Source organism: Lissotriton vulgaris, chromosome 6 (genome assembly GCF_964263255.1).
Source record: "Lissotriton vulgaris chromosome 6, aLisVul1.2, whole genome shotgun sequence".
NCBI classification, from domain to species: Eukaryota; Metazoa; Chordata; class Amphibia; order Caudata; family Salamandridae; genus Lissotriton; species Lissotriton vulgaris.
The window spans coordinates 1,875,591,801-1,875,663,889 of NC_141694.1; the positions used below are offsets into that span (position 1 = coordinate 1,875,591,801).

At 45.1% G+C, this 72,089-nt stretch overlaps 1 pseudogene; it reads right to left on the reverse strand.

Moving 5' to 3' along the window:
- Nucleotides 1–25,369: 25,369 nt before the first annotated feature.
- Nucleotides 25,370–26,344, reverse strand: LOC147709722 (olfactory receptor 2D3-like; annotated as a pseudogene).
- Between the last annotated feature and the right edge of the window lie 45,745 nt (nucleotides 26,345–72,089).

Genomic DNA, 72,089 nt, shown 5'->3' on the forward strand with positions numbered 1-72,089 from the left:
GGCGGGACTACCTGCAACTGTCCAGGCGTTGCCGTGTGGCTGGACTACCTGTCACTCTCAGGCGTTGACATGTGGCGGAACTACCTGTAATTTTCAGGCGTGGTCATGTGGCGGGACTATCTGCAACTCTCAGGGTTGTCCGACCTCGCCTTGGCTCCGGTCCTCGTCGATGGCCAGATCAGGCAAGAGAGGGGGTGGAGGGTGGTCGGTGGCTGAGGCAAGACAGCTCCCCCCCCCCGTGGCCTGCAGGGCAGCAGAAGAGGGAAAGGGGAGACCTCCATGATTCCTCGGGCCGTCCGCCCTACAGCCTCCCCCTCCGACCACGGCCAGCCAAGCCCTGCACGCATCGAGGCCTCGCCTTCCGGATGGGCGTAACCGCGGACCTGTTGCACTTCGGGAGCTTCCGGAATGGGGGTAGGTGTCTTATTGATTTGTATCTATTTCATGTTACCGTTATTTGGGTGTGGCAAACAATGAGGCAGACATGTTGGGAGCAGGAATAGGCAGCGGAGCATAGCTACCTCGTGGCTATTTTTGCTGTCAAACTTTTCGCCATTTTATATTTCTTATTACGAACTGTTTCTAATGTTTCTTATTTTTAGTGAAGTCGAAAGCTCATCAGGGGGTTACTGACTTAGCCCGATTTCTTTTATTTTTCCTTCCTTTCCTTAGCGTGTTTCGAGCTAAAGTTTTCTGTTAGTAGGGTACGGTGATCACTTCTTTTTTTGTATATGTCCTTCCATTAGGGGTACTCCTGGACGGACCAGGTGAGTTACCTCCAATAAATGGTCCGGGTTGGAACTAGACTATGAATCAGAGGGGAACACATATCCTTCGTTAGGGCATCATCCTGGACGGACCAAATGATGTACTTCCACTTACTAGGGTAGCCTTCTGGACGGACCAGATGGGTTACTTCAAATAAATGGCCAACAAGTGGGGGCATGTGTCCTCCATAAGGGTAGCCTCCTGGACGGACCAGGTGAGCTACCCCCCAATCAGTGGGGAGTGGGTAGGACTGACGGATCATAAAGGGGCATAACCTACCCTTTACTGCTTGCAAAGACTAGTCAGAATATTTCTATTCCAAGTTGTTTGCAAACAGAAAATACCTCAAACAAACAATTCCTTGGACAACAATGTCCAGTCAATCAATCAATCAGTGGGGAGAAAAACAGGCATGACGGATTACAACGGGGACAAACGTCTGCATTACCTGCCCTTCGCTATCTGCAAAGGGAGACAGAATATTTCTATTCGTCTCTGTTTGTGGACAGGGAAGATCTCAAAGAGCAACAATCGATTACTAATCGATATCAAACAATCAGTGGGGAGAAAGGTAGGCATGACGGATGACAACGGGGACAAAGGTCTGCATTACCTACCCTTCTCTATCTGCAAAGAGAGACGAACGTTCCTATTCGCCGCTGTTTGCAAACAGAGAATGTCTCGTTCTCAAGAAGAGAACCAATATTTCAAGTAGCATCCAAAGCTAAATGAACCAATAACCAAACAATATCAGTATTCAAATACCGATTCCAATACAATCAATCAAACAATCAGATGGATAAAACCATCCTACCAATCAGGCGTAAAACGCCCTACTTAATCTTACCCGGACCGGACCATATGGATAGTTCTTTATCTTCCTCCTCCAGCGCCCGATCGTTCTCTTACTCCGTGTAGCATTCCTGTGGGATTCCAGTCAGGACAATAGGTCACTCGAGAGAGGTCCGTTCAGAATCGGTGAAGTTCATTCGATCGGCAGCCGGACGAGGGCCCTCTCAAGGCAGGTATACTCCGATCATTTAGATGTTCACTTCTTCGTCTGGATCTCTCTTACCGGACCTTATGTCACTGATGGACCCCGCGTTGGGACGCCAATTGTAAAATGTGAGCCCATATCAGTATCGATGCCCGGGCTGCTGGCGCAAGTCGCCTCTTAGTTCTCATTCTGAATAGTTACCAAATAAAGAGACGGGCGCTGGAGGCTGGAATCACAAGAACAGAGTTTTATTTCTCATGAGGAGAGCCTGTCATTTCGGACACGAAACACGGTGTCTTTCGGGAGGTGCTCTAACAAAGTGAGCTGAGATACCGTCTTTTATACCTTACAAATCACTTGGCATTACAATCAGGACATTGTGACACAAAGAAGAGACATCCCCATAATCCTCGTGTCAATCCTACCCCACATATGCTTACAATAGAGACCCTTGAACTGCCGATAAGAGAAGGGGCAATGACGCAGCTGAGTGTTCCGCTGATTATTAGGATATGTGCGCCTGATCGTAGCCCAGGGGGTGGGGGGACCAGGATCAATAGTGGGTTCTTTGAAGAGGAGTGACTCCATACAATAAGGGGCAATAAACAGTATCTTCCGGCTTAGGCGATGGCCTCGGACATGTGTGGACAGTCAGTCGCGGAGGGAGGGTTTACTAACAGAGGGGTTACTCATGAAAGGAAAGGAGGTGCTGGTCAGGTGAGGCCGTGACTCCCAAGGACAGGGCCTTGCAGAAGAAGAAGGTTTATGACTTGCCCGTGTGAGGGAGAAGGGGAGGGGAGAAGCCAGGGTGTGCACAGGGACAGAGTCGCACAGAGAGAGGTCTTATGACCCGTACATGAGAGAGCGGGGGCAGTCAGGTACAGCTGGGGAGGGCTATGTCAGCTGAGGCGAAGGATGCCTCTTCAAGAGGAAATGGGGGGGTTTGCGCGGGTCAAGCAGAAGGGTTGCCTTTCCGGGCAGGGTCGCGCAGGGGAAGAGGGTTTTCATGGTCTATGCATGTGAGAGGGGGTTTAAGATACGCGCAGGAGGGAAGCCGGGGATTCCAATGGGCAAAAGGCCATGGTGCCTAGAATGGCTGTCATGTACATATGGGTACGGGATTTTACTGGCGGAGTGATGCGGTCAATATTTTATGGTATTCATGGTGCTTACAGGGAGAGGAGTGGGAAAAGGAAAATGAACGCCGCTTATGTACATCAATTTTTCTAATTTTCCACACATGTACCTTTCTTTTCAAAAGTACGATTTAGTCTAGGTTTGTTGACAATCGAAGTGTTTGCTACTACTTTAGAATTATCAGTAACTTTTTGGGGATTCCTGAGTAAGAATTTTTAAAGACTCAACAGATCTCTCAATACTACGTGCTAAGTCCATAACTTCATCTAATGAAGGATTCTTACACGTAAGGATTCTTTCTTGAATCTTTTTGTTGTAACAATTAAAAACAAGTTGATCACGTAAGGCAGTGTTTAGATAATCACTAAATTGTCATTTTGCAGCCAGAACTCTTAAGACAGCGAAATAATCTTCAATAGATTCATCCTGGTTCTGCTTACGCTTAAAAAATATATGACGCGCAACCATAACTGATGGTTCGTCAACATACTGTTTACCTATCATAGCTAGAGCTTCAGAAAATACATCCCAATTTTCAACCCCAGGAGGAGCGGGAACAGGAGGTAAATTGTTAAAAACCTCTTGCCCCGCTTCCCCTAAATGTTTAAGCAAAAGAGCTCGTTTCCTAGATGCAGAGTATTCTGAAGCATCAATAGCTTCTAAATTATTGTCAAAATTAAGATACCATTTATGCCAGGGAGTGTTAGGTTTCCCTGGTTTGTCTAAAAATGGAGGAGGCAGCATAACATTGTTGGCAGAGGACGACATGCTGTGAAAGTAAACAAGTTATATAAATAAGTCAAATATAATTAAAATGTTAAACTTGCCTAACATACATTCATAATGTCTAAAATAAAAAAATAATAATACCAAAATAGGTAAATACACAAAGCAAAACACGTTATGTTATGTTATGTTATGTTAAAAATGCGTTTATATAGCGCTCCGCTACTCTAAAAGAGTGTCCCGGCGCTTTCCACAGGCAGCTACAGTGTATAACAACATAACAAGAAGAACAGAACCCAAGAGAAAAAGAAAGAAACCCACCTAAACAGAAAGATTAAAAAGCCAAGTCTTCAAATTCTTCCTGAATTGAAGCAAATTGGGAGTACTGCGAAGTACCAGTGGGAGCGAGTTCCACAGCTGGGAGGCCTTAAGACTGAAAGAGCGCCCCCCAATGCGGGCCTTCCTCACGCGTGGATTCACAGCAGTGAAAAGGGATTCCGAACGCAGTGAGCGAGCAGGGCGATAGAAAGCCAATCTCTTCCGCAGATATCCTGCGCCTGAGCCAAACAGAGCTTTGTGCACCAGCGTCAGGGATTTGAACATAATCCGCTTCCGGATCGGCAGCCAATGAAGCGTCTGCAGCAGCCCAGAAGCCCGTGTTCGTCTATGCAAACCAAAGATCACGCGGGCTGCAGAGTTCTGTGCCACCTGCAAACGCTGGACCAAGTAGTCCGGAAGGCCTAAAAAAAGGGCATTGGCATAATCTAGCCTGGATCCGATGAGCGCCTGCACCGTAATCCGTCTGTGCTCCGCAGATAGTAGAGGAAGAAACTTGCGGAGCATTTTTAGAATGCCGAAACAGGTGCCGGACAGGCCAAGAACGTGCGCTCTCAGAGAGAGCTTGTTATCAAGCTTAACACCAAGGTTCTTGGCAACCAAGGAGGATTGTGCCGGAGGACACATGGCAGCCGGCCACCACTGCCGCCACTCGGGATCGATGGCACAGCCGAAGAATAAAACCTCCGACTTACTAGAGTTGGCCTTCAGACTATTCCGCTGGAACCAGCCAAAGACCATGTCCAGGCAGTCCCGAATTCTCTCCCCATCAAATGGCTGATCTTTTCCACATGTGAAGAGGAGTTGCGTGTCGTCGGCGTAGGACACGATCTGGGCTCCGTAAGCCTCCACCGCAGCCGCCAGAGGGGACATAAAGATGTTGAACAACGTCGGGCTCAACACAGAACCCTGTGGAACCCCGACTCCCAATGGCGGCACCTCGGCGGAGCTCTGGGAAACCCAGACCGTCTGGCGGCGGCCCTCCAGAAAGGATGTAAACCATCTGAACACCGTCCCCCTTAGGCCGATGTCATCAAGCCTGGCGAGAAGCGCCTCATGGTGGACGGTGTCGAAGGCCGCCGACAGGTCCAACATGACTAGCATGGCCTTGCCACCCACATCCAAGGTCTCCCTGATGATCTCAGAGACCTCCACCAACGCCGTTTCCGTACTAAAATTCGGACGGAAACCGGATTGGGATGGATGGAGCAAATTGTTGAATTCTAGGAAGCTCGACAAGACGCCATGAACATGTTTCTCAGTGATCTTGGCCAGAGCCGGGAGAAGTGAAATTGGCCTGTAATTGGCCAAGACCTCAGCATCAAGACCAGGCTTTTTCAGGAGGGGGATCACCATCGCCCTTTTCCAGGTGCGTGGGACACTCCCCTCCCTCAAGGAGGCATTGAGGATCGGGTTGACCAGGGGATTCACCACTGCCGCCATCCCAGCCAATAATTTTGGCGGGGCAGGGGTCAAGTGGGAAGCCAGATTTGAGACTGGCCAGCAGAGTCTGGGACATGTCACTGGAGACAGGTGGAAAGTCCGCCAGTACTGCCGTAGGCATGGACGATGTTCCAAGTCCTGCCCCGAGGCCACAGCAACCCTCCACCGAGCTCTCCGAGAAGGAGGCCTGAATTGCCTTAATCTTGTTGGTGAATTAAAATAAAACCATAGGTGAGTGTACAGTACTTGCCATGCGTAATCAGAAAAAGGCACCGCTTGAAAGAATAAGCACAAGACTCCATTATTTAAATTGAAGAAAACTTAATCGGCACTGGCTACAGGAATTACACAGCCGATAAGTTGTTATGGTAACAAACAACAGAAAATGGTTGCTCCGTGATGACAGCGTGTTGACGTTGGCGTTAACCGATTGATTTTCAAAGGTGAGTAGAGTTCGATTCCTTAGCAGATGGCGAAAGTACGTCACGTCGTCATAACTGCTAGAAGGATTCCTGAATACGGAGTGTCATGGATCCAGAATGCTCATCAGAATGCTTATCAGCAAGTCCGTGAAGATGGAAGGCTTCGAACAAAGAATGCAGATCAAAAGATGCAGAGTCTTGCGCAACGGAGTCCGGCTTCAAGGAAAAACAAGTCAGCAACGGCAATTGAAGAGGTAATGAACCAAAGAAGCAGATCGTAAATGCTGAAGGAATTACGCCATATGTTTCACCAATCGGGCCTCTTTCCAAGCTTATGCGAAGAGAAGTGCCACAATTAAATACAGATATCCTGAATGTTTCGAAATATCCCAGTAGTAGATTTCGAAGAAATAATCCAAGCTCAAGTACCATATCCAAAATTAGGTAACAGTCCCCCAGCATAAAAGTTCAATCCGATGAGGTATGCCAAATATGCACAAAATATTATAGAAATCTGTTAAGGATGAAAAAGATTTCAAAGGTCGGTGGGTCAAAAGAAATATCGTCGCCAATAAATGTAGAGATGGTCTTCTTAAGAATGAAATACTTGAAGAGGAATTTCTTAAATCAAGTTATTTAATGTAGAAGACAAGAACCCACAACATATCCAGTAAGAGTACAGACTTGTTAAGAGTCCAGAGAATAATGAGATTCTAGACGCAAGAGTCTAGAATTTCAAGTACATCATCAACCAGTTGATTACTAACAACATTACATTGTACAACTTACCACAGATACCTTATGTCCTTGATGCAAGGTCTGGCCAGCGTCTCTTTTCAAGATTTTGCATCACAGCATCAGAGTCAGCTGGGGTGGTGAGGCTTTGCTCAGCTTTGCATCATTGGTGTCAGATCCGATTAAGCAGTCAGATATGAGCTGCACTGCTCTGCAGGGCCAGCGAGGGCTTATGTTGGATCTGGTGAAGCTTTTGGGCATGACTTCTTTTTGCTCTATGGCACATTAGATAAAGTCTTTGGTTCAGAGTTGCACAGCTTTGTGGGACCCTGTGCTGGATCTGATGGAATCTACAGTTAGACAAGGAAGGGTGATCTCTGATACCAGATAAGAGTCCAGGACATAGAGGGCTCCTCCTGGCAATCAAGAGTCACTGCAGCAGAGGCCAGCTGCAAGGCTCAGGCAGGGCTAGTGAGGTCCATTTGGTGTAGGCCAGCTGGTCAGTTGAAATGCAGGCCTCTGGAAGCTTGTTGTGTCCCAGAAACTCAAACAGAAGGACATCCAAATGACCCTTGGAGTCACTCTAGTTAGCCCTCGATCAAGGCAAGCAGGCCCAACCTTCCTTCTTCAGACAGCAATTCAGTCCTTCAAGCAGCAGAGCAGTCCTTCTTCCGAATCTTTCATGGATCCAGACGTATTCTGAAGAGTGGCTCTGAAAGGTCCCATTTTTATACCTGTCGCCAGCAATTGTTTAGGGGACTTCCTTGACCTACCCCCAAAACTAGTTCTGGTCATTTCTTCCCCTGCGTTTGGCTCCAAACTGTTTATGATGACATAAGGCGGGACAGGCCTGGTGTCAGGTTCCGGTGTGTGTGCTGTAGGCAAGGCCTTCTGAAATGTAATCAGGCCAGTGCACGGCTCCTCTGCAGCCACTCAGTCAGGAATCCCTCTATCTCCACACCAAGAATCCATGTGTCTTGCTATCTAGGAACAATAGCCAACTACAGCAGCGGAGCTATTAGGTGATGTCACCGATGACCCTGAGAGTTTTGGGGCATTGGCTTAGAGCAGTCAGTCAGTCAAATTCACTTTATTCGATTTTTTTTAAAATCATAAAAGGCATAAAACATTTATGTACATGAGTTAAAAACACATAATTCATGAATTTAGGTTTACAAGCACGATACAGGGGCATTTAAGACAAATACAATACAAAACCTGGAATGAAAACAGTGTGGATGGAACAATTACTTGGGAGGTATAAATACAGTAGATGACGCTTTTTTTATTTTAGTTCTATATGCTGCCGCCAAAAAACTTGCCATTCCATATATAATGCGAGTGCTACTCAAAGCCTGTAGGTAGGCTAGGGCAGGTCTTACTTGGACAAAGCCAGCCTCTCTCAAAATTGGTGCCAAGTATCTTTGCCTTGTATCCGAGTATAGCCCACAAAACATAATGAAATGCATGGTGTCCTGTGTGGAAAAATTGTCACATTTACAACATGGACCCCCTTCTGGTTTCATTGGCTTAGAGCAGAAAAATGAAAAATGAAATGTTCTAAAAGTGGAATAGAATCTGAATTAACCATTGAATAGCATTTTAAATTACAAACAGTGAAAACATGTTTCAGCGTGTTTCACTGTATGGATGTTTTAGATAACATGCACCCCTCCTAATGAGCCTCCTTAGAGGTGACTTATAAGCTTAAGAAGGAAGGTTTGGGCTGGGCAAACAGTCCATTTCATCAGGTCGAAATGTCAGTTTAAAGCTAAGCGACTGGGTGCAGCGCTGGCCTGAGACATGTTTTCAAAGGCTGCTGAAGTGGGTGCCACAATGAGATGAGTACTGCTACAAACGGTCAGCATTTATTTACAGGCTGTGGACACACCTAGTACCATTTACTAGGGACTTAGAAGCAAATCAAATATGTCAATTAGGTATAGACCAATTTAAGCAAGCATAATGGAAGGAAAGCACAAGTATTTTCCACTGATTAACGGAAAGAGTACACAGATACCTATAAGCCAACAAAAGCGAATTCAGAAATGGAATCTGAGGAAGGTAAACATATGGGGTGACCCTGCGGAGAGGGCCAGGTCCAATAGCACATTATGGTCTAGAAGGGAATAGCAGAAAAAGATGGAGTCATGGCACCAGAGCCATGTGAGTAGAAGAAGTAGGGGTTGCCTTCTGATATGATGTAAGGCAGTAACACAGGGCCAGAATCAGAAAGGGACCTGAGTCAGAAGGGGGAGTGGGGAATTGATGGAACATCTAAATGCATAAGCTGCTCTTCCTCTGTATGAATTTTAGATTCTTCCAGCACCCTAGTCGAGAAGCCTCACTCTTTTATTGACTCACCCAGATTTTCCTTGTAGCACTCGACTGGCGTGCACACATTTACAGATCCAGTCTCCTTCACTACGAGAATATATTGGGTTTCCACTGTATGTCCCAAAGAATCCTCATCCTCCATTACCCCTTATGAACACATCTCCTTTTGTGCTTTTTTACACATGCCTGATAGCCTCTTCCCTTCCTCCTGATACTTTCCCTCATGCAGACCTCAATAACCCCCTCACTTACCAGATGCCCGCTCTACTAACAACCTTTCACCCACAATACCAACCATCCAGACTCTGGTCTAAAGCCCTGCCCTCTTCATTAAATACCCACACCTCTTCCTCTAGGGGACTTCAACCTCCACTAAGGCAATCTCTCTTCAGTTGAACTATATTGAATGCATTTTCTTCTCCTAGTCTCACTTTCCTGGCTCAACAACTACCAGCATTCAGCATGCTGAGTCGAGTCCCTAATTAGTAGAAGTAACATTACATGAGCCACCAATAATGAGTGCTAATTTCAGAACTCCTTTCAAAGGGCTACTGGACACGCAGGGGTTACAGAGCACAACCATGGTGGTTGAGCCATGTTACTCCTGATGTCCTGTGGCCTGGCCTAATATGGATCCCTCTCCACTGGGCCAAGTACCCTTACCATACCCTGTGGTGGAGCAGTCAAAGCTCCCTCAATGAGGGTGCAGATATAAGTGGATGAGCTTATCTCATAACTCCAAGCACTATAAACAATAAATCAATGCCAAGACATATACCTGCTTTTTTATGAAAAAGTTATGTTTTATTTCTAACTCAACACATGCTAAGAAATTCAATACTCAAATGCAACAACACAGTTCCCCTAGAGGTTGGGGCTCTAGTAGTTGCCAGGCAAATCCCTGTCCCATCCTTCTTTGTTTAATGTGTCCAGAGTCATTCCCCATTCTCTGACGAATGCACAAGGAAATGCAAACTATTAAGTATTATTCAAGAGTTCTCTTTTGACTGTGTAATATTTCAGTCAAAGGCACCTATGGTGCCAGAGTGACTTCAGCAGTGAATTCCCCTAGGGCCAAACAAGCCCTAATTTAAGTCCTACAAGCTCCTGTAGCATAGAAGAATTGTGGGGCATATTATCAAGGGGGTTTATCTCCGCTTTTTTGGCTTTAAAAGCCAAGAAAGCGGAGATAAATTTATCTCCCTATTACCTAGCTGCCGCTAACACCAGTCAGCGACAGCTAGTAGGAGATAGCGACCATCTTGGGCCCCACTTTGCATGTCAGTGATATTTATCACTAATGAGATGCAAAGTGGGCGTGCCAAGGTGTTAGAGACTGAAAACAGTCGCTAACATCGCTATCTCCTATTACCAACTTTTGGAGATATTCGCGCTAAGCGGGAATATCTCCAAAAGCTAACACCTGCCCTGAGCAGTTCTTAGCCATGTTATCCAATGGGAGGTGGATAACATGGCTAAGAGCATTAGCTCGCTAATGCATGAATATCGCTGACTTTTCAGCGATATTCATGCTTTGCGTCGATTTTTACCGCATTTGCGTTAAACCTTGGTAATACCAAGGTTTATTTGCGGTAAAAATCGCTGCAGCGCTGCGGTAAATTTTTGTCTCTAACCAAGCAATAGCGATAATTATCGCTATTGCTTGGTAATATGCCCCTCAGTGTTACAGCAGGTACCCTCAACATGGAAAATCATGTTGGCTCACTTGCTTGTGGAAGTAAGAATTTACTCGGTATATGTGAAAGCATCAGGCAATTGCAGGGTCACTCTCCAGAGTGGTGCAGCTGCTCTCCCCGGGGATCGACAGCAGATTCGAGCTCCCAATGATGTGGTAAGTTAAGTTCTCACCAGCTGGGGAATTCAGTTCTTCAGCTCCTGAATGGAGTCTTGTTGGGGCCTGTTGTCCTATTAGGCATCCTCCATGGGGGTCAGTCAGGACAGATCCTTCATTGGGGCTTATCCAACCAGTCACAGACTCACTTTAGTCTAGGCCAATGGCCTGAAGTCTTTGATGATTTTTTCCTGGCAGCCTCCTTTGGCATATGGTGTTGCCGTGGTACTTCACAGATGCAGTATAGACTCTCCAGGTGCATTTGCCGACAACACGCCGACCCCTCCTGGCATCACTGCTCCTACTTTCACAAGTATTGAATGCTTGTCCCACAGCTTCTTCAATGTTAGCCCCTTCTGGCATGGAGGGTCCCTGGAGGGAGACTAGCAGGACTTGACCCCCTGTCCTGTCACAGGCAGTCGTCTTGCAGAGCTTCTCCTTCTTACACTGCCTGTCTGGCTGTTTGGCAGATGACCAATATTTGAGTACTAAACCTCTCATTTTTATAGTCCTTTTCCAGACACCAAACGTGAATTAAGATCGGGATCTTTGAAGTTATAGGTTGGGGTTCTGCTTTTTATGAAGTGGGCACTTCTTTTCATCTTTCTTCATGACAGATGTCTGTAAAAGCAGGCACAACTCTGAAGCTGATTGGCCACAACACATTTCATGGGAATGACTAGAGTTCACAACTGGATGTCAGCCACAGTGATATGTGCATCAAAAACGTCATCACAGACCCGGAGCTCTAATCTTTGTGATTCTCTTATCACCCCTGTCTCCCTTCCAGAGATGTGTCCATGCCCCTTCCTTGTGATCTTTCACTGAATCAAAGAGCAGTCTTTTAAAATTTAAATGGAGCTCACAGGAATGCAGCAATACACAAATCTGTCTGTGGGCATTCCTCTCCTCACGTTTCTACCAGGCAGGCCTGGGCTTCCCAAAACAGAACCCAGTGTCCTCCATACAATTTACCTTGTCAGGTACTCGCACTCAGTGCACTTTCACACCATACTTTTAGTCCAGACGTGCTCCTCCATGCATTGTACCCATACATGTACTGATGCATGCAGCGCTCACACTGTCTGCTCTCAGTGTTCAGCACTGAAACTTTTCTGTATTTAACCAGGGTGAACTCTTTACAAACAGACACAGTGCCAGCACACACACTCATCATATGCATGGTGCACAACAGTTCTCCATTTATATTGTACACCATGCACGCAAATACACTTACCACATATTTTATACACACATTTACTGCACGGTACTTCATCTTTCATGTAATATATCCCTCTAGGCATACATACACACCGTACATCTACTAATCAGAAATGCACTTTAGTATACTGCTCCATCCTTGTACTGTACCCATCCCAGGCACACATCTAATGCAGATCCACTACTCCTGCACTGCGCAGCACTCCACAACTTCCCTGATGTAGGTCAAGTGTGAATTAGGCACACAGTAACCAAAATGTTTAAAAGCTGAGCGAGCCTGTAGGTCTCACTCCCGTTGCACAGTATAAAAAGGTCCTGTTTACTACTACTGATCACTATACGGTATGCTGCTACCACCACACATGTGCTGCTTACCGGCTGGTGAAAGCGATAGTCTTTCACCACTATGCAGGTAGTGTTTTCGGCATACCTCCCTGTTCAAGAAGACTGCATCCACTGAGAAAAGATCAGATTTAGGGGTCTAAATAGCAGTAAATCTTGGCACTCTGGACAAGAGTTCACATCTTTACCATATGGAGGACATTTCCATTTCAAAAGATCATAAATGTGGATTCAAAGTCCCTGACTCTCCATATATTTTCTGCCACTTTTTCTTTTCTCAGTAACTAGAAAAACTCATTAAAGAAAGGTGTCTTATCCTGGATTACCATGCTTTTTGTGTCTGTGTCATGCTGAGTGGATATATTTATTTATTCACTTATCTAGTTATTTATTTGTGTTTATATAGTGCGCTCACTATCCAAAATTGCTAGAGCACTTTACAGTAGAAACATTTACTTGCCTGGAAATTACAGCTTGTTTAAAATGACCAAATACTACCATAAATGTTTACAGTAATCAAGACTTAAAAAATGGTAGATCATTACACAAAAACCACTTCTACAAGCGATATATACAGCAGTGCAGAGGCCATAAGTCGCTGACGAGTCGAAGGTAGGGTATATGTCCATGCCAAGTTTAATTGCAATGTATTATCTGAAATATTGTTGGAGGAGAAGGGCTTTCGTGTCCATTTTAAAAGTTGGCAGGTAATGAGGTAATGAGTTCCAGTTTCTGGCTTCAGTACCTGAAGAGCATTGCGCCATGAGTTGTTCTTTTTGAAGGATGGGGGTTCCAGCAGCAGACTGAATCCAGTCGTTTTTCGTGAGCTGATGCACACTCACAGCCATTTCAGACATGACTCAACACTTGCAGGGATCATGATCTGAAAGCCCTGACGCCTGTGAAGTTATCAGTCTGGCAAAGCTCTGGCCTCCCCAAGCAGTGTCCCTTGTAAATGCAGCCCATGTCTTTTTGTCTGCAGCTCTGCTGTGCCTGGTGCTGTATATCAATAATGGTAAAGGAGACATAAAACAAGGAGTCAAAAAGCCTCACTGGAAAAAACTCACCCAGTAATGAGTTAGGTTAAATCAAGAGTTATGTAGGGGTTGTCTGTGTAATTCCAGTTACAAACCACTGACTCCCAAGTTGGGGTGGTTACCGGGTCACCTTTGATCCCCTCCACTTCTGAGGGAGTATGTAGATGACCAGGGTACCACTGCCTGCTGTCAATGAATGTTCCGAAAATGTAAAAGCTTTTCTTTTTTAAATACAGCCTTGGTTGTTATTAATATACTATCAGTATGTAGGCTGGTCCACAAAATGAAACAGTGGTCATTGCAGGAAAGTTAATTATTAATATATGAGAGTGGTAGTCCAGCAAAAGTAATCAAGTCACTAACCTTTATCTCCACACAAAGATAATATTATATACATGAGCACAGCCCCTGTAGCAATGAGCAGCTAGGTTTAGCTGAGATCTAATGTGTAAAGCATATAGAAGTACCTAAACAGTTAACAATTCAAAAATACAACACAGTAAACAAATCCCAAAGACACCAAATGAACACAAATCCTATAATGCAAACCAGAGCTCCTCATTTTTAATGAATTAAGGCAAAAAGCTCCAAGAAAAAGTAAAGCCCTGGGCATACTAGAACCTGGCTTGCTCTAGCCTCTGGAGTGGCAAAGCATAACATAGCGCCTTGATGGGGTCATGCATCTCCCCAACTGTGAATGAATCGGAGATTAATCTTGACTGGTGCTACCAAACGGAAAAGGTTATATATGATAGCAGGGGATGTAAGAAAAAAAAATATGGTCTCCCTGGGAGACATATAGAAACTCAGGGGAGATAGCGCCTGTATCAGAGTCAGGGGAAACAGGCGAGACTTGTGAATAAAGGCAAGCCAGAGTCTTAGACCAATGTTAATGATGCAATAACCTGTCTGAATAGGGTTGTACTTTCACTGTTGTGCTGCCTATGATGAAACGTTATTTACCAATGTATTAACATGGTCAATTGTGTGTGCTTGTAATGCAATGCATGGGAAATCATTAGCCTGTTTAATAAAAAAGATGTTTAAAAAAAAAAAAAAAAAAAGTACAGCTCCAAATAGTCTTTACTGTTTATGGTTGAACGGGACCAAGGCTCGATTTCAAGCCAGCCACAATGTAGCGCGCGTGCAAAACACTAGGCAGATTTGTTGTAATCAAATATTTCACCTTCTGACTTAGGCCTATAATGCAATAGAAACATATCACTGGTGGTAGAATGTTCAAAATTAAATAGGAAGAGGCATAAATATAAACATTGGGATTTTGGAGCAGCAGGCCTGTACCTGCCAGTACCTAGGCTGGTTCATTGTCTTTATTTATTTATAAAGTTTTATATAGAGGGAACATGATCCCGAAGGATATCAGAGCGCTTTACGATTTGAGGGAGAGGAAGGTAAAAGTTGCAGTACAATCATCAAAGGGATAACAACCTAAACAAATCAAATGTGCACATCAAACAAGGAGGTTACAATTGAAGGGAAAACAAAGGGTAAGATAATGATTGGAACATATCAAACTAGGTGGGGAGCAAGTGAATAGAAGAGCAGAATAATATCAAACGCAGACCTTAGGGTGAAGGTCAAAAGCATTAGAGCAGACGATCTAAAAACTTTTAAGGTAGGAACTTGTTAAAGAGGAATCTTTTTGCTTCCAATTTGAAGGCAGTCTTGGAGGAGATTCTGCATATTTCCGGTGGGAGAGAGTTCCAGATCTTCGGGGCAGAGCCAGAGAAGGCATGGTGACACGTTCTCTTTTTAGGAAATATCTGTGTTTCAGGATGCGAGAGTTAGCACTCCGAGAAGGTCTACCTCCTACGGATAATTCCAGATTTTGCGCTAGATAACTGGGGGTTTTGAAATGGAGGCCTTTGTGAGACAGGCAATCTTTAGCTGAATTCTTGCTTCATAGGGCAGCCAATTTAGGGATTTTAAGACTGGGGAGATGGGCTTGTCAAATTACTGGCTGCATTCTATTTCATTGCCAATGGAGCTTTCCTGGGGTGTCAGCTTTAACAATGTAGTTATCACCCTAACCCTTGCATCAGACACTGAGAAACATTAACAGAAGATAGCACCAGTGTATAAGCCATGCCACTTGGGGAAAATGGAAAGGGGCAACAAAAACATTTTACATATTTTCCCGGTTCCCTCGTGTGGTACATGCTATTGATTGCACCCATGTGGCACTTAAGGCACTGCACCACGCAGCATACCACACAGCACACCTGTTATGCAATAGATACCTCTGATACTATATGAACATGCAAACCATCTGTGATCACTGATGTGCATGCTGCCTTCCCTGAAAGCATACACATCAGCTGCATCTTCCATCACTTACCTCTTGCCGGTCCCTTGATTACTGGAGATTTTGGTAACATGTAGCTCATTGGTAAGTACCAATGTCGATGGGGTGGCATCTCAAACATACTCGTGGCTCATTATAAAACAATACTTAGACATTACCCTGGCATTAATTGCATGTATGTAGAAATGAAAATTACATCTCAAATAGATCCCCCTTTTTAAGACATTTCCCATTTTTGTGTTGCAGGTGATGCCCGGTATGCGTTCTTTCCACACCTTCTCACACCATACAGCTGTCATAATACCTCAACAATGGTACAGTGGAGCACACTAATAAATACTTCCCTTCATTGAGTGCAGCTTTTGGATCTGTAAGTCACATTTCAGTTGTCTTGACTGTCTAGCAGTGGTGTAAAGGTGTACTCTCTTGAAGCAATGCTCAGGGCTTACTGGTGTGGGAACAGTTAAATATTTTTTTTTTCTCTTGAGCTGCTAGTTTGGTTCAGGATTTATGCGGGTGAACAGGTTCTTGTCATTGATGAATGGTGGACTACCGCAGTGTCCATATATGCTATGCTGAAATAACTCTTCAGGGCCCAAAGAGATTCCACTGGTCAGACCAGAAGGGCTTAAACCCTTCTGGTCTGCCCAGTGGGATCTCTTCCAGGATAGTAGGGCCCTCCGCCCAAGCAATATTTCTGTGGTCCCTACATTAAATGGCACCTCAACAGCTCCAGCACGGCCAGAAAATACTGTCACACGCGGAACAGATCCCTCCATTCCAGGAGCCCAGAATCGAATTGGTATTGTGACTGAACCACAAGGAAGCATGGAATGGCAAAGCAATATAAGGATTGGTGCCGGATATAGCGATAACATCAGATCTCATCTGTGGAGACATTTGGATAGGTGATGCTTGGAGCTCCTTGCAGGTTCCTTCCCATTGCAAGCCTGGCAAAGAGCAGGGGCAGGTGTTCAATTCTACAGAAGCTGGACAACGTGTCAGCAATACAGTACATCAATGAGCTGGAGGCACAATGTCGAGGATGCTGATGGAGATCGCCAAGGATTTCTGGAATTACCGCTTGGAGATGGGAATCAGTTCATTTTCGAGGACAGTCCAACACATAGGCATACTGGATTTCCTGGATTATACACAGGTATTCCAACAACTGTGCCTCAGATGGGAAACATTGATCAGGTACTTATTTGCATCCAAGCTGAATGCTCAATTTCCACAATATTTCTGTTGGAGACCGGACCTGGGGGCAGCACAGGTAGATGAGTTTCTGCAGGGAGAAGGAGAGGAGGTTGCGACTATGCATTTCCCATCTTCATGTTGATAGTGAATTGAGTTCACAAAAAATCTGTAAATTTTAGATCCAAAACACCTAACCAAGGGACTGGGGATTCCGCTGAATGCGCGAAAAAACAAGACCCCTGTCCAAAGAAAAGAAAATTCTTTTCTTGAGTTCCTTCACTCACCCAGGGTTGCACCCAGGTGACATGCTTCATCATTGGGGCCATTCCAAACAGCTACTGCTTGGGGCGTGCTGCGACTTGCGGAACTACGTAGGAGCACTTTTTGTGAAGAAATGTGTAGTGCAGTGTTTGTGGAGTGGTGAAACCTAACTAGTGAGATAATATTTTATTCTCACTAGTTAGGAAAATAGATTTCCATTGGACCGTACTTCAGAACTCTTAACAATCTTAACTCACTCACACCCGTTCAATCTCAGATCACTGATAAAGAAGGGAAATATAACAGTATACCCAAGGTTGACACAGACCAAACATTCCAATTTAGAAACTGAGTTTCCCCGGTTTTCGTGAAGAACCCTGTACTTCTGGCATTATTACACTCTCTCCCGTGGACAAATCCTTGTTGATAGTTTAAGGTTAGAGAAGCTGTGCAGGCCTTAATTCTTTTTGGTATACCCCACATCTAGTAACAGGGACCACAAGGACAACCCATCAGTCTACCTATGGGACATGGCTTGGCATAGCCACCTTATTCTGTGCATTGGGGTACATGTTTGGTGCAGAAGTTTGTTCCAGCAGATAAAATACATTTGCATCTCTTCAGTGGTTCTTGAGTATCTCCAATGGACCCTGAATATTTTTTATCCACTGAGAATGCACAACCAGAAAAGGCAAACAAAAAGCATAAGTTGGCACAGCTGTCTGCACCCTACAAGCAATTTTGGTTGTTACAATTTTAAGTTGCAACATAAATTATAACCATTTTCACCAGGATTCCTAATACCCTCAACCTTTTACTAGAGTGGTAATCTTAGCTGAGAATAACTTGTGGTATCAGGCAGTGTTGAGTATCGAATTAGTGAAGGAGTTGGGGCACCGATGTTTCTAGCTGACAAAGGCTTTGCTTATAGTTTGAGCTGTTGTTTGTATTTGTCTTTCTGTAGGGATGTACATTTGTCAATGGCTTGGAAGATAGTTCCTTAGGGGTGCTAAGTAGAATATCAGAAGAGGCTTTGTGGAGGGGTGGGTGGGTCAAGAATTCCGCTCCGCGGGTTGGGTTTGTGGATTTGTGCCCTCTCAATGCAGAGTTCTAAAAAACTCTGTGATGCTGAGTGGATTTTTTTCTCTCATGCAGAGTGAAAAACTGCATGCTGGACCTTCTAGTTTATAAATCTGCAGCTTTTGTTGAGGAACCTGCCGCTTTTGATAATATCTACTCCAGCAGCAGAACGAAGCAGCGTCCTCTGGCATGATGCATAATGCCGTTTGTGCTGATTTTACAGAATGGGACAAACTCCCAGTACTAAAAATCATTCGAAGCAGCGCAATATAACCCACTCCGCTGCTCGCTGAACTCCATGTAAGGATCCGCATATCTGAGCACTACAAACTCCTCCCAGGTCTTAATGTTTTCTCTTTCCATGTGCAGTGCTTAATTTGTAAAATATGAAGTGCAGGTGCTCAAATTTGTCGGAGGCCACACCTACTTTCCCCCAGCTCCACCCACTTGCTTCTTTCTTACTACACCTCTCCTTCTCTACTTCTTTTTTCTGTCCCTCTCGCATCTTTCTGTGCCCCTTTCCCAGTATCAACCCACTCTCCCTTCCTCACTGTTACGACACAAAGGGGCATCCCTCTACTTCTCCCTCTCTGCTTATGAACTTTTATCACCTCTTACTCTCTACCTAGTCTTTACCTCAACCACTCTAGATTTGTTTCACCTTCAGCTCTCTTTCACTACCTCACCTCTGTCTTTTTGTTTCACCCCTTTTCTCTCAACATCTCCTCTTTCTGCCCTACATCAATCTTGCTCTACCTTTCTTTCTGCCACTCTTCTACATGTTCTCTATAATCATACAAGTTGTCCTACGTCGCCTCCAAGGGATTTGTTACAAGTCGAACAATGCCGGGCTCCACAGCAAACAAGCTGTGAGGGGGGACACAGGCAGCAGCCCGCATACACTCACCCACGAGGAGCACCCACTTAACACCTACTGTCAGGAAGAGCAGGCAGTAATCACACACCGAGCTCCTCCACATGTGTACATGAGTGGCTCACTCCATGCTCATGAGTGTGGGCAACGCAGAAGGCATCAACAGGCACCCTATGCCCTGAATTCACAATAGCATCACCCGAGGCACAAAGTGTGAGAGGCGCCGTCCACAGCCCGACGTGAAAATATACAAATGATACCAAGAAAGGGCCTACAGGTGTAAATCAGCGCAACAGCCCCAGTAGTGTAGGAGGGCACACAAAGCGAAGTAAAAAGGAAGAGAGAACACTACATAAAGTGTGCTACTTAGCTGGGAGGTCTGTACCACCTAAGTGGGTGCACAAATCAAGCAGCCTGTACTACGGGTGAATGTATTGAGAGTATGAAGCTCCATTACAGAAGGGGACACATATATACATATTGCACACCAGGCCGGAAGTGTAGGGGCACAGGGACTGCACTGGAGCAAGAAGGGGGCGCTATATCAAGGGCGCACACAGCTAGATGCATATGCTAAGCTGGCGGTATCATGGTGGCACACAGTGGGGGGAAAGCATATGCCAAGTTGGCGGTATTAAATGGCGGGGGTTTACAGGGGCATATCTATAATTAGTGCAACAGGTGCAGGGGCATCTGGCCCCAGGTTCCTAAAGGGCCCAACGAACCTTGATAATTTCTGCAGTTTTACTAACATGGCAGCAGTTAATGGACAATTTTCCTTGCTTGCATCCGGGCTCATGGCTTCATTGTTAAGGTACTGGGAAGCCGACAAAACTACAGCTGAATGCACACCACAGAGATAACGTATCCTGGGGCAGGAGGGGTACATAACACAAGGACAGGAGGCTCACAGGTACATGTGCACAAACCAAAATCCGGCCGGCAGGGCACCGCGGGGGCCCACACACAGCTGTCCACCGCTGTAACACACTTGTTGCATACATCACAGTAAAGATCTCTTGTACACAGAATAAAACATGGCCGGGCAACCTAGGTCAGCACACAGGGTGGAGGCACCGGGCGAACAGTGGGAGCACACACAGATGAGATCATAGAGCCACCGAGCACAGCACCCTGGGTGGAGGCACCAGCCCGTGTACAGTGCAAGTCCAGATGAACCGGCAGCAGCCTCGTCCACATCGGGGGCCGCTCGCCCAGTGGAAAAGTAGTAAAGGGGGGATCCTCCCACGGAAGATAGCACCGTCAGTGTTAGGTGCTCTGTTACCGCCGACGGAAGTCAGATCCAGGGTGTTCTGATGTCGCCTATGCCGGGCAGGGCCTTTAAATTAACCCCGGCCAGGTCCTATCTACAAGTGCTTTTTCTTTTTTTTTCCTTTTTTTTACAGTTTTGCACATTTAAATACATTGAACCCTCACCCGGCTAGGCTGTGGTTCACCGCACTGGGGAAATTTAACCCTGCGCTGACTCAGGAGGCCGCTCCCAAGCACCCTGAGTAAATGTAAATGAGCCCTTACTCGTGTATAAGGCAACACCTTTTATTCTGTGCTACACGCACACACACTTTACTCTGCCACGCTTGTCAGTGGCAAAGTTAGGTCAGCGCCTGCCTGCTGTACTGCTCAAATCAGAGGCCTGGGCCCACAGGGCGGGAATCGTCGATTCTTTATGTGGAGCCGAAGCTACCACATTGACAATAGCATCACGTCCCGCCACTCAACTCGCAAAACAAAAGAAAAAAGCAGCGTTAGTTTGGCAATTGCTGCTACACTTACGGTTGGTGGTGGGTGCCCCTGGTGCGGCCATGCGGATATGCTGGGGCGGGCGTGCTGAGGCAAAATTAAGGCAGCAAAATTAAAGGAGCAAATGCGCGCGCATTCATTACAAAATCTGCGCACGCTTCACTGCCTCTGCCGCGCATTGCCCCAACCCCCTGCCCCAACCCCCACAGAAGAGGGCCAGCCCAGGGCAGCAAAGCCCTGCCCAACAACAACTATTACAGTGTCCCGCCTACTGGGCCTGATCCGCGGCCGGAAGTTTTGAAGACAGAGTGAGGAGGCGGAAATTGAGAATCTGAGTCATCCAGGTCACGTCACCATTTAAACAGTAAGTGTTTACAATTTACATCAGTCCCTCAACAACCAGTATGACGAGTCTGTAACTTAAACTAAGTGACAGCAGCACAGCACTTACGGCATTACAGCAGTAGTGCCAGTGCCACGCACGACTCATAAATTAATTTTCTGACGTCAGCAGCAGGTGCACTTAATGCAGCGAGACTGTAGACCCGGTCCTGATAATTAGGTGCCGGTGCTAAGCACCGGCAAGCTCCGGCTCAAATTAAGCCCTGTCCATGTGTGCAGCACACATGGAAAGAGAAAAGAGCCCCCCAGGGCAGTTTTTGTGCAGTAAGGTAACCTAACTGCACAAAAACAATCCTGCCGACAACACTAGCACCCTGGCACCTTTGTGCAAGGGTGCCTACGTTGGCGCTAGGCTGCCAAAATGGCGCCAGCGCAGGGGGAACGTGTAGGAATACACTTTTTTATTTTTATAAATACAGTGCATTCCTGACCTTTCACTTTAACACCTTCCATGCTATGGCTTTTCCCGTCCTGTGCTGGAAAAGCTCGAACGGCATTATTTCATGACGAGCTCACCTTGTCATGAGCACAGCTCCAGTGTGCCTCATGACGAGCTGAGCTCGTCATGAGCATGGAAGGGGTTAAGAGATGGCAGTGCAGCAGGGTGACTTGCTACGATGCCCTACACCAACAATCCATACATGAGGCCCCTAACGATTAAGTAGATAGTCCAGATACAATACAGTATGTTTTTAGACCATTATTCTGGTAACTCAAGATTCATTCACTTGAGCTCATCTCGTGAATGCAGCTGTCTGTGTTCCCTCTCATTTTCAATGTTTAAGAACTTCGCTCAGCAGCTAGATGCTGAAGGCATCGCTGGGATTTAATCCTGTCTCATTCTTGGGTGTGTACCTTATGACAGGGTTAGGAAAAAAGTCAACAAGCCAGTGATTTCATAGACAGAGCTGAACGACAGTCAGCCACAGGTCTGTCTTAGCTGTAAGAGCTAAAACATGAGCCAAGTCTTCAAAGGATTTGCAGTTTAAATGTTATTTCTTGAATGCGTTAGGTACTTTCAAGCATTGGATTATGTCACTGCATTGAAGCGTGCATGGCATCTATTACAAACAATAGTTTTTGAACATACACTTTTTCCCACCCTTAGAGATGTCACTATGGCATTAGCACTGAATGTATGGCTAATATTATTTGTGTATGTGTTTATTTAGCAGACATACTGAACTGATGTACGAAGCCAGCTTGCAATGCCTGCGGTTCTTAATATGATTGCATTTGAGACTGCAAAATGGCATCTTGGTATATAATAAACTCATGCTGCATTTCAGTAAGAGGTTACATAATCTCAAAATGGGTTTAGAAATCCATGGAAAATTGCTATTTGTCAGAGGTATGTTTAGAGCATCAATTCCTAATGAAATGTATCATGTTTTACCACTAAAATCCAGTTGCAAAACTTTGAAAAGTTAGACTCGTGAGATGGGGTGGTAACTCGTTCACAAAAAATGTCGTAAAAAGGTTGTTAAGATTTCTTTACAAAGTCAATGTCTTTTCTTAAATGCACACTTGTTTCCTTTTGGAAAAATAGACTATTGAAATATGATCTCAGGCTTGGTGGTTTGCTGATCCCGCAGACCACTATTGCTGCAATGGCATCCAATCATAATGAGTTGCAATGAGTGTCTTAACTCATGAATATTGATTTAGTAGTTCAGTTCAGTTGCAGCCCCCTACAACTTGGAATGTTGTGAACTGAACTATTAGTACAGGTTGGTTGACAAAATTCATTTCCATTCGCACAAACGTAGGTGATGAATTTGCAGCCACTATTTGTGAATTGAAATCAGGCCCTAATTTCCTTCAAGATGATTTGCACAGGATCACACAATTTCGTGAAGTGGGGAAGCTTGGGTTGGAACACAATTTCCTGGTAAAACGTTATGCCGAAGCTACTGGACGAATATCTCCCTCTTGCTTTCTATGGGATCATTGTATGTCCTATTTAGTACAATATGTTCATTAAATACATACATCACATGGTAATTCATTCTAACACAATACATGTTTAAAATGTCAAAAGGTGTTACTTGTCAAATGTACAAAGCTAAGCATAAGGAAAGGCAACAAATTATTTCCTGTCAATTTCCCCTAACTGTAAAAACAGAAAAGAGAGAGAAGTTCAACCTCTCAATTGCAACATCACATTGGTTATCCAGAACAGAACCCTACTTTCTGCAAAGTATTCTTACTCCAACACCAGAGAAGTAAAGTGTTGGGACTTCTCCCTCTCCTCGCATTCTATGTAGAATGTTCTCTTCATAAAGTAATATTTTAGATTGCAGGCGCAGAGTTGTCGTGCATTCAGTATTATTATTCCCTTTTGGCACAGCAGTTGAAGAATAAAATATAGTGCTTTTAAGGCTTGACTTTGCTATATTTTATGCCACCAGTGCTCATGGGGAAAGGGCTGAGCTAGACATTCATCCCAAGCTTGGCCACCTCAGGTTTAGAGCAGCAGTGTTGTTCCATCACAAAAATCTTCACAAGTCAAGACAGGCACCCAAAGTTAATTTTTCCTGTCAATGGTATACCAAAGTCCTTATAAACCTAACTATTCGGATATCAACAGTACATCACTGTATACCATGGAACTTATATCCCTGAGCACATGATTTCCCTGTTGGAGGAGCTGTACTGTTCCTATATTAAGCAGCAGTTTAGAGTGATGGATGCAAGCCAATTCCACTATGTAAGTATTTGTTCATCTGTGGCTAGTTGAAATGTTGAGTGATGTGGCACCGACAACTGAAGACTCAGCCTTCACCCGGAAGTGGATACACACGGACACCAAATGGGCACTTTGTACCCTTTGCTGATATGTACCATTTGGATGGCCAGACCGGGAAACATCCTTTACGACACAACTTTTACAACGCAGTGCCTTTACAACGTGGTATTTACAACGACAACCATTACAACGCATTGTGCTGGGGGGCGCTCTAGGATAGGGAATACGTTTAATTTACTATCCAACACCTTCCCTAGTGTCCTCGGGGACTGGAGTTGGAATAGTAAATTAAACTATTCACTATCCAGCACCCCAAAGCACTATGCGTTGTAAAGGTTTTCATTGTAAATACCGCGTTGTAAAGGCATGCGTGGTAAAAGTATGCATTGTAACGTCATACATCCGACCAGACCACTTCTTTGTGGCCAGGCACTTTTTTCCAGTTCCAGGTTTCCTTTTACTATTCATTCTTACAAGGCCTATTCCTGGAAACTTTATTATATGAAAATACTAGAGTTAGCAGATGTAACAGCACACAACATTTCAGACTGAGTCCTTTGCCCTGCTTGCTAGTGGGGGGTAAGTGAAGGGAAGGCAGTGAAAACCAACACATTTAAATGAACACATAATATTACAGTCAGTTCTAAAGCAGAATTATTGACATATTACAATACATCGGTGCCTGAATGAATACACTGTGCTGTCAGTATGGCAATGTTTCAGTTTACACTTAACTCTAAAGGGACTGCCACCCAAGATTCCAAGTAGTACCAGCTGCTCTGTTCAGTAAGCCCTGCACACAAAGACAGCTTCCAATCTTGCCTTCTTATGTGCATACCAGGTTCAGCATGCAACGTCCATGGATAGAACATGCTGCGTGTTGCTATGTATGTTGTTGTTCTCAGTTCTGCCTTTCAGGTGATGGGTTGTAAATAGAACTGGGAATACATTGATTGCATGGCTGCATTATTGTTAATAGTAGTATACTCACTAGTGGCCCTATCTGCTTTGTGTCCATGTCATACAACGAGTTATCCTTCTTAATGCTGTGCTGAAAGACCTTCATTTTTCATTATCAATCACATTTAACTTTCAATAATTAACATTCCTTATAGATCCAGGTTCTCCAGCCCTGATATTATGTTCAATTACAACCTACATTAATCAATGATGTGCAGGCAATAATGATACGAGAGGATTGTAATTTGGATTTATGTTCCACCTTTGTTTCCTTGACTCTGTACACTCTATAGTAATCAGTAATTTATTTGGGACCAACTTATAATGTAACCTCGGCTTGCATTCAATATTTGACTAAATAATTCATCTAAAGGGTTTTATTTCACATTCCTACTACTTATTTTCAAATACGCATCTTCTGAATGGCTGCTGAACAAAAGTATGATGTGAATTCCAAATGTACCCTTAAGAAAACATTCTTCAGAGCCATCTTCACATCCTTATTTCGTAGACTGTAGATAATGGGATTGAGCATTGGTGGGGTCACAGTATAAAATACAGAGATCATTTTATCCGAATCTCCAGAGCTTTTAGACACTGGTTTCATGTACATGTAGATGGTGGTGCTGTAGAATATGGTGACAACGATCAGATGAGAGGAGCATGTGGAGAAGACTTTTAATCTGGCTTCGGAGGAGCGGATTCTCACAACTGTGATAATGATTCGGATGTAGGAGATTGCAGTGAAGAGGCTTGGTATCAAAAGTATAAAGATTCCAAAGGAGAAGATTATCATCTCTGTGACGTAGGTGTCTACACATGCCATCTTCAGAAGAGCAGGGAGATCACAAAAAAAATGATTAATTTCAGACCCGCATAGTGGCAACCGTAGTGTAAGAAATGTGCCTGAGAATGCTACCACACCGCCACATAGCCAGCAGCAGGATACTAATGTCAAACAAATAGATAAGCGCATGATGACTGTATATTGCAGGGGAAATGTGATGGCTACATAACGATCATATGCCATGATTGCAAGGAGCACACATTCTGTTATCCCGAAGACCAATGAAATGAACATCTGAGCGGCACAGCCATTGAAGCTGATCCTACTTCTAACCAGAAGTTGGGCCAACATGTTAGGAACAATTACAGAAGCATAACAAATGTCCACCAAGGAAAGGTTTCCCAGGAAGAAGTACATAGGAGTGTGAAGCCGAAGGTCACTGATGCAGGCTGTGATAATGCTTATATTTCCAATGAGAGTCAAGATCTATATCATAAAAAATAACACAAAGAGAATAATCTTTACAGTCGGGTCCTGAGAGAGGCCAGTAAGTAGGAATTCTGTATTCGAGCTTCCATTTTTAAATTTCATTGACTCCACTTTCATATCAGCTGTAGAAAAAGAAGACAAACTTATAATACATACATTGTGCATAAAGGTAATATTTGATCAGATAGAATGCATATAGTGGAGACACCTCTTGTTAACATTGACACCGCACACCCTTCAACTTGCACTCAGCACCTTTTATCATTAAAACATGAATCATCCCAAACATCATCCAACATGTGGACCGTGGTCATAAGCAAGGAGGCGGCCCTCACAAACCTCAGACTTTGGCTAAAACTCACATTTTCCTCACATTTTCCTCATATTTATGAGGTAAAGTTCAAAAATCTGAATTGATCCAGAAATCTCCAATCACCCTGCAGTCTCAGTTGCCTCCCGATATAAGTGGTACCCTACATGTGTTGGTGTGACCAGTGCCCATAACATGCCAGAGCTTAAAACACAATATGGACACATCACATTTTTACTCTCAAAACCAACCCTCTTTTGCAATTTGGGTAGCTGTAAATTGTGGGCCCTAGTTCAACAAGCATCAAGGCAAAGCTACCAAGCCTGGATATCTGAAAACTATGTCCTGGGAAGTTCATGGTGGTACAACTTTGTGTGAATGTTATGAGGTTTTCTTTCCTGGAATCCCCTTGCAAGCCTCAAACTTTGGTTAAAAACACCAATCTAAATGTCCATTTATTTTTGATAGAGAATGTTCCAGAATCTGTGAGGATCCAAATATATCCTACCATTGAGCATTCCTACACATCTCCCAATACAAATGGTGGATGGATCTAGCGCTAGACACTTCGACCACCTTAGAGTAGTCTCCTCCCAAACCTTTTGCCTACTTGCTTCCGAATTACGCTGGATTTTTGCTTTGCTTGCGTTAGGACTCTGTGCACTGCTAACAAGTGCTAAAGTGTTTGTGCTCACTCCTCTAAATGTTGTTGTATTTGCAATTACCTGAGTGGCATATTTAATGTACTTGTCTCCAGGGGCTGATAAATGATACTAGTGGGCCTGCACCAGTTATTGTACTACCCACCTAAGTAACACTCTAAAACTTTGGGGGCGTTAGAGGGCACACATCAAGATGGCTGCTCTGTAGAGGAGCTCCACCGGCCGAGTCATTCATCCAATCAAGATCCTTGCCCTCTGCCCATGGTGGACGCCAAAATAGTAAAAAAGAAAAGTGGAGCACTGCGGGCTGGTTTGGGCGAGCTAATCTATCTGCTGCGTGATCATTTGGAAGAGAATGCGACTGGTCAAATACCAGGCCCGCGCTAACAACATGGCAGCCCGGGAGTGCGGGACTGCAGTGACCCACGAGCGATGTCGGCTGCGGCTTGTTGGCGTCAGAAGAAGATCGCACTGTTGCGCTGTCAACCTGTGCACTGCGTGAGTCTGGATGAGAGCGGCAAGTGACCTGGTTTGAGATATCCTGGCACTTGGAGAGCGGGCTCACTTTTGGTCCCTGCCTTGGCGGGGCACTGGTTGTGAACTGCCAGAGGCAGAGTGGGCCAACCTGCCGTCCAGGGCCGCTGACTTGACCCGCATCGGGGCTGGTCGGGCCTCCGCTGGGATTGGACCAGACGACCAAGGGAGTGCCGCGGTACAGCTCAGTTCTGTGTGTAGCCCACCTTGGTGATAACCCTGCTGGCCCTGCTCCTGCTGCACCTGAGAGGCCTATAACAATCCCCGCTGCATGCCCCGGTAATAGGCTGCTGTACAGAAGGATTACTGTGCGCCAAGCGTGCATTGGAGCGACAGCACCAGCTACCCGGAGCATCTGACCTGCAAGTGCAGCCTACATTGTGGCTGTATTCAACAGGGCCTACTCCTGATGCACACGGAAGTCCCTTGCTCATCTTTGCCCCGTGGCCTGGTGGGGTGTCACCTGAGAGGATGACTTGGTGCTTGCTGGCTGCGCTTGAATATAGTAGCGCCTCTGTCCAGAATTAAAAGTTGGTGGCTCCCCTGCAGGAATCCTCCTTTATTATCCTATGCTTTACCAACTGAGGTCACTACACCACAACCCTTGCTCATGTTGCCCTTTGTAGCTGTGCGGAGGTGTGCAGCCCTGTGAGAGTCAAGATCTGCCTTGCCTCTTCTTCCTGTCTTCAGCAGTGCTGCTGTGCTGCAGCGAGAGACACACACAAACCCATAAAGCTTGGCAGAGCCTTCTATTGCCCGTATCACTGCTGGATGCGGACCTTCCTGTGACCTGAAGAACACACTGAGTTTTCTGACATTGTTTAGCAAGTGGACCTCTGCTTGTAGGATGCCCCTCATTCTTGAGCACCTCAGCCCAGTGCTACCAGCATGGGGAAAACAGAGCACGATCAACCCCGCCTAACTTTCGAACCCGCAATATTGAGTAAGGCTTCTCAGCATGAAGCCGACATGCCCAGTGATCATTTAACTAATATTGACAAAACTCTTCCTGCAGTACAAGCCAGCTTATAATCCATCGATGTGAAAATCAATAATCTAAACTTACAAATGGATCATATGTCCTCGAAGCTGGACAAGCATGCGATGCACCTGCAGGAGGCAGACACACACGCATTTCCGATGCTGAAGACTGCCTGCAACAAGTGACCTCTAGCGAGTCATCTATGGAGAAAGTGTTGGCTGTAATACAAGCCAGAAATGAGGATTAGGAGGCCAGATCCAGACATAATAAGGTGCGCATTACTGGCCTTTTCGGAGTCTATGAACACAGGCCGTCTTGAGACCTACGTGGAAAAGCTCCTTCAGGTGATTTTTGGAGGGTAGTATCTATCCCAGGTCCACCTAGTGGACTGGGCCCATCGTTCTCTGGCTGATCGCCCCCCAGGCGCTCACCCCTGCCGCAATTTAGCTCGCCTATTGAATTATGGAGATCGGAACGCTGTTCTTCGCATGGCTTGCGAAAAAGGCGCCATCACCCATGAAGAGAATACACTTGCCTTCTAAACTGATTTTACCGCAGCTGTGCAGGAGGCAGGGAGAGAATATGAGCTGGTCAAAAAACATCTCATCTCATCTCAGATACTCTACGCAATGTTCTATCCAGCACGGCTGAGCATTGAGGTAGATAGAAAGCCCCGAATATTTACAACTTCCAAGTCGGCAATGGACTTTGCCAAGACTCTCAAACAACACTTCCGGACCTTCTCCGGTGTGATGGAGAATGACAGCAGGTTTGCTGCCTGGACGGCAGCTGAACACTGAAATAGCTGGGTCATGTGAGTTGTGGACACATTTGCACTTTTGCCTTGCTTTGGTCTCATGGTGATCTATACCTGAGTGTATGTCCTGGAGGGCCATGGCACATGTGGTATGGACTATATAAGGAAGGACAATAACTTTGATGAAGGATACCAGTTAAAATACCAAACAAAAACTAACAGGAGTGCTTAAGACCTACCCCACAATTTTGAATATAATTCTTAGTCACTGCCTAAAACAGGTCTGAGCACCCAACATGGCAACCTTTGAAAGTATAGCAAGCACCACCGGAAATCGCGCTGATACCAAAACATACACAGATCAACAAGCGGCAGAAATCTATTCACTTATAAAAGCCACGAAATCCTTTGAGTCCCACCAAGGCTCCACAATTCAACAACTAAGACAACTGGAATTTATCATGCGTCGTGAACTTAATCAAAGACTTCACGCATCAACATTAATCCAATATCATAAAAATCAACGTATCCCCAGAGGCTTAAGACTTGCAATTAAGCCTCTTTTGTTTCGACTCCAGCATAATAAAAACTTCATGGACAGATGGTACGCAGTGTTAAACAAATGCTCACTCGACCTCATTTTACTAACCGTGGAGGAATTGTCCAAAAGCATAAAAGAACTTGAAGAAGAGATATTCAATCTACAACAAGACCTATCTAAACGTATGGACGGAGAAGAATGGCAGAATGAATTGGATTTAATGAACAAAAAATTGGAGAGCTATTAGAAAGACCTGCAAGAAAGGAAATTAAGAAAATTTAAACGGGATACCATCGATTACCGTCTAAACGAAGTGTACACATGGGCAGAAATGTATGCACAACGTCGCCCAACTTCCAAAAAACAATTCACCTCATCTGAAGAGACTGTAGTATCAGACGGAGATATATCTACTTCCAGAGCTCCAGTACAGAGAAAAGAAACACCAAGTACAGATAAAGAAACAGCAACAACATCAGCTACACCACTAACAACAGTAGTTACACCACCAACAACAACGACCACTGAGGCTTTTTTAGAACAAGGCCAACAGGCATCAAAAGATCCGGACCCAATAGCAAAAGCGTGAGGAAACCAACAAAAACCAGGAGAGGAAAAACCAAAAGAAAAAACCAAACCCAACTTACGCAGCGGGAGAGTATAGTGATCAACATCTCATCTACACAACTGACAAACCAACAAATGAAAGTTTTGGATAAAGGCACATCCTTTGTCCCTACATATCAATCTAATCTGGCTGAAACAGAAATAGCATTCTATAAGTTCATGAGAAACATTAGACTAAAACACTTTTTTTCCAATGTCATTATTGAACAACAACCCCCAGCCAGTAAGGAATACGTGGAATTCAAACCCAAAAGCAATTTTGTAGCTCCAGTTTCCCACAAAACATTGGATTTATTTGAAAAACTAGTTTTGTTGGATATTCACAAACTCGACTTTCAAGTCAAGCAGAAAACTAACTTCTCAAAAAAAGAAAGAAATATACTTAAAAAATTATCCAATCAGAAGGAATTAACGTTCCAACGAGCAGACAAAGGGGGAGCCCTTATCATAATGAACACTGAATATTACAACAAGAAGGTCATGGAACATCTAGCCGAGGAAACTACATATCTGCGTTTGGAGAAAGACCCAACTCAAGAAATAATGCTAACTCTTGGAAAAATCTTGAATCATGCTAAAGATATGGATTGGATTTCTACTAAAACAGAGCAGTTTTTGACCAAACAAAACCCAAAGAGACCGCATTTGTACATGTTACCAAAAGTACACAAGAACTTATACGACCCTCCCTTTAGACCTATCGTCTCAGGTGTAGGATCGTTATTTGAACCATTGGGTACCTATATTGATTTCTTTCTTCAGAAATTTGTCTTAAACTGGAAAACCACCATTAAAGACACCACAGATTTTTTGAATCAGCTCAATAATTTGGATCTCAACAACAGTCAACATTGGAATATGTGCACGATCGACGTAACATCTCTGTACACGTCAATTCCCTTGAAAGAAGGTATTGAAAAAATAGAATGGGCTTTATTACAGATGGAAAACCTAGGCGCCAATCAAATTTTACTTCTAGAGCTCTTAACATTCTGTCTGCAACACAGCTATTTTAAATACAAAGAGGACTTTTTCCTACAAATAAGCGGAACCAGCATGGGATCTGGAGGGGCGCCAACCTACGCAAATATTTTCATGGCCCAATTCGAGGAATTGTACATCTTCTCAGACATTAAATGGTCGAATCACCTAATTCTATACAAACGCTTTATTGATGACATTGTTCTAATCTGGGATGATTCTTGTGAAAACTTGAAGCAAAACATTAAGGAGTTAAATGAAAAAAACGCCAGAATTCAATTCACACATTCAATCAGCACCACAGAAATAACATTCCCGGATGTTAAAATAACAAAAAAAGAAAAAATATTTTCCACCAAAACTTATGTGAAACCGACTGACAGAAACAATACTTTATTGTACCAAAGCTTTCACTCTCCCAAACTCATTGAAATTCTGCCGTTTTCACAAATGATTCGGAGCAAAAGAATATGTTCTACCCCAGAAGCACACGATGAGGACATGCAAAGACTCAAGAAAAGATTCACGGAACGAGGTTACCCTACCAAATGTATAGAGAAAGCTGAAACACGCATTAAGGCGATTAAGATTAAGATAAGGAAAAACAAAACCACCAGCACCAACCGTAGCGTGTTTGTATCTAAATTCTCAACACGAGCTGTTAACATCAGGAAAATCATCAGTAAGAGGTGGGAACTTCTAGAAAATGATGAAGATTTTCATAATATCTTTGACTCTAAGCCATTATTTGCATATACCAGAAGCCACAATTTGCAAGAACACCTAAAAATGATGAATAAACCAGACAACACCAATCATAAGGGGATGCGTAAGTGCAACAACTGTGTTCACTGCAATAACGTTATGCAACAGGATTTTGTAACCCACCCCAGAACTGGAGAAAAAATCAAACTTAAATTCACTGCTGATTGCAACTCAAACTTTGTATTGTATTGTATAAAATCCCCATGTGGCTTAATGTACATAGGCAAAACAGAGAGGAAGTTAAAAATAAGGATAGGAGAACACAAAAGCATGATACGGAACAAAAACATGAAATCAAATCTGGCAGCCCACTGGATAACCCACAATCATAACATTTCACAAGTTCGATTCATGGCCCTAGAAAAAATCAACCTAAGAGAAGGAACGGACTGTCAGAAACTCTTATCTCAAAGGGAAGTCATGCTAATCAAAAAATTCGAAACAATGGAACCGATGGGTTTAAATGATAAATTAGATCTAGGATGCTTTCTATGATCACATAAACAATATGGAACTAACCCAACCGGGATATGGTCAGGATATTTTGATGCGCAGACAGTTGTCAATCAATTCAGGGAAATGATGTAATGATTATGAACCTTTTACAAGGACTTGGGCTATATATTGTAAATCTCAAGATTATCGATTGATTTTCAGCTTAATGTAAGCATCATGTTTTTACACTGTTTTCTATACAATTATAACATTGTATTGATTCAACACTCTGATGTATTATGGCTTCACAATTATCGGCACATGGAAACAACTTATAACTAGATTGCCCGTATTTTCAATTTAGAAATACTCCCTAAACATAGAAATACATTTAAAATCAGGAATCTTTACTATTCCCCATTTTTTAACATGGATGACACGTCATTGACCATGTTTATACCCCGTTTTTTCAGATGAATATAAGAGTAAACTTCACTCCATGATCTTTTACAGTTGCACCTGCAGCATGCAGTTGTTTATGTTTTTCACTAGATTTCTATTTAGAACAGAGCAGGAATTCTATCTTTTCGCCCGTTTTGTTAACATAATCACTATAAATTGGTAGCAGTCTCGCCGTATTTATACCATTTAAATATGGCCGACATACCGCAACTGCAATGTATAGTCCGTTTTTGACTTCCGCGATACTCAGTTATCGCGCTAATTTAAACCAAACCCGCGAGTCCTTCAATTTCACTCACCGATCGAAAGGCAGAGCCAAGGACGACTTTTTCGAACCCGTTTTTCAAGACTACCGGTAAGCGCAAACTAGTTTAAAAAGTCGGTAACATCTAGCCCTAGCGCTTTCTTAAATACCTGGTATTTAATATGGGTTTCACATTGTTTTGCAGATACGCGGTTCAGAATTACGAAAAGCAGGTAACTTTCGGTTTATTTTAAACGCTATTAACTAGAACACCACAACATTATAGAGTCCCTTATGGATGTTGCTCTCTGTTTATTACAGAATAGAAATTCGGTTCAGTCCCATCATCTAGAAAATGAGGTTAATATAGACGATTGCAAACACACACGTGAGTGAGTTTTTTTCACCATATGAGAAACTAATGTACAATGAATGTTTGTGCTGTGAGTTTAAATATACAGCAGGAAACGAGTAGATATGAGTTTTGTCATCACTGTATTTAATTAACTCCAGATAATAACAACATGATTTGATAAATCACGTATTTTGCTGACATTGTTTGTTACAATGTATTTAGAGTTATGAATTGATTATAACAAAGGAGTGTGGTACTTAATCGTGAGTAGTGGCATATTTAAGGATAGGAAGCAGAAAGTAACTTACATATTATTTCTTTCACAGAGGCCCCCGAAGAAGGGACGCTGGTCCCGAAATGCATCGGGCCAACAAATTCAGCAATCGTCGATTATTTGTTACAAATGTACCATAACATTTTTTGATTTTGAGTTTCATGCATTGGAAAACATTGTGCTAAGTTAGCAATAAGAATATAATGTCATATAAGTTGAAGTAATTCATGTGAAACAAAATCTCAGAATAAATATGAGAATCAAGAACAAAGATTGAATTAGAAGAATTATTGAAGAGGGGGAAATAACGTAAACATCAGCTGTGCGCCTGGTATGGTTGTGATATTGTTACCACTAACCAATCCCCAACAATGGACTATATAAGAACCTGAGCTATATCGATAATGTTGTCCCTACTGCTCGGTCTCATATAATTATTACTGTTGGGGGAATTTGTAGTGTTTTATGATGTTGCAATGCAGCGGGTAGGAAATGGTATTACTTTTGCTTGCCCACCTCATAGTACATCGGGAGGGGAATTGTGCTCAAGTGACCCCCCCATGGGTGTTCCCTATAGCTGTTTCTTTCCTTGGCGCTGCACTTGGAAATTATTTTGGGATGTTCAGGATGGCTTTGGCACATTGGGGATGCTAAAGTGGGTGGGGGTGATAGTGGGAGGGTGGGGTTTGCGGGGCTAGTTCATGTGGCGTATTGCATTTTAAATGTTGTGAGGTATGCATATGAAAAATCCTGCATTACAGTTGAATCATGCTCATATATACCAAGTTAAAGCTCTGCATCCACATCACATGTTCATTTCCGGTCTAACATGGAATGTACAGGGACTTAACTGGCCTAAAAATATCTGCAAGGTCTTAGCATATCCAGAGCGTCATGAGGTAGAAATTTCCCTTATACAAGAAATGCACTTGACTCTGCGGTGTGAAGTACACGTAGGAGCACAGTGGGCTGGTTATTGTTTAGCCTCCTCATACTCATCCTATTCAAGAGGTGTAACTACACCTATTAAGAAAAGTCTTCCCTTCACCATGATTAAAACCAGCGTTGATGATGCAGGTCGATATGCCATTGTTCACTGGAAGCTGGCGGGCAGTTTAGTTACTATTGTAAACACCTATGGCCCAGACGTAGATGACCCTGCCCTATTTGAATGCATCATTTCCACGCTGCAGAATTGGCCCAAAGCTGTGATTTTATGGGAGGTGACCTAAATACACATTTAGATCATAGTGGAGACAACTCAAGCTACAAAGAGGGCCAATCCCCAGGGGCAGCCCAGGTCATTAACGAGGGGATGGCTGAACTTGGATTGATAGATGTATGGCATCAACAATATGCAGAGAGACTGGAGGGCACACACATTCCCACTGTGCATGGTAGCTGGTCTCGGCTTGATTTCTGGCTGTTGAGTGAGAGTGCGGAGGATGGATATCCAAGGTAGAGGGTTTACCCCGCACCCTATCTGATCATAATCCTGTCCAAATTAACCTTCCTATTCCATGCACTGTCCTTCGAGCATTAATCTGGCGCTTTCGTTCTGAAGTGCTGTTGGACCCCCTATACGTCACAACAATTTGCAAGGTAATTGTTTGGTCTATAGTGCTCTGAACCTCTAGGAGGGATTTAAGGCCACGATTCGAGACACCTCCATTGACACGTCAGCTGGCATCTTACAAGATCTACGTGGACAGCTCGCCAAAGTCAAAGCCACTCAACAGTGCCTCGAGCGTGATAACAAACGTCCATCCTGTGCTCACAGGTTGCAGACAACTAAAATATATACATTAGAATACAATGAGCTAGCAGAGGGGGAGGTCAGGTATTTCTCTAGGTGTCATGTAGCCCCTGTGTATAGGGAGGGGGGACGACCAGGATGCCATTCAGCTAACAAGATTAAAGCTAGCATAGACCGGAATATTATCACCAAGATCACTAACATGACTGGTCAGGATTATAACACTTATCAGGACATTCTAGTACAGTTTAGAAGCTCATATGCAGAATTGTATACCACACAAGGTATGATCGATACAAACGAGTTGGACGCATATCTACTGGATGTTGCCATAGCATGGCTTTCAGATGGGCAATGGGAGTTTCTTAATTATCCAATTATGGAGGAAGACATCCGCAAAGATATTAAAGCTCTTCCAAACAATTAATTACTCTCCGGGAGGCTTTAATTATTGCTTTACTCAAAAAGGACAAACCGCCCTCTCGTTGTGACTAGTATCGGCTGCTGTCACTTATCAACATTGACGCCAAAATGCTGGCCAAGATCCTGGCCACCAGACTTCAAACTCTCATGCATGGCCTGGACCTTCCGGACCATTCCGGATTCATTCACACTAGGTCACTAGGTATACCTCTCATAATTTACACACAGTCTTCGCTATGTTTCATATTCTTGATGCTGAGCTCTAGGCGCCGGCCGTGATGTTTGACGCAGTCAAGGTCTTTGACTCCATAGAATGGAGTTATCTATTTTATGTTCTGTGCCGAATAGGGCTTTGTCCAATTTTTATCAATTGGATACATCTGCTGTACACTGACCCTGTGGCGCAGATTCGAGTGGAAGGTAGTACCCCAGATCCTATACAAATCACCAGAGCGACCAGGCAAGGGTGTCCCCTCTCGCCACTTCTCTTTGCATTGATGGTAGAGCCACGTGCCTGCATTATTAGACAACACCATAGAGGCTGGGCCCTCCAGTTCATTCACCATCCCATAAGCATCTCAATTTTGGCAGATGACATGCTGCTTTTTATATGGGAGCCATGCAAAATCATAGCACCAGTTCTGCGAGAATAAATTCAGGGTTACATATTAACTGGTCCTAATCAGTGGTAGTGCCACTGACAGAGAGCACCCTTCCCCAAGAGCTTGAATTTCCACTTGTATAGTCAGCAGACCCTGAAAGTACTTCAGGATAAGGGTTCATAGAGATCCTAAAACAGTGATTCATGAGAACTATGGCACTGCGTACATGAAATTGGAACAACAGGTGTACAGAGGAGTGACGCTTCCGCTATTCCTGGCTGATCGCATAGCGTTCATCAAGATGGTTGTGCTGCCTCTATTTTTATATTTTGTTAGTAATATACTGATACCACTAACCCAACAATTATTTTAAACAGTGTGGTCACTGCTCCTCTGGTTAATTTGGGGGGCAAGCAAGCTTGTGTGAGCTGGGAGAAACTTACTTTGGACTATAAAAACTGGGGCTTCAGTGTGCCTTTCCTTTATTTGTACTATTTGTGCGCTCATGCACAATATGCACACTACCAGTTTGGCTCTCATGACTTCATCCCACATTTAGCAGTTGAGGATGGTGACGCGCATCTTATTCCCCTAAGTTCTATATTGACTCACACTTACCAATAGACGCCCCGCTCTGAGATCAACACTGTTGATGCCACCAGAGCGGCCTGGCATGCGCTAGGCCGCATGGCAGGGAAGTTACCAGTATATTCCCCTGTATTGCCTCTTGCATTTCATTCGGACCTTTCAGTAACGCATGAGTCGGGAGCTATGCATACTAAAATTAGTAGGGATAGATTAAATGCTGGACTTCCCAATGGTTCTTTCTTGACGGACGACGATCTTTGTTATGTGCGGAATAAGACACCATTATTCATATTCCTCTTTCACAGGTTAAAAAAAGTGATACAGGCGCACTATCATACTTTCCCTACCAAACCTCCCAAACTGCAGACCTTACACACCATGCTCACCAGCCCAACACAATGTAAACTCCTTACAAAACTCTAGCAAGTGGCTTGAGCTGAGAAGCCCCTGCAGCACAACAAAAGCATGGAGAAATGGAATGCATATCTGAACCGACAATTGACACAGCAGGACTCGGAGCATTGCTGCCAGCTGACTGGTGCCCTAACATCTAATGACAACCTCTGAATAATTAATTTCAAATACACTCATCAGGCTTATTACACCCCACATAAAATTGTTTAAATATGAGTTCAGAGATACTGAAACATGCGAACAATGTGGTACTGTGGATGCCGACTTCTGGCATCTAGCCTGGGTATGTCCTGGGGTGGTGGCGTTCTGGACTGATGTGATCTATAAATTATCTAACATGTTGATGTTATTGTTAATGTTATTGGTATTTGTATAGCGCAACTGATACCCGGAGATGTCCTAGCTCTGCATCAACATTGAATTGCAGTGTTCTCGACATATATGTTTGCTGGGCTTAGTGGCATTCTTGAAGGGTGCAACGGGCACATTTGTGAGAGTGGCATTGCGTCTGGCCAAGAAAACATGTGGCAATGACGTGGGAGGGCACGGCCGGGCCTTCAGCTGCACAATGACTTAAGGATCTAGTATACTGCCGGGAAAACCTAGTGTTCCATGCAGAGGAACTTCCTACCTCCTCAAGACCTGACATTTAGGAGCCTCTGTTACAGTAGCTGAGATCTGTTAAACAAGACAAGTACCCTAAACATGCGTAATGTTGAGTATGTTTATCTTTAGCTTGTCTGTATGATACCTCACTATGTTATACTTTTCAGTGATTGGTTGCTGAAATTGGATATATGCTTCATGGCCACGGGATGTTATGTTTGTTTATCTACTACATGTACCTTTTATGCTGTCTATGTACACTGCATTTGATTCAATAACACCTTAATAAAAAAAAAATTAAGTAACACTCTAAAAGTTTTTATATTCCTGCCATTGCAGCCTGAATGCTGTGCTGCCCTGCCATATCGACGTGCTACTATGAGGCCTACCCGTCCAATAGAATAACATTTGGGGTTCCTTATAACCTTCAATAGGCTGGAATTCCTAATTGAGAGGACATAGAGCTATTATGTTTGGAACCTTTGCAATTGTAATGATAAACCCTCTTTAATGGTGAAGTCAGATTTCTCATCACATTTTTTTAAAATGCCACTTTTAGAAAGATGATTTTTTCCTGCTCTTAGCGTCTGCAGCCTGTCTTGGGTCACATGACTGGGTTTAGCTGGCAGTTTGACTTTGTCAATTCCTCCAAGACAGTCAAACTCTAAAGGGATTACGTGTACCTCAATGGCTCAACACTGGTAGGATGCTAGACTGCTACTGTACTTGGAAGTACTACTTTGCTGCCTGGAGCCTGACTTGAACCCTCAGAGGCCAGCCCTGCATCTACATTTGTACCAAGGACTATCATAATTGACTCCAAAGGCTAGTTTACTGGCCTGCTGTTCTGAGCCACTGGGATATGACAGGATCCCACGTTCTTGAACCCACACCTGGACTCAGCCTTGGTGAGTCCTGAACCCACATGAGGCCTCCATCCACTCGTTGAACTTTGGTTGTGTAGCTAAATATCCAGACGGCCAATTTCTAAAACTGAGGGTAAAAAAGGAAAGATTGTTTGGCCAAAAAGTGTTCTGAGATCCAGGAGGAGACTAGGACCAGCCTGCTTGCCTATCCGTCTGATGTGCATTGCTGGTTTGATTGACTTCACTTCTTCTATGCTACGTTCTTCTCGGCAGCAAATCTGTTTCAGCTGTCCTTCGCCAAAAGGGTATCTGGCCTTGCAGAACTCTCTCTGGCTGCAGCCTTCTGCTTTGTTCTGCTGAAGATTTTTTAGCTTCCATTTTAGTGACTAATTCTTCTCTGCAGCTTCACTCCACTGCCATCTGATGACAACGCTCCTCCTCCGGCACTCCTGCAGTCTTGCCCCACTGAGCTTCAACCTTCTCAGACATTTCTCTCTCAATTTTTGTCTAAGTCCGAAGGTAAGTGTTGACCAGGACCAGTTCACATCCTGTATCAAAACTGTGCACCTTTGTGGTCAGCCTTAACTCATGCGACCAGATTCCCACAGTAGAGAATTTTCTTGAGTTGCGTTTTCACTTTATTACTGTTTGTGTGCTGCATAAACACTTCACACATTGTATCTCACACACAATCTCTCAGTTCTCTCTTCTGGTTTCCATTCAAAGCAATGATCCATCTAAAGATAGCTTGTCTGATGCTCAAAGCCCTGCTTTATGATTCACCAATGTACCTATCACAAAAGCATATTATTCCCGATGTCATATGCTTTTTAAGGAGTGTTGCAAACTATGAGATTAAAAAAAAGACAGGACCTAACCACACCTTCTCAGGAGCTGCCCTGACAATTTGGAACTTTCTTTTTTTAGAAGATTTGGACAGTTTATCAACAATGACTTTCAAGAAAGATATTAAAATAATTCCTAGCATAATTGATCTGGTCCAGAGATGACTCCTGGATATCTGGCTGATGCAGGTATCCTATGTTTTGGCTGTTGCACCATTAATAAGGGTGACTATGGATGACTGATGAAATATTTAATGTAACTTGACAAGTACATTACTCTATTTATGTTCTCCCGGTTGTCAGGCCATTTGTCCTATGGACCAACACCAATAGCATTTGGCCCCTAATTTGTTCTTCCTTGGGGGTAGCTCATGCTCTCCTTGTGGGTGTTGTTGCACCCACAGGGTAAAACAACCATAAAAACATATCCTCCAAATTGGCTGACTTTTATTTTTCAAGTGCTAACCCCTAATAATATGCTTGCCATTTTGTTTTCAACTGGGGAAAACAAACATGGTACAGAATAATTGTGGCCCATCCAGGGGGTCAGCCCATATTCCACAGGGACATAGCCCAAAAAAGACCAGATATCACTGGTGTCCAGTATTATTCCTGGTGAAGGATCGCAACACGCCTGCAATCTATGGGTTGTATTAACAGGAATTTGAGAAAGGCATTGTTTGCGACTTTTTGCTTTCCAACAATATCTCCTTCAAACATGGGTAGGCATACTGCACCCTGAAAACACACCAGGTATGTGAGAAAGCACCCACCTGATCTGTCATTGCTGTTCAAGATAGGTTTGTGATGTCAGTGTGCCTAGCAGTACCCTTACATTAAAAAAGGGTTTGAGGATGAAGCAGATGGGATTCTGATTAAGCCGCGTCCTCGTCCCAGTAATCCTCCAGCGCAGGAAACAGAAGTTTATTTTTTTATACTCCTCAGCATCGACCTTCAGCTCATGGCCACAATGAGGAGGTAGTATAAGCTTTGGCCACTAGCCGACGGCAGCACTAAATGTATTAAAGCAGTTGTGGAAACTTGGCACGGTTAGCATGAGCTGAAGCCATTTTGTTTGTGGCATCCATTTTAGTTATCCATGTGTTAGCCATGTGCTTCCCTGTCTTCGCTGTTGCCTGCTTCTCTATTACACCTGAGTCATCATCTATAGTTAACTCCTTCAGCACTGAACCTGAGCACTGCACATGCTCAGAAAGGCCTGTAGCTGCTGGAATGCACCTGTTACATAGTTAACTGTCAGGCTATTTTAACTGATGTCAGCAGTTCTATAACTCCTCCCACTCTGTTGACTAAGTGATTCTCATGTATCCTTATATGTAACGAGCAATTTGTGTGTACACATGTACTGCCTCTTTTTGAACCTCCATGTTTACTCTGCAAACTTTCACAGTATATAAGCACCATGGTTTCTGTAGTCCATGTGCTGCCTCATACATTACCTTAGGGCAGGGGTCCCAACCCGGTCCTGGAGGGCCGGATCCATGCCAGATTTTCAACGCAACGCAAAACCATTACAACGAAACTTTTACAACACAACATCCATTACAACGTATGACATTACAACACATACCATTACAACGCATAGCATTACAACGCATAGTGCCCTTACACTATCCAACACTTACCCTACTGTTGCATCCCCTGGAATTAGAATAGTAATTTTTACCCCTATACTATTCAACACTTACCCTACTATTGCTCCCCCTGGAGTTAGAATAGTAATTTTTACCCCTACACTATCCAACACTTACCCTACTATTGCTCCCCCTGGAGTTAGAATAGTAATTGTTACCCCTACACTATCCAATACTTACCTTACATGCAATGTAATGTTATGCAATGTAATGGAATGCGTTGTAAAGGTAGTTTTTAAAAATTCGTTGTAATGGATGTTCCGTTGTAAAAAATGTGTTGTAAAGGTATGCATTGTAAAAGTATGCGTTGTAACGTCATACATCCGTTATCTCCAGGTCACAAATCTGAAATAAGAGAAGTAAGAAACACATATATTTTCTCTCTGTGTTTCAGTGCGAGCAGACATTTGAGAATAGTCATTTGAGATGTATCCTAGATGGTATGGAGGCATCAGTGTTGGAGGGAGCACTGACCTTCTTGTGTGCCAGCAGGAGATTTCATTGGGTTATTGTAAGGTTGTCAGAGACAGTATGAGATGCAGGAGTGACTTACACTACTTATAGGAGGGGATGATTGTAGGTTTTGAAGTGCCTCCTAGGTGCAACATAGACCGTGGACACAGGTTCTGGTGCAGGGCCTATCTGGGTTATGGATAGCAACTGATAGGCTTGCCATTGGCACAGCGCAATGTCTCAATTGTACACTGATGATCCTCTTTTATAGGCCTCCATGGTAGGCTGCAGTGCATCAAGAGTATGTGCGGCGGTGTATGGCAACATCCAAACCACAAAAAGGAAAGTGAGCCTAAGTCCCACTACCCCTGCCATCAGTGAAGGATTCCTTTCACTCCACAGCTACAGAGAAGGACAAACAGGCTAAAGAAACAGAAGAGCAAACTTAAAGAAATAAAAGCAAACTAAAATAATAACTCACAGTAGAGTCCTCCAATGAAAATGGAAAGGTAATCCAATTAAGGATGTTGTGGAACCAGCTCCCCAAAATACAAGGAAAGCAAATGGTGGACAAAGCAACAGATACAATACTATATAAACCTATTCATGTCTCACTGGCACCAAATTCGTTGTCAGTGTGAAGGTAATACGTTTTTCCGTAGATTGTAAATTAGGAGGGTATGCAATTAGTCAACTGTTGTCCCTGCAACTAAGGGCAATAATTCTAGTAGTACAGTGGCACATCTTCTGTGCCCAAAGACTCTGACAATGTGTTCCTGATCCCACCAGCCATATTCCCTTAACAGAAGTCATTTGTCTCACCACACATGCCCTTCTGGGTAGCACAGAAGGATAGTGGTCCCTTCCTGGCAATCACAGCTCTTTTATGCATCCTCAACTCCTTACATGAGTTACCACCTAACCCACTTCAAGGATCCACTGAACCTTCTGCTCAGTCTTGCAGTAATTTGGTGCTCTCACTACCTTCCTATCAACACACTACTGACCTCAGTCAATCAGAGCGAGCATCACTTCCATCAATAGGAAACTAGACTCCTGCCTCAGATCAACTGCAACTGAGTAGAACACTAGGGTACACCAATGCTTCTATTATATTTATAAAACATTAACAAAATCTATCTCCTTAAAACACCGAAAATCTTTCAAATTAATGCTTGCATTGTGGATCAATATCCACACCACACATTGTTTCCCTGAGCAACGTAACTTCATCCTGTGCTTCCAAGCCTGACTAATGAAGTGACCTATTTCTCTGCACCTCAGATTTGTACAGAATGTTTGAGTGCACTCAGACTGACCCTCTATGAAGCACCTGTGCTGAAGGCTCCACATTATGGCCTGCCTTTTCTAGCAAACATAAATACTTTTAGCAAGGAATTTGAAGCTGTTTCAGCTGAACTCTTTTTGAAGCAAAGAGAGCAAGACGTGGCCTTTGTAAGCCATCATGTTTTACAATATACTATGGGTGAAAGAGTTTCATTGAGAAAGATATAATGGGACCCAATTTACATATAAGCGATGACACTAACTACTGAGTGGGTGATGGGTAATAAGACAGGCACGTCATGGACAACTTATCAACTTTTTGCTCTAGATTTGTATTATGAAAGTGATGCAGACCCAGTGGAAAATGATGTGCTGAGATTGCAGTTACCTACATCCATGAAAGGAGCCCTAATGTGGATCAAAGGGGTGTTTTGCAGTTGGCACATTTGTTTTCACCTGGATTTTGGATTTTGAGGCACATTCCTATCTACTAACACTGGTAGGCAGTGTATGCATTCTTGAGGCTGGCATAAGGTTTGAGAGACATTTTGTTTTTTCTAAATTGTTTCAACACACATATTAAGTGGAAAGTGGGAAAGGTATTAAGGCATAGGTTTCTTTACAGGAAGGCTGTCTTTCCAGTACAAAATCCGTGCTTGACAGAACACAACCACTATTACACCATGGTGCATGGGTTTATGTTTTGGTGCATGACAGTCAAAATAGCACTAGCACTGAGGGTGAGAAAAACAGCTTCATATCTTTTTCGGTCTGGTGCAGTTTTTGATACTCCCATTGATGCAAAACAGAGCAATAACTTTGGACCACATTTCAATGTCAGGCGGATGACACCGTTGCTGTTTGGAACTGCCCGACTTTAGGCCTTTAGCTCGGAGGCTCCGATCGCAGGATTAGGATGCGACGGCTCATGAGGCAGTCGCAAACAACAATTTTTCAATGGAAGCTCGAGCGGGGGCGGAAAAGGCCTGCAGCATAAGCTTCCACTGAGAATGGATGTTTGTAAACATCCCTGCACCATGTGTCAGGCACCCTAGCAGAGGGAAAGGGTGATGGGTCCCTGCTTGGGGGTCCCAAAGTAACTTTACGACCGCTTTTCTATGTCAGAAGGGCCCACATGGAAAGGCTGTAGGAAACCGACATCGTAATCCTGATGGCATAGCTGAGGCTGGCTCCACCGTCATTCAAGGGGATTACACCTTGGCTCATCTTCTGACAGGCTCTGTCATCATAATACTGTGGCTGGTGGGAAACCCTGGATGTCAGGAGGAGAGCCTCCACAGACTGTTGGATGACTCTCCGGCTGACATTCAATTCGGGCCCTTTGTTTTCTGAGCTGCATTGCACCAAAAACTATTAAATCTGCACCTTAGAATAAATATTGTCTTGCATTTGTCATGCACTAGGATATGCACACAGTGAATGAGCCTAGAGGAGTATTATTATATCTTGTAAAACGGAGGCTTTGAGGTGTAACTCAAATATTTACAACATAATATCATAATATCATAATCAGTGCACTATGTGTGTGCATCTTACATCTAACAGAGATGTGGTACTGGCATGACTCCCTTTCAATCAAAATACAATTGGAAATCAAATTCATGCTTTGTACCCGTTAGCTTCCCTATTTGTGACAGTGCACCAGAACCAGGTTTGATCATTCTGGCCATGTGTCTTTTCACTGGTATTAAAAACAATTTAATGAGCTCTCAAAGCTGTGAAGCAAAGGCATCAGGGTTAGAAAGAATAGAAAAATAAAGTTCCGCTGCACAGGGCTTGCTTTGTGTTTTTTGAGTTTGATGCACTAATCCAATTCCCAGTCACTCCAGAAGGAAATCCAACATGTAGATAAAAATGTATGATTATCATTTGCATTACTGGTATTCTATTTTCTATTTTATTTTGTTTCAACTGAAAACTCAAAAACTATAATGCTGCCTTGAAACCTGTAACTCTGCACAGATTGTCCAAAAGGGTGCCATTTTGTAACATTTGTGATTAATGTCCTAGTATATGGAGTACACAAGCAGACACTGGCACCAAACGAATCATCCATAGGAAGGACTTGTATTATTGCCTAGGGAGCATACACAGAGAGTGGGCAATTAACAAACTGTATTCCCATCAACTAAGGGCAATAATGCTAACTACTCAAGTCAGCCCTCCTGTGTCCCATTCCACTTACAGCCTAATCCTGCACATCTAGTCCTCTGTCTTCCACACATGTATTTCTGCCCGCATACAAGAATGGTTGTCTGCTCTTGTTGACCTCAGCACTTCTGCCCTCTCTTCCTTGAGTTACCACCTAACCCACAAAGAGGTTCACTTTAGCATAGTGCTAGCCGGGCACTGATTTGCTTCTTCCACGTCCTTCCATCAGCACACAGTACCCACTGCCCTTCCCCTCCCTGTGCTGCTGCTCCAGGCTGAGCTTCACACATTCCTAAGTAAAGCAGAAACCTGGCTCTAATCAATCAATCAATGAGTCTATCCAATCAACTGCAAAGTATTAGTACAAAATGGTACCAAGATATGCATGGAGTGGCAGATTTACTAGGATTTTGCATTGGAGTTGTTGTGTCATTTTTCTGGTGCAGCCCGACGTGAAATCATTTTAGAGATGTATTAAGACTTGCAAAGTCATTTTGGCTTAGTTTAGAAAAGAGTAACACGATGAAGCACATAGCGCTGCCATACATTGCCTCATGGAGGAGTTCCGCGGGGGGAGTTCCGATGCATCCACCCATGGATTTTGAAGTAATCCCAGATTTACTAAGTTGAGTACACCTGGAAATGACCTAAAACTACAGCTCTCAGAAGCAGGAAAATATTGTTATTTGTCCTTAGCGCTTCCACTTTCTACCGACGCAAACACTATCCTGACTGTAATGCAGTAACTCTTGCACCACAGTGCAAGGCGCCTGCAAAGGTGCGAGGCAGCACACAGTGCACCAGCGCTAGGCACTATCTCAGCAGATAGGGTGTACTCCCTTTCACATAATGCAGTCAGCAACTGTTCTTGCTGCACTATATTGTGTCAAAAATGATTAAGTAGACCTCAGAATCTTTATCCAAAACCATGACATTTAATTTCAATTCAATTCAATACATTAGGAAGCAGCACTCAAATCTGCAAAATGAGTATATGCATTAAAAGAGCTGGTTAAGCTCTGCTGGGTACTTATGAGGCAAACTATTTACTGCTGGAAGCCGCACTTCTAATGCTGCCCCTGAGCTGCCCATCCTTTGCCTCCAAGCTCTACTAGTCAAGTGGTAGCTGCTTGATCTATGTACAGATTGTGTGAGGCTTCTGACAACAGCAGATCCTCTATTACACATCTAAACCCATTGATGAGAGACCAAAGTCAGGATCTATCTGCTACACTTACATTGGGAAAAGGTGAAGTAAAGAGTTTATAGCCACTTCTCCACAGATGCAGGGCTACCCTCCTCGTGGCCTTGGACCGCCTTTCTTACAACAGGCAATCTTTGGGCTAGGGTCATGTTCTTTCAAATATTTACCTTTAAAAATAGAAGGTCCCTGTATGTAACACCAATTTTTCTAGAAAATCACCTAGAATTAACTACACCCACTAATAACCTACCCCTTGCAGCCCCCCTCCCTCTTTCTAACTGGTGAATCCAGTTAAAGGGAGACCTGCTCTATCACAAGTAAACAGTTCAAAACATCACAAAAAAGTCCTAGCCCCCACCCTGTCAACCTGTCGACAACCCTCCCTTGACTGTGGCCAACATGTGTGATACAGAGGAAGTTAATAAGGCCCAAGTAAGCATTACAAGCAGTGCATTTAGGATACATCATGTGAGTTTTTACGTTGATTAATGTGAAGCTGATAAGGCAGGGATACAACTGAACATTGTGTTGTATCCTGTTTTGGAGTAGGTATTCTGCTTGAACTAAGCACACTATTCTGACACTTTCAGGGCCCAAGGAACCTCTTGTTGACTTACTTGAAGCAAGGCGTCCATTCCAGCCGACTCCATGACGACTGACAGCAGATGGCACATTAAAGAGCAAAATAAGCTTCCTCATTTGAAATGGTCACTTTGGCTCTTCACTTGTTCTTCAAATCGTTTCTATCAATGCTCTGTTTAGGATGATTTACACTCTAAGTGCCTGAAAGTCCCAACCATTTACTGAATACCATGTAGATGTAGCTAGTGGTTAATTTACAGAGAGAACAGTCTCCTTTATAAGGGCTCCAGCCCTCGCTATCCATGTCTGATGGCCCTGGCAGGATGCCCCAAGGGCACACTGGAATCTCAGAAGATCTTCTTCATACTGAATAATGAGGTATTTACATCCAGCGAGTAAATGACGGGATTCATGCAAACTGGAACGACGTTGCATGTTCAATATAGTCTGTGCTTTTGCACTTCCTTTCTTTTAATGCCCTATAGTTTCCTTGCCTCCCGCTTGCTGAGCAGACGGACATCAGTGCCAGGAAAAGATAACTATTTACACCTGAAAAAGATGTCCGAGGTCACTAATATTGGCAGTGGAAGAGTGACAAATGTTCTCTAAAATGCTATCCTTGCTGCCGCTCAAGTTATTTGATAAAAAGGAGGGTTGAGTTGGAAAGCTGAAGAAAAATGTGAATTATGATGAAATATTTATTCTTGGCATTGCATGTTAGCTCTTCACTTCCAAAATCAGGAACCAATTTTAAATATAGTAAATGAGTAAATTGTAATTAATAAGATGACACCAAAATAATCAAAATCCAATCAGTAGAACCACAGATTTGAGTGTTTGGGGTTTTAGTTTATAGCAACAAAAGTTCCAACTTGCTAACTGTGTATCTGGTCAAAGTCAAGGGAGAGTAAATTAGGTACAGGACCAATATCAACCCTCGAAGAGAGATACTGTAGAGATGGTCTAAGAATGAAGTACTTGAAGAGGAACTTCTTAAATCAAGTTATTTAATGTAGAAGACAAGAACCCACGACATGTCCAGTAAGAGTACAGGCTTGTTATGAGTCCAGAGAAGAATGGAATTCTAGACGCAAGAGTCTAGAATTCCAAGTACATCATCAACCAGTTGAATACTAACAACATTACATTGTAAAACTTACCACACACCTCCCTTCCTATACAAAAGAAAATAAATAAACAATCAATAAAATATCAATAATATACAAAATCATCAGAACGAAATGGAGAAGTTCTAACACGTGTGCTAGTTCTAAGTTGCACATTTTCACCAGAACCATTAGTCATATTACTAGAAACAACATTTTGAATCATATCAGAAGCTCTTGAATTTTCACAAATAACAGAAGGATTATCACCTCTATCCAATGAATGGAAAGAAGATGAAGAAACACAAACATTTCCGTTATGATTACCAATAGATGTTAATTCACCTAAATTTGTGTCAGGTTGTGACACAAATTTATCCTGAATGATTTTAGCTTGTTCCTTGGTTAATTTAATTAAAGCATTGCGGTTCCACCAACCACGATTTTCTAACATCACAACCATGCAAGCTACTTTGATCATTCTATCTGGTACAGTACCTTTAGTTACCTTCATAGGCTTTTTGATAAGAACCCACTCACCAGGAGGTAATGAGACTTCTTTGTTTTTTAAAACAACATTTTTAGATTGCTCACTTAGCGCAGCACCCCGCACTCCGGAGTTCACTGCCCATCAAATATACAACATCAAAGAATTGGCAATCTATACAGCGTTTTAAGTCCAAAAGTTGCATCAAACTTAAAAATATCAAACCCCCCATCCCTACATCCCCCTGCCCCCCAACGTCCTCCACCCGGATCCCCCCCAACCCAGTCGCACGACTACATCTCACAGTCTCTACAAAATAATCTTCGAACTGGTAATGTATACACCCCCTCCATATTGGCCCGATTATGACACTTCCAAAGCAACCACCCGTTCCACCGGAGGCTCCAGCCATAGGCCCCGATACTCTGCCCAGCGCTTCCATATTTTGTAATGTTTGCGTGGGCATTCTCGGGCCACAAAGATGGGCTGTCCTAGTCCCATACAAAAGTAAAGCCCCTTCTTCCACACCAGGACCGAGGGAGCTTCCATGCTTTGGCTATGTCTCTTTTGGCCAGGGTGAGACCCAACAACAGTAAATGCCTCTTATATATTTTACCCTCCACCCCGTCCAACATATGCAGCAGACCTAATTGTGGTGTGCTGGGGAGTTCCCACCTTAGAACCTCGGACATATAGTCCCACACCCCATTCCAGAACCTAGCCAGCAAGCTACAATTCCACACCGAGTGAATTAATGTCCCCACCTCCCTACCACACTGGAGACAGTCTGGAGACGCAATGAGGCCGGCCCTCCATAGTCTCTGCCTTGTAAAGTAGACCCTATGCAAGTATTTGAATTGGATGTGCTGCAAGCGCATCGCTATAGCCGCACCTCTAGGGGCCTTCAGCCCCTCCCGCCAGTCCTCCTCCTCCAGTGCCCCAACATCCCTCTCCCAGGACTCCCAAAACTTCAGCAGTGTAGAGGAGCAATGTGTGACTAGTGTTTGATAGATATGAGATATCTTTTTGTCCCCCATATCTCCCATAAAGAATTTGGCCTCTAACTGACTAAATTCTGGAAGGGAATCAAGGCCTACTAAGACGCCGAAGACGGCTGTAATGCCAGAAACCAGTCCCCGGAAGCTTGTTTCCTTCCCAGTGAAAGAATTGGCTTGGTAGTTTGGTCTGCCCTGTTCCCATGATGCACTGAGCCAGGGACAGTCTAATTTGCATATAGCCAGGTTCTGAGCTGGGATGGTGCAGTGAGCTAAAAAACGCTGTTGGATCTAGCCCTGATCTCTTGACTGGGTGAGAGTATTCTGCTTAATTCAGAGACTCTGTCCATCACCACCCCTTGTTGTTTAATTATTTTGTCCACCATAAGCGTGGAAGGGTATACTCAGACGTGAGTCCCTTGCTCATTGCACCATCAGGATTCAAGCAAGCCGGGCCGAAGACGGATGTAATGCCAGAAACCGGTCCCCGGAAGCTTGTTTCCTTCCCAGTGAAAGAATTGGCTTGGTAGTTTGGTCTGCCCTGTTCCCATGATGCACTGGGCCAGGGACAGGCTAATTTGCATATAGCCAGGTTCTGAGCTGGGATGGAGCAGTGAGCTAAAAAATGGTGTTGGATCAAGCCCTGATCTCTTGACTGGGTGAGAGTATTCTGCTTAATTCAGAAACTCTGTCCATCACCACCCCCTGTTGTTTAATTATTTTGTCCACCATAAGCGTGGAAGGGTATACTCAGACGTGAGTCCCTTGCTCATTGCACCATCAGGATTCAAGCAAGCCGGGCCGAAGACGGCTGTAATGCCAGAAACCGGTCCCCGGAAGCTTGTTTCCTTCCCAGTGAAAGAATTGGCTTGGTAGTTTGGTCTGCCCTGTTCCCATGATGCACTGGGCCAGGGACAGACTAATTTACATATAGCCAGGTTCTGAGCTGGGATGGTGCAGTGAGCTAAAAAACGGTGTTGGATCAAGCCCTGATCTCGTGACTGGGTGAGAGTATTCTGCTTAATTCAGAAACTCTGTCCATCACCACCCCCTGTTGTTTAATTATTTTGTCCACCATAAGCGTGGAAGGGTATACTCAGACGTGAGTCCCTTGCTCATTGCACCATCAGGATTCAAGCAAGCCGGGCTGAAGACGGCTGTAATGCCAGAAACCGGTCCCCGGAAGCTTGTTTCCTTCCCAGTGAAAGAATTGGCTTGGTAGTTTGGTCTGCCCTGTTCCCATGATGCACTGGGCCAGGGACAGACTACATTGCATATAGCCAGGTTCTGAGCTGGGATGGTGCAGTGAGCTAAAAAACGGTGTTGGATCAAGCCCTAATCTCTTGACTGGGTGAGAGTATTCTGCTTAATTCAGAAACTCTGTCCATCACCACCCCCTGTTGTTTAATTATTTTGTCCACCATAAGCGTGGAAGGGTATACTCAGACGTGAGTCCCTTGCTCATTGCACCATCAGGATTCCAGCAAGCCGGGCCGAAGACGGCTGTAATGCCAGAAACCGGTCCCCGGAAGCTTGTTTCCTTCCCAGTGAAAGAATTGGCTTGGTAGTTTGGTCTGCCCTGTTCCCATGATGCACTGGGCCAGGGACAGACTAATTTACATATAGCCAGGTTCTGAGCTGGGATGGTGCAGTGAGCTAAAAACGGTGTTGGATCAAGCCCTGATCTCTTGACTGGGTGAGAGTATTTTGCTTAATTCAGAAACTCTGTCCATCACCACCCCCTGTTGTTTAATTATTTTGTCCACCATAAGCGGGAAAGGGTATACTCAGACGTGAGTCCCTTGCTCATTGCACCATCAGGATTCAAGCAAGCCGGGCTGAAGACGGCTGTAATGCCAGAAACCGGTCCCCGGAAGCTTGTTTCCTTCCCAGTGAAAGAATTGGCTTGGTAGTTTGGTCTGCCCTGTTCCCATGATGCACTGGGCCAGGGACAGACTAATTTGCATATAGCCAGGTTCTGAGCTGGGATGGTGCAGTGAGCTAAAAAACGGTGTTGGATCAAGCCCTGATCTCTTGACTGGGTGAGAGTATTCTGCTTAATTCAGAAACTCTGTCAATCACCACCCCCTGTTGTTTAATTATTTTGTCCACCATAAGCGTGGAAGGGTATACTCAGACGTGAGTCCCTTGCTCATTACACCATCAGGATTCAAGCAAGCCGGGCCGAAGACGGCTGTAATGCCAGAAACCGGTCCCCGGAAGCTTGTTTCCTTCCCAGTGAAAGAATTGGGTTGGTAGTTTGGTCCGCCCTGTTCCCATGATGCACTGGGCCAGGGACAGACTAATTTGCATATAGCCAGATTCTGAGCTGGGATGGTGCAGTGAGCTAAAAAACGGTGTTGGATCAAGCCCTGATCTCTTGACTGGGTGAGAGTATTCTGCTTAATTCAGAAACTCTGTCCATCACCACCCCCTGTTGTTTAATTATTTTGTCCACCATAAGCGTGGAAGGGTATTCTCAGACGTGAGTCCCTTGCTCATTGCACCATCAGGATTCAAGCAAGCCGGGCCGAAGACGGCTGTAATGCCAGAAACCGGTCCCCGGAAGCTTGTTTCCTTCCCAGTGAAAGAATTGGCTTGGTAGTTTGGTCTGCCCTGTTCCCATGATGCACTGGGCCAGGGACAGACTAATTTGCATATAGCCAGGTTCTGAGCTGGGATGGTGCAGTGAGCTAAAAAACGGTGTTGGATTAAGCCCTGATCTCTTGACTGGGTGAGAGTATTCTGCTTAATTCAGAAACTCTGTCCATCACCACCCCCTGTTGTTTAATTATTTTGTCCACCATAAGAGTGGAAGGGTATACTCAGACGTGAGTCCCTTGCTCATTGCACCATCAGGATTCAAGCAAGCCGGGCCGAAGACGGCTGTAATGCCAGAAACCGGTCCCCGGGAGCTTGTTTCCTTCCCAGTGAAAGAATTGGCTTGGTAGTTTGGTCTGCCCTGTTCCCATGATGCAATGGGCCAGGGACAGACTAATTTGCATATAGCCTGGTTCTGAGCTGGGATGGTGCAGTGAGCTAAAAAACGGTTTTGGATCAATCCCTGATCTCTTGACTGGGTGAGAGTATTCTGCCTAATTCAGAAACTCTGTCCATCACCACTTCCTGTTGTTTAATTATTTTGTCCACCATAAGCGTGGAAGGTTATACAAAGACGTGAGTCCCTTGCTTATTGCACCATCAGGATTCAAGCAAGCCGGGCCGAAGACGGCTGTAATGCCAGAAACCGGTACCCGGAAGCTTGTTTCCTTCCCAGTGAAAGAATTGGCTTGTTAGTTTGGTCTGCCCTGTTCCCATGATGCACTGTGCCAGGGACAGACTAATTTGCATATAGCCAGGTTCTGAGCTGGGATGGTGCAGTGAGCTAAAAAACGGTGTTGGACCAAGCCCTGATCTCTTGACTGGGTGAGAGTATTCTGCTTAATTCAGAAACTCTGTCCATCACCACCCCCTGTTGTTTAATTATTTTGTCCACCATAAGCGTGGAAGGGTATACTTAGACGTGAGTCCCTTGCTCATTGCACCATCAGGATTCAAGCAAGCCGGGCCGAAGACGGCTGTAATGCCAGAAACCGGTCCCCGGAAGCTTGTTTCCTTCCCAGTGAAAGAATTGGCTTGGTAGTTTGGTCTACCCTGTTCCCATGATGCACTGGGCCAGGGACAGACTAATTTGCATATAGCCAGGTTCTGAGCTGTGATGGTGCAGTGAGCTAAAAAACGGTGTTGGATCAAGCCCTAATCTCTTGACTGGGTGAGAGTATTCTGCTTAATTCAGAAACTCTGTCCATCACCACCCCCTGTTGTTTAATTATTTTGTCCACCATAAGCGTGGAAGGGTATACTCAGACGTGAGTCCCTTGCTCATTGCACCATCAGGATTCAAGCAAGCCGGGCCGAAGACGGCTGTAATGCCAGAAACCGGTCCCCGGAAGCTTGTTTCCTTCCCAGTGAAAGAATTGGCTTGGTAGTTTGGTCTGCCTGTTCGCATGATGCACTGGGCCAGGGACATACTAATTTGCATATAGCCAGGTTCTGAGCAGGGATGGTGCAGTGAGCGAAAAAAAGGTGTTGGATCAAGCCCTGATCTCTTGACTGGGTGAGAGTATTCTGCTTAATTCAGAAACTCTGTCCATCACCACCCCCTGTTGTTTAATTATTTTGTCCAACATAAGCGTGGAAGGGTATACTCAGACGTGAGTCCCTTGCTCATTGCACCATCAGGATTCAAGCAAGCCGGGCCGAAGACGGCTGTAATGCCAGAAACCGGTCCCCGGAAGCTTGTTTCCTTCCCAGTGAAAGAATTGGCTTGGTAGTTTGGTCTGCCTGTTCCCATGATGCACTGGGCCAGGGACATACTAATTTGCATATAGCCAGGTTCTGAGCAGGGATGGTGCAGTGAGCTAAAAAACGGTGTTGGACCAAGCCCTGATCTCTTGATTGGGTGAGAGTATTCTGCTTAATTCAGAAACTCTGTCCATCACCACCCCCTGTTGTTTAATTATTTTGTCCACCATAAGCGTGGAAGGGTAAACTCAGACGTGAGTCCCTTGCTCATTGCACCATCAGGATTCAAGCAAGCTGGGCCGAAGACGGCTGTAATGCCAGAAACCGGTCCCCAGAAGCTTGTTTCCTTCCCAGTGAAAGAATTGGCTTGGTAGTATTCTGCTTAATTCAGAAACTCTGTCCATCACCACCCCCTGTTGTTTAATTATTTTGTCCACCATAAGCGTGGAAGGGTAAACTCAGACGTGAGTCCCTTGCTCATTGCACCATCAGGATTCAAGCAAGCCGGGCCGAAGACGGCTGTAATGCCAGAAACCGGTCCCCAGAAGCTTGTTTCCTTCCCAGTGAAAGAATTGGCTTGGTAGTTTGGTCTGCCCTGTTCCCATGATGCACTGGGCCAGGGACAGACTAATTTGCATATAACCAGGTTCTATGCTGGGATGGTGCAGTGAGCTAAAAAACGGTGTTGGATCAAGCCCTGATCTCTTGACTGGGGGAGAGTATTCTGCTTAATTCAGAAACTCTGTCCATCAACACCCCCTGTTGTTTAATTATGCTGTAAGATGGTGTCACGGTCATGATAGTTCAACAGTTTGGCAATTACAGGCCGGCTTCTGAACTAGAGCCCTGTGCACCTGTTCTATCACAAAACAGCGCGATACGGAGTCAGGGGGGAGCCAGCTCTCCAACCACTGGGCCAATAATTTCTCCATGTTGCCCTTCCCACAGCCCTCCAGTAGCCCAAAAAAACGTAGGTTGTTCCGCCGGGCCCGCCCTTCCGCATTCTCTTCTCAGAGTGCTAGGTTCTTCTGGATACTCTCCATGCTGGCGACCTTGCGCTTCAGGGTCATCACATCATCTTCCAGTCCCGAGATTCTGGTTTCTGCCTCCGTGATGCGGGCCACAGCGTTGCGCAAGTCCTGACGCAATAGGGTAACGTCCGCTCCCTCAGCCCCTATTTTTGCATCCAACATATCCCTGGATTGGGTTATGGCTGCCATCAGCGCTGCGTTGTCTGACCCCGGATTTTGATGGGCCCCCTGCAGCCCCGGCCCCTACACCAGGCTCCGTGAATTTGCCTATAGGGCCATGTTTAGTGGACCCACTACCTCTCCCTCCTCTTGTCATCATGGGCGGTGTTCAGGGACACTCACTGGGAGTCCAGCCGTCTCGTCCACCAGCACCCTTCCTCCGTCACTCCTGGGTCGCCGACGTCCATTCAGACCCTTCCCCTGCTGCACGCCGGGCCCCGGCAATGTGGCCAGCTGTTCAGTTCCAGTGCTCGCCCCCTCCATCGAGATCATCTGCAGAAAGTGTGACAGCAACACCCTCAGGCCTCCTGCAGGATCCCAGTGTCACCAGCTATGTTGCTCCGACCCCTCAGCCAGGCCCCGAACTCGTGCACGCAAAACAGGCATCAGTCTGTTGGGTAAGTCGACAGGATCCGTGCCACCGGGAAGGCAGCCACCACTCCGTCAGGCAACTTGTTGCGTGCACCTTTCAAAAGTCTCTTGACCACCAGCCACGTCTCGCAGCCCCTCACACCTCCGGAAGGGCCGCCATCAATGTCGCGGCCTCAGAGCTTCCATGTGCCACTATACCGTATACCAGTCCGGGGGTTCCCCTGAGCCACAGTCCACTGCCACATTGCTCCTGGCGGTGCTGGACCCCACTCCTGGCTGTGTTTACCCCTGGCACACACTGGTTGCCGCCTCCAAGGGCCGACCTGCCCCCCGATCTCCCACCAACCAACACAGCCGCAACTGCTGCCTCCCCGGGAGATGCCAAACTTTAGCCCCGGTCTCCACCGCCTACCTTTAGGCCTTGCGAATCAGGGACCCCCGTGCTGCCACAGAGGGAGGGTCGGGCCCCTCACAGTGAAAGCCCGCCACAATCCGGAGTCTCCCGGGAGTCTCGTATGTCTGCCGGAGTAGTTTAGGCCACACTCTGTGGCCTGCAGCCGCCACCAGTGCACCCGGCCCGGGGTTCACGAAACTCGAGGCCCAGGCTTTGCCACCCGGGACCAAGCCTCAGATTGCTGCGCCTCTTCCCTCCATCTCCGGGCACCTCCGCGCTCCGTTAATATCGCCGGAGCGTTGCTACAAAATCCGGTGCACAGTATTGCACCTCTGGGCAGCAGGGCAGTTTGGGGAAGCCAGGAAAATCGTTGGATAATGTACGGGCAGGACTTAGCTCCACTATGCTGCGTCCGCCATGTTGGCCCGCTTAGCCACGCCCCCAGGACACTTCTTTAACATGTTTTCTGGGATCATAATTTTTCTTGTAACATTCTTGTTTCGTTTCAACATGTTTCCTGACTTCTTCTAGATTCAAACTGGAAGTATTGTCAATTTTATGAACAAACCAAGAAGGATTAAGAGAAGAAATAGGCTTTCTACCTCTAAGTAATACATAAAGCGAAACATCAGTGGTGGAGTGAGGAGTGGTATTATAACTTCAAACTTTTTCATTAATGATTTAGAAACTTTAAATTTGCTTGCAATTGCAGTTTGCACTCCTTCCTTTAACATTTTATTGGCACGCTCAACCAAGCCATTAGATGCTGGACTATATAAAGGTGCAAGAGTATGACTAATACCATTTTTGTCAACAAGATTTTCAAATTCGTTTCAGACAAAATGGGTCCCATTGTCAGTAACAATGTCTCTTGGCAAACCCTCAATTAAGAACACACGTTGCAAAAACTCAATCACAGTGCTAGAATCAGAGTTTCTCACAAATGCAAAGTATAACCATTTTGAAAAATAGTCTATCAAAACAATCAAAAACCTTTTATCATGTTCCAACAAATTGAAAGGTCCTGAAAAAAAATCCAAGCCAAGTTTCTGCCAAGGACCTTTAGGCCAATCCACAGTACATAAAGGTGAAGTAGTAGAACGCCAATGCTATCTGAACACAAACATTGTGGATATTTATCAATGAAAAGTTTGACCTGAGAGTCAATGCCAGGCCACCAGTATGTTTCTTTGATTTTACGAACAGTACAAGAAATGCCCAAATGCCCCTGTTGAGCCAGCGTAATAATTCTGTCTTTTAAACTATCAGGAGGAATGAATTTGTCCTGTCTAACATGAAAACCATCAACAATTGACAGTTCTTGAGCAACTTTCCTGAATTGACATCGTACGGTCATTGGGCCAATTGTTAACTTAGAATGTTTTAACTCTTTTCAAATATAGATTCTCATCATACCCTTTGAGCCACTCTTCTTGAGAAAATTTCAAATCATGAGTAACATCACCCGTTACAGAAAAAACACAGTCAAAATCATCATCATCAACATGTTCCTCCTTCGATTCACTACTGTCAATAGGTAACCTTGAGAGACAGTCTGCACAAATATTTTTTCCACCAGGGATGTACTTGATTTCAAAATTGAACTCTTGTAATCTTGCCAACAATCTAATCAATCTGGATAATGCCCCGTTAGATAAGTTATCACCTAACATGTACACAAGAGGTTTGTGATCAGTGTATAAAATAAATTTGGACCCCACACATACAACCAGAACTTCTCAACTGCCCATGGGCATGCTAGAGCTTCACGCTCTATAGTATTGCAATTAAATCCAGCTCCCTTTAAAGACCTGGAAGCAAAGGCAACAGTAAATTTATGCCCATCTTCCAATTGACTGAGTACAGCGCCTGGGCCCTTGGAACTTGCATCTACCGTTATTATAGTAGTGCAACCATGTGTAAATGGTCTAATCGCTGGGGCTTCAAGAAAAAACTTCTTCACAGCATCAAGAGGATTGTGATTCATCAGTCCAAGTGTACTTAGCATTAGTAACTTCCTAAGTGGTTGCACAACAATGCATAGCCTTGCACAAAACGTGCATAATCAATCAATCAATCAATCATAGACATTTATAGAGCGCTCTACTTACCCGGAGGGTCTCAAGGCGCTAGGGAGGGGTGCTGCTACTACCCGAACAGCCAGGTCTTGAGCTTCTTCCTGAAGGCGAGGTGGTCTTGGGTCAGGCGCAGGTCGGTCAGGAGGGAGTTCCAGGTCTTGGCGGCCAGGTAGGAGAAGGACCTTCCTCCTGTTGTCGTTCTTCGGATGTGGGGGACGGCGGCGAGGGCGTAACTGGCTGACCGGAGGTGTCGTTTGGGAGCGTAGAAGTTGATGCGGTTGTTGAGGTAGCTCGGGCCTTGATCGTGAAGGGCTTTGTGTGCGTGGGTAAGGAGACGGAAGGTGATTCTCTTGTTGACCGGGAGCCAGTGCAGGTCTCTTAGGTGTCCGGAGATTTGGCTGTGTCGTGGGACGTCGAGGATGAGTCTGGTTGAGGTGTTCTGGATCCGTTGGAGTCTCTTCTGGAGTAGAGGGCGTTGCCATAGTCCAGTCGGCTGGTGACGAGTGCCTGGGTGACAGTCTTCCTGGTCTCGGTGGGGATCCACCGGAAGATCTTCCGTAGCATGCGCAGGATGTTGAAGCACGACGAGGAGACGGCGTGACTTGCTTGGTCATGGAGAGGGAGAGTGCCCAGGATGAAGCCCAGGTTGCGTGCGTGGTCTGTCGGTTTGGGTGCGGTTCCCAGGGCGGGGGGCCACCAGGAGTCGTCCCAGGCGGAGGGCGAGGATCCCAGGATGAGGACTTCTGTCTTGTCCGAGTTCAGCTTCAGGCGGCTGGTCGACATCCACTCGGCTACCTCTTTCATTCCTTCATGAAGGTTGGCTCTGGCGGTGGCGGGGTCGTTGGTCAGGGAGAGGATCAGCTGGGTATCGTCGGCGTAGGAGATGATGTTCAGGTTGTGTTGGCGTGCGATGGCCGCGAGGGGGCTCATGTAGACGTTGAAGAGGGTTGGGCTCAGCGAGGATCCTTGGGGTACGCCGCAGATGACTTCAGTGGCCTTTGATTTGTACAGTGGTAGGCGGACTCTCTGGGTCGTTCCGTCGAGGAAGGAGATGATCCATTCCAGTGCCTTCTCCTGGATTCCGACGTTGTAGAGGCGCTGCACTAGGGTGCGGTGGCAGACGGTGTCGAAGGCCGCGGAGAGGTCTAGGAGGATGAGGGCCGCTGTTTCTCCGTTGTCCATCAGGGTTCGGATGTCATCGGTGGCAGCGATGAGGGCGGTCTCGGTGCTATGGTTGGCTCGGAAGCCAGACTGTGAGGGGTCGAGGGATCCGTTCGTCTCGAGGAAGGCGGCCAGTTGCTTGTTGACGGTCTTCTCGATGACTTTGGCCGGAAACGGGAGCAGCGAGATGGGGCGGTAATTCTTGAGTTCGGTGGGGTCCGCTGTTGGTTTCTTGAGTAGAGCGCTGAGTTCGGCGTGCTTCCAGCTCTCAGGGAAGGTGGCGGTGGTGAAGGAGGTGTTGATGATGTCCCGCAGGTGGGGTGCGATGACAGCGTCGGCCTTGTTGAAGACGTGGTGAGGGCAGGGGTCGGTCGGAGATCCGGAGTGGATGGAGTTCATCATGCGGACGGTGTATTCGGTGCTGATCGGAGTCCAGGCGCGGAGGGTGGTGGTGGGGGCGGTGGTTCAGTCGTGTCGGACGTGGCGTTCGTCGGTTGGGTGTTGAAGCTGTTGTGTATGTCCGCGATCTTGTTGTGGAAGTAGGAGGCGAGGGAGTTGCAGAGTTCTTGCGATGGGGTGATGTCGTTGTTTCCGGCGTTGGGGTTGGAGAGCTCTTTCACGATGTTGAAGAGTTCCTTGCTGTTGTGTGCGTTGTTGTCCAGCCGGTCCTTGAATGCAGTTTTCTTGGTGGCGCGGATCAGTTGGTGGTGCTTCCGGGTGGCAAGTTTGAGGGTGGTTATGTTGTCCGGTGTTGGCTCCCTTCTCCAGGCTTTCTCGAGGGCTCAGCAGTTCTTCTTGGAGCTCTTGAGTTCGTCGGTGAACCATGGGGCCTTCTTGCTGCTGGATCTGCTGGGCGGGGTCCTCAGTGGGGCGAGTTCGTCTGTGCAGTTGCTGATCCACTTCGTGAGGTTGTCGGCGGCCTGGCTGGGGTTCGCTGAGCTGGCGGGAGGGTGCTGGCTCAGGGAAGCGGCGAGCTGGTCGGCTGTAATCTTGCTCCAGCTTCTGCGGGCAACCTGTTGCTGGTGGTGGTGGATCATCGTTCTTCTGAAGGTGAAGTGGACGCAGCTGTGGTCCGTCCAGTGAAGTCCAGTGGCGTGGCTGAAGGCGATATCTTTGCTGGATGAGAAGACGGCGTCGAGTGTGTGTCCGGCGAGGTGGGTGGGGGTGGTCACCAGCTGCTTGAGTCCGAGGTTGGCGAGGTTGTCGAGCAGGGTGGTGGTGTTGCGGTCGTTGTTGTTCTCCAGGTGGAAGTTGATGTCCCCCAGGAGGATGTAGTCAGCGGAGGGGAGGGCATGCGGGCTGACGAAGTCGGCGATGTCCTTGCTGAATTGTGTGCGTGGTCCCGGGGGTCGGTAGATCAGGGTGCCTCTGAGGGTGGTCTTCGGGTCGGTGTGGATCTGGAAGTGTAGGTGTTCGGCGGTAGTCAGGATGTCGTCGGTGTAGGTCGTGATGCGGATGGTGTCCCTGTGGATGATGGCGATGCCTCCTCCTATCTCTAATAGTCTAATAGTCGGGTCTAATACTCACTTAAACCCAAAAAGGCTCAAAGGGAATCTTTATCTGAAGGTTTAGGTGCATCCTTTATAGCTATGAGCAGATAAGATTTAGGTTTTATACCTTGAATGGATATGTTATGACCTAAATAGTCAACTTGCTGTGTTATGAATTTGCATTTATTCCTATTCACTGTCATGCCTTGTGACTCTAGTTTCTTGAGTACATGTTCCAAGATCACATAATGTTCCTCTAATGTCTTGGAATGAATCAAGATATCATCTTGAAATGCCTGGATTCCACTACAACCAGAGAACATTTGATCCATCAGGCGTTGGAATACGCTTGCCGCGGATGCTAAGCCGAACAGCAAGCGTTTGTACTTGTACGATCAGAATCATCCCAAACTTTGCTTGATCCTGCCAACCAAGAATGTCTCTAGCATTAAGGGCAACATAAACTTTGGTATAAATAGTGTGAGTCAAAAAAATACCCGCACATATCAATGTTGTATTCTCCAAACGCTTTAGGATTCACGTCAGTAGGTTTGAGAATAATTTTGGACCAGAATTTGTCAAATATTTTTTTGTCTAAAATCGTTATAGGGGATCCAGATCCGCCATAACATTAAGGTCAATATTGCCAATTGAAACACAACAGATAGGTCCTACATTTCTTAGGATCCTCTTGTAAAACATAAATTTCAGTAGAAGACAACAAATTGCTTGTGTCATGATAAGAATCCTCATCATCAACATTAAGTAAGTTGACTTTACTTTTTGCCTTAACATTTTTACACACAGTATAGAAATTACCTTCTTTCTTACAGGTGCTGCACCTTTTGCCCTCTGCCGGGCAATTTGCATAGTTGCCCAAATGAAATTTGGAACCGCAGCAGTAACATGTACCTTTCTTTTCAAAAGTACGATTTAGTCTGAGTTTGTTGACAATTGCAGTGTGTGCTACTACTTTAGAATTATCAGTAACGTTTTTGGGATTCGTGAGTAAGAATTTTTGAAGACTCAACAGATCTCTCAATGCTACGTGCTAAGTCCATAACTTCATCTACTGAAGGATTCTTACACGTAAGGATTCTTTCTTGAATCTTTTTGTTGTAACAATTAAAAACAAATTGATCACGTAAGGCAGTGTTTAGATAATCACCAAATTGACATTTTGCAGCCAGAACTCTTAAGACAGCGAAATAATCTTCAATAGATTCATCCTGGTTCTGCTTACGCTTAAAAAATATATGATTCTCAACCATAACTGATGGTTCGTCAACATACTGTTTACCTATCCTAGCTAGGGCTTTTAGAAAATACATCCCAATTTTCAACCCCAGGAGGAACGGGAACAGGAGGTAAATTTAGTGGATTTAAGTCGAATATTGCTGCTATGTTCTGTTAGTCTAGTTTTTATTTTTCTAGACGTTTTGCCCACAAACCACATTTAGCATACACTCGCGACCGCACATTAGTAAGCAGAATAGTTCACTTTGGAAAATCCTGCATCACCGTTCGGTGTTTAATATCCTCGATCGGTAAATACTATACCTCATCATTTTCGGTAGGACGATTGTTTTGACACGTGACCACGTGTCAGCCAATAGCGGTCACTCTTACTAGAATCTGCATGAAAATATCTCTCCTGCGATTCAGCATCGTCCTTACATTACATACGTCACGTGACTCAGACTCGCATATAGAATGCGGAACACCAAACGAACGTTCACTTTTCAACCGGACTCCAACTAAGATACGCCGAAATCATTCTACCCGGTAAGCGTCTTAGCGTTAGGGACTCGAATTGAACCTTGACAGATTAATCTGACAAACGCTTTTGTATGGACACGTCTCCTGACGTTTTTCCACCTTTTCATGTTACAGATATATTCAGAGACGAGTGCGGGGAACAATACGTCAAAACAGGTTTGATCACCACATTGTTCAGAGCACTTTCTTGGCACCTTATTTGTTGACACCCTTCACCATCACACCCCTTACTTTCCCTGCACAGGCATGTAATTTCAACCGACAGTTTATAGAGAACTTCTTTCTATTACTCCAAGTGAACCCTTTTTTAACCTTTAATTAATATCCACACTGACACCCTCCCTCCGTTGTATGTGTAGAAGAGTTGATAAATGTTTGATATTGTATAAACTTGATATGAACAGAAACTAAGAATTTTGCTTTTGAAACTGTACCCCATTACCTTTACAGAATTGTACAGGGCCCCCGAAGAAGGGCTTAGCCCGAAATGCATTGGGCCAATGAGTTGAACATGTATAAATCATGAGACGAATCATGAAATGGAATCAAAATGAATAAGTAAAGAAGATTTTTTGAAAGTATTGACACGCTTTTGAATCTTTATTGAACATTTGGCAGCGAGTGCTCTGGGGAGACACTTTTCTCGCGAGAAATAGTGCGTCACAGATGGATCCAGAATGCTCATCAGAATGCTTATCAGCAAGTCCTTGAAGATGGAAGACTTCGAACAAAGAATGCAGATCAAAAGCTGCAGAGTCTTGCACAGCGGAGTCCGGCTTCAAGGAAAAACAAGTCAGCAACGGCAATTGAAGAGGTAATGAACCAAAGAAGCAGATCGTAAATGCCGAAGGAATTACACCATATGTTTCACCAATCGAGCCTCTTTCCAAGCTTATGCACAGAGAAGTGCCACGATTAAATACATATATCCTGAATGTTTCGAAATATCCCAGTAGTAGATTTCGAAGAAATAATCCAAGCTCAAGATGGTACCATATCCAAAATTAGGTAACAGTCCCCCCAGCATAAAAGTTCAATCCGATGAGGTATGCGAAATATGCACAAAATATCATAGAAATCCGATAAGGATGAAAAAGATTTCAAAGGTCGGTGGGTCAAAAGAAATATCGTTGCCAATAAATGTAGAGATGGTCTTCTTAAGAATGAAATACTTGAAGAGGAATTTCTTAAATCAAGTTATTTAATGTAGAAGACAAGAACCCACAACATGTCCAGTAAAAGTACAGACTTGTTAAGAGTCCAGAGAAGAATGAGATTCTAGACGCAAGAGTCTAGAATTCCAAGTACATCATCAACCAGTTGTACATTACATTGTACAACTTACCACAGATACCTTATGTCCTTGATGCAAGGTCTGGCCAGCGTCTATTTGAAAGATTTTGCGTCACAGCATCAGAGTCAGCTGGGGTGGTGAGGCTTTGCTCAGCTTTGCATCATTGGCGTCAGATCCGATTAAGCAGTCAGGTATGAGCTGCACTGCTCTGCGGGGCATGCGAGGGCTTTTGTTGGATCTGGTGAAGCTTTTGGGCATTACTTCTTTTTCCTCTATGGCACATAAGATAAAGTCTTTGGTTTAGAGTTGCACAGCTTTGTGGGACCCTGTGCTGGATCTGATGGAATCTACAGTTAGACAAGGAAGGGTGCTCTCTGATACCAGATAAGAGTCCAGAACATAGAGGGCTCCTCTTGGCAATCAAGAGTGCACACATTTACAGAGCCAGTCTCCTTCACTATGAGAATATATTGTGTTTCTACTGTATGTCCCAAAATATATTTTTCTTCAAAGAATCCTCATCCTTCCTTACCCCTTATGAACACTCCTCCTTTTGTGCTTTTTAACACATGCCTGATAGCCTCTTCCCTTCCTCCTGATACTCTCCCTCATGCAGACCTCAATAACCCCCTCACTTACCAGATGCCCGCTCTACTAAAAAATCTTTCACCCACAATACCGACCATCCCAACTCTGGTCTAAAGCCCTGCCCTCTTCATTAAATACCCACACCTCTTCCTCTAGGGGACTTCCACCTCCACTAAGGCAATCTCTCTTCAGTTGATATATATTAAATGCATTTTCTTCTCTTCGTCTTACTTTCCTGGCTCATCAACTACCAGCATTCAGCATGCTGATTCTCTAATTAATAGAAGTAACATTACATGAGACACCAATAATGAGTTCTAATTTCAGAACCCCTTTCAAAGGGCTACTGGACACGCAGGGGTTACAGAGTACAACCGTGGTGGTTGAGCCATTTTACTCCTGATGTCTTGTGGCCTGGCCTAATATGGATCCCTCTCCACTGGGCCAAGTACTCCGACCATACCCTTTGGCGGAGCAGTCAAAGCTCCCTCAAAGAGGGTACAGATATAGGTGGGTGAGCTCATCTCGTAACACCAAATACAGGCAGTATAAACAATAAATCAATGCCAAGACATATACTTGCTTTTTTATGAAAAAGTTATATTTTATTTCTAACTCAACACATGCTAAGAAATTCAATACTCAAATGCAACAACACAGTTCCCCTAGAGGATAGTTCTCTAGTGGTTGTCAGGAAAATCCCTGTCCCATCCTCCTTTGTTTAATGTGTTCAGGGCCATTCCCCATTCTCTGATGAATGCATCAGGAAATGCAAACCATTAAGTATTATTTGAGAGTTCTCTTTTGACTGTAAGATTTCAGTCAAAGGTACCTATGGTGCCAGGGCGACTTCAGCATTGAATTCCCCTAGGGCCCCAAAAACCCTAGTTCAAGTCCTACAAGCTTCTGTAGCATAGAAGCATTCAGTGTTACAGCAGGTACCCTCAACATGGAAAATCATGTTGGCTCACTTGCTTGTGGAAGTAAGAATTCACACAGCATATGTGAAAGCATCAGGCAATTGCAGGGTTACTCTCCAGAGTAGTCCAGCTGCTCTCCCCGGGGATCAGAGTAGGTTCGAGCTACCAATGATTTGGTAAGTTAAGTACTCACCAGCTGGGGAATTCACTTCTTCATCTCCTGAATGGAGTCTTGTTAGGGGCTGTTAGGGCCTGTTGTCCGTGGGGGTCAGTCAGGACAGATCTTTCATTGGGCCTTATCCAACCAGTCACAGACTCACTTTAGTCTAGGCCAATGGCCTGAAGTCTTTGATGATTTTTCCTGTCAGCCTCTTTTGGCATATGGTGTTGCCCTTGCACTTCATAGATGCAGTATAGACTCTCCAGGTGCGTTCGCCCACAACACGTCAACCCCTCCTGGCATCACTGCTCCTACTTTCACAAGTATTGGAATGCTTGTCCCACAGCTTCTTCACTGTTAGCCGCTTCTGGCATGGAGGGTCCCTGGAGGGAGACTAGCAGGACTTGACCCCTTGTCCTGTCACAGGCAGTCATCTTGCAGAGCTTCTCCTTCTTACACTGCCCGTCTGGCTGTTTGGCAGATGACCAATATTTGAGTATTAAACCTCTCCTTTTTATAGTCCTTTTACAGACACCAAACGTGAATTAAGATCTGGATCTTTGAAGTTCTAGGTTGGGGCTCTGCTTTTTATGAAGTGGGCACTTCTTTTCATCTTTCTTCATGACAGATGTCTGTCAAAGCACGGCACAACTGTGAGAAGTTGGCCTGGTATATAATGCTCACTAATTCTTAGTGATCACTTTGTACCATGCCAAGCAACCCTTATGATGATGGTTGTAATTCAACCTTGTAGACCAGTTATCCTAGTGGTAACATGGACAAAGCAGTCTTAGGCTAAACTCTGAAAGGCATGTGAAGCCAGCTGTTATACCATACACAACCCCCTTGAATACCAAATGAAAGGGACACCACACAGATATATATTGAAAATATATATTGATTTATTAACTATAAAATCCCCTGGACTCTTTATGAGCACAGAAGCACAAGCGTTAAATCACAAGACAGTTTAAAATACACAAAAGTTGCACAATATGGATGAGCCCTAGGGGCCACCTAAACCATATACTAAGAAAGTGGTATAAGAGATACCAATAGGAAAGGGAACAGGCCTAGGGCCTTGGGAATCGCTGGAGCTATTCGAGACTGGCAATGATTAAGTCGGGAAAGGCCCACGGGACTCGGGTGCAGTGTTCAAAGTGCACGCACTTTCCAATGCAAAGTCTATGGTGCGTAAAAAGTACAAAGTTAGAAAGTTAGGAACCTTCCAAGTGACCTAGGGAGCTGAAACTTAAGACACAGGCCCTTGAGATGTGTACCAGTGCAGGAGCACCGGCGGAGCTGAGTTACCTCACCCACAGGAAGCGGGTGCACAGGGTCGAAGTAGTGTCGGGTTTCGTCGCGCTGGTCGATGGTGCTTGGAGCTGAAGATGCTGCAGGCGGCTCGAGGTGAAGAGTTCCGGTGGATCCAAGGGTGGATCTGTAGTTGTGAAGACCTGAAAGCAGAGGGGACAGTGTTCAAAGTCACTAGCCAGTGACTACCGTGGAACCAGATTGGAACCAGGCGATGTCGGGTGCAAACAGGCGTTGTCGGGTAGCTTCTCTCTGCAGCCACGTGGACAACCGGGGTTGAGGACGTCCAGGAGTCGGTCACGAGCTGTCCCACGCAGGCTTCTCGCTGTTGGCGGTGTCGGCGACCTGATCGGAGCAAACAGGCCTTGGCAAATGCAAGCCACGCAGAAGTTGAAAGATGCTTAACACTCGGACCAGCAAGGTCAGAGCGGGTGCTCCTTTTTACAGGAGCTTGAGTAGGTCTGGAGCAACCAGACCTGCTGTGTAAATCGTCGGTTTTGTTGCCAAGATGGCCACTGACCACGTGGCTAGTGGCCGGGATGGCGCGTCGAGTGGCACAATGCAAAAGGGCCCCACGCAGATCGTGGAGATGCTGGAGGGCTGATCTTCGGTGCAATGGCTGCTCGGTAGTGGGGGTTTTCAGTCCCCAAAGCACAACGTCGAGGATGCCTCAGAAACTGCAAAGTCAGCTTTTCAAGTGTCTTCCAAGAGGTCCGGTCCCACGTCACTCGGTGCCTCCACGGGTCCCTTCTTTGCAGGGACTGTGGATCGGGCTCTGAGAGGTCGGGGAGTCTGGTTCTTGTTGGGCTCTGGGCTCGGGCTCCAGCGGGAGGCGGCGGCAAAGCAGACGTTGAGTTTGTGGTTGGTACCTGTGTTCACAGGGTGGCCACTCCTAGGCCACAAGGGAGATTCTTCTTCAGTCTTCTGTGCAGCAGAATGTCGAAGTCCAGTCGTCTTCTTAGTTTTAAGTTGATTCAGGATGATCTGCTGTGCAATGGCACTGCTCCCACTCTTATTCCCAATCTGAGGGGGGGATAACCTACTAGGTCCCTCCTCTGGGAGGAACCAGGAAGGGGGGCGGTTACACCCCCTTTCCTTTGTCCAGTTCCACGCCAAGCCTGGGTCTGGAAAGTCCCAGGACCGGTTTGGACTGGCCTATGCACGGGGACACCTTGTGTGCCCCGGGCATGTCTGATTCTATTCAGCCCTGTCCTACCCAATACACAAAACCCTGTCTGGGGTGGTGCTCGCACCTCCCAAGGCAGGAAACCCTTTGTCCAGGCCACCATCTGCCGAGTTTCGGTCAGCAGCAGGAGGCCAGACTCGTGTCTGTGGTGGCAGCATCCATTTTGTGATGCTGAGGCTCTGGTTAACTTTAACCGGGGTTTAAGGCTACACACATGTCGTGTCCCTCTAGAAGGGTGGAATGCTATCCCCGTCGCCAGAACTGGCGAGGGGATAGTATTCCAATTCGTATGACACCTTACTCGACATGTTTTGATAAAGCCAAACCAAAGATAGCATTTAACCGCGAGGATTATAATGCACTTAAGAGTATATGGTATGGCAATATCCTGGAACAGCTTAGGGAGTGGTTCCCGACAGCTGCAGACAGGCTCAGCTCATGCTAGAGCACCATCCCACATATTTCCAAGCACTCTGCCTCCAGGATTGATGAGGCCTTCCATAGGAGTGGCTGATAGGAACATATGTGTCCAGTTTAGGGTTAGGCACAGGCATACTGTACCTAAGCAAGAGGTGATTACTTCCAACTTACCCCAGCTGAGTGATCAGCCAGTTGTGTCAAATATGGAGGCCAGGCCAGGGGTGGCACAATACATGCTGCAGCCCCTCGTAGGCCTTGGATACACCTATGCCCTGGGTACCTAGGGTACACTACTACAGGGGCTCATAAGGTGAACCAGTTCCAATTCGTAATGCACCTAAAGTGCATTGGCAGTAATTTAGAGAGAGAACAGCAGGCTGTGGATCTGATTAGCAGGCCCACAGCCACATTAAGTCAGAAACCAGTGAAGCAAAAAGCAAAAATTTGGGGTGACCATAGGATAGCCGACCCTACTCTCCTACAACAACTCTGAAGCTGATTGGCCACATGGGAATGACTAGAGTTCACAACTGGATGTCAGCCACAGTGATATGTGCATCAAAAACGTCATCACAGACCCGGAGCTCTAATCTTTGTGTTTCTCTTATCACCCCTATCTCCCTTCCAGAGATGTATCCATCCCCTTCCTTGTGATCTATCACTGAATCAAAGAGCAGTATTTTAAAATTTAAATGGAGCTCACAGGAATGCAGCAATACACAAATCTGTCTGTGGGCATTCCTCTCCTCCTCATGTTTCTACCAGGCAGGCCTGGGCTTCTCAAAACAGAACCCAGTGTCCTCCATACAATTTACCATGTCAGGCACTCGCACTCAGTGCACTTTCACTCCATACTTTTAGTCCAGCCGTGCTCCTCCATGCATTGTACCCATACATGTTCTGATGCATGCAGCGCCCACACTGTCTGCTCTCAGTGTTCAGCGCTGAAACTTTTTTGTATTTAACCAGGGTGAACTCTTTACAAACCGACACAGTGCCAGCACCCACACTCATCTTATGCATGGTGCACAACAGTTCACCATTTATATTGTACACCATGCAAGCACATACACTTACCAAATATTTTATACACACATTTACTGCACGGTACTTCATCTTTCATGTAATATATCCCTCTAAGCATATATACACACAGTACATGTACTAATCACAAATGCTCTTTAGTATACTGCTCCATCCTTGTACTGTACCCTTCCCAGGCACACATGTCTAATGCAGATCCACTACTCCTGCACTGTGCAGCACTCCACAACTTCCCTGATGTAGGTCAAGTGTGAATTAGGCACACAGTAACCGAAATGTTAAAAAGCTGAGCGAGCCTGTAGGTCTAACCCCAGTTGCACAGTATAAAAAGGTCCTGTTTACTACTACTGATCACAATACGGTATGCTGCTACCACCACACATGTGCTGCTTACCGGCTGGTGAAAGCGATAGTCTTTCACCACTATGCAGGTAGTGTTTTCGGCACACCTCCCTGTACAAGAAGATTGCATCCACTGAGAAAAGATCAGATTTAGGGGTCTAAATAGCAGTAAATCTTAGCACTCTGGACAAGAATACACATCTTTACCATATGGAGGACATTTCCATTTCAACAGGTCATAAATGTGGATTCAAAGTCCCTGACTCTCCATATATTTTCTGCCACTTTTTCTTTTTTCAGTAACTAGAAAAACTCATTAAAGAAAGGTGTCTTATCCTGGATTACCATGCTTTTTGTGTCTGTGTCATGCTGAGAGGATACATTTATTTATTCATTTATTTAGTTATTTATTTGTGTTTATATAGTGCGCTCACTATCCAAAATTGCTAGAGCGCTTTACAGTAGAAACATTTACTTGCCTTGAAATTACAGCTGGTTTCAATGACCAAATACTACCACAAATGTTTACAGTAGTCAAGACTTACAAAATGGTGGATCATTACACAAAAACCACTTGTACAAGCGATATATACAGCAGTGCAGAGGTCATAAGTCGCCGACGAGGCGAAGGTAGGGTATATGTCCATGCCAAGATTAATTGCAATGTCTTAGCCAAAATATTGTTGGAGGAGAAGGGCTTTTGTGTCCATTTTAAAAGTTGGCAGGTAATGAGGTAATGTGTTCCAGTTTCTGGCTTCAGTACCTGAAGAGGATTGTGCCATGAGTTGTTCTTTTTAAAGGATGGGGGTTCCAGCGGCAGACTGAATCCAGTCGTTTTTCATAACTCCACTCTAATTGGTGAGATCACCGCGTTATCGCGGGTCCCTGTCCACTGTCTCGTGTGGTAGCCATCTTGGGAGGGGGGGCATTGCCGGCGGCGCGGTTAGCGCTCTAGCTGTCAGGCCCTCGGCGAGCATAAAGGCAGGCGCTTTACAGGTGAGCACGCTTAACATCTTGATTTGAAACGCTAGGAAAGCCCTCGCATGCACAGCTACGCTTCAGCAAGCTGCTCAGTTTAATCCGGTTTTAAAAAGTCCAGTTTTTGTCTATTTACTTTTTATTCATTTACTTATTTCCCATTGGTTTTAATTCAGGCCACTCACAGACGCGCACTGCTGCCACCTTACCCCCACTCTAATTGGTGAGATCACAGCGTTTCGCGGGTCACTGTCCACTGTCTCGTGTGGTAGCCATCTTGGGAGGGTGGACATTGCCGGCGGCGCGGTTAGCGCTCTAGCTGTCAGGCGCTCGGCAAGCATAAAAGTAGCCATGCAGACGCGCAGCGTCATCACGCAGCGCCATCACCGGAACGTCGCCGGAGTTTCGCCAGAGTTAAGCCCGTCTTTGCCCGTTCGGGCCCAGACGGGCATAGGGCACGTTACTCTGGTCGACTCCGACGTTTTTATGGACTCAACCCTCAGGTACTCTAGGGATATTCTGTTGTCGCTACGGGCTCCTAGACATACTAGCTGTAGCTACCAGTGGGTAGAAGGTACCCCTTTTATACAATGCCCTTTATGCTGTACAGGTAGCAGCTCTAAGGACCGGACACAGATCTCCATGGCTCTGCTCAATTGCAGGTCATTACCGTGCCACGCCACGGAAATTAATTCCTTGATCCTGGACCATAGTTTGGATGCCCTGTTCCTCACGGAAACTTGGCTGACCTCTTGTTCTGGACCCGATATTGTTAAAGCCCTCCCTTCGGGATACCTTATGT